Here is a 59,359-nt window from a genome sequence, read left to right on the forward strand (position 1 = left end):
CCTGAACAACACTTCCCTCTTCAGGACACAAAGACAACACCTCGTAATACTTGTGTGACTTCTTATCCCCTTTAACTGTATGATCCCCTCTGGTACCAATGTTTTTGTTACTTGAAATGTATACCCACCCCCAAAAAAAAGTTTGAGGAAAAAAACATGAACCTGTAAATCACTGCCCTTTTCAGGACACAAAAAAATCCTACACACCCAAGTAACAAAGAACTTAAAGGAAGTTTTATTTAGGCCTACTATTACCAACTTCTGTCAAACAAAACTCCTGATGGAACAGGAGGGATAAAAGAGAAAGAGAGAATCAAAATGGGAAAAAATGAATAACGGACCGGTAACAGTTCTTGCCTGTAGTTCTCATTTCCACTCTGTCCTTTATCGCACCATCAATGCCATAGTTCATATTTTGTCCCAAGGTTAGATGAATAAATAGGTAAATCAATGTTCAGTAATCCAGTACTCTCAAAAATGTAACAAATACGTTACTTGACGCATCTACAACCACTACTATGGTAAAAAAAAAACATTTGATAAAACATGGACAGAAAACTGTAACAATTCGTAGTGAACTACAATGTGTGTACAGGTTTCTCCTTTTTTTGTTGCTCTGGAATATTTTTGACAGGTGTTATCCAATAGCTCTATAGACGGATTGTTGAGCAAGTGACATGTTATCTTTTGTTTTAATGGTTTTCATTGTCAGAGAAGACCCCTGCAAGCACTTTCATGTCCTACTCCATCCAGGCTTTTCATTAATATCACTTGTAGAGTGAATCTTAATCTGTAAAATGGCCAAAATGTACAACCTCTTTTCAAGACAATGTACATTCCACATTGTGGAAAAATAGGGAAGACATCAAAACGATGAAATAACACATATGGAATCATGTAGTAACTGAAAAAGTGTTTTACTTGAGATTCTTCAAAGTAGCCACCCTTTGCCTTGATGTCAGCTTTGTCACAATCTTGGCATTCTCTCAACCAGCTTCATGAGGTAGTCACCTGGAATGCATTTCAATTAACAGGTGTGCCTTAAAAGTTATTGCATTTGAGACAATCAGTTGTGTTGTGGCAAGTTAGGGATGGTATACAGAAGATAGCCCGACATGGTAAAATACCAAGTCCATATTATTACAAGAACAGCTCAAAGCAAAGAGAAACGACAGTCCATCATTAATTAGACATGGAGGTCAGTCAATTCGCAAAATTTCAAGAACTTTGAACGTTTCTTTAAGTGCAGTCGCAAAAACCATCAAGCGCTATGATGAAACTGGCTCTCATGAGGACCACCACAGGAAAGGAAGACCCAGTTACCTCTGCTGCAGAGGATAAGTTCATTAGGGTTACCAGCTTCAGAAATCAGCAAATAACTGCACCTCAGATTGCAGCCAAATAAATGCTTTACAGAGTTCAAGTAACAGACATCTCAACATCCACTATTCATGGTCAAATTGCTGCAAAGAAACCACTACTAAAGAACACCAATAAGAAGAGACTTGCTTGGGCCAAGAAACACAAACAATGGACATTAGACCGGTGGAAATCTGTCCTTTGGTCTAAATTTGAGATTTTTGGTTCCAGCTGCCGTGTCTTTGTGAGACGCAGAATAGGTCAACGGTTGATCTCTGCATGTGTGGTTCCCATCGTGAAGCATGGCGTGGTGGTGCTTTGCTGGTGACACTGACAGTGATTTATTTAGAATTCAAGGCACACTTAACCAGCATGGCTACCGCAGTGATACGCCATCCCATCTGGTTTGCTCTCAGTGGGACTATCATTTGTTTTTCAACAGAACAATGACCCAACACACCTCCAGGTTGTGTAAGAGTTATTTGACCAAGAAGGAGTGATAGAGTGTTGCATCAGATGACCTGGCCTCCACAATCACCCGACCTCAACCCAATCGAGATGGTTTGGAATGAGTTGGACTGAAGAGTGAAGGAAAAGCAGCCAACAAGTGATCAGCCTATGTTGGAACTCCTTCAAAACTGTTGGAAAAGCATTCCAGGCGAAGCTGGTTGAGAGAATGCCAAGACTGCGCAAAGCTGTCATCAAGGCAAAGGGTGGATACTTATATTTTCATTTGTTTAACACTTTTTTGTTACGACATGATTCCATATGTGTAATTTAATAGTTTGTCTTCCCTATTATTTTACAATGTAGAAAATAGTAAACAAAGATAAACCCTTGAATGAGTAGGTGTGTCCAAACCTTTGACTGGTACTGTATATTATGACATGGAACTTTGAACATTTAACCATGATATCACATCTGCTAGGGACATGTCATGATGGGCCACTTAAAAAGACCAAAGATTTAGAAAGATTTAGAAAGTTCTGACAGTGACAAGAAAAGCTCACATTTTCAACAACAAAAAGTATATCAATTTGTTTACATTTGATAATGTGTACAATCTTGGCTTTGGAATGTGACCCACGAGAAACAGACATTAAACCCAGTATGTGTCCCAAATGGCTTCCTTATATAGCGCACTACTTTTGACCAGTGCGCTAGGGAATACGGTGCCATTTCAGATGCAGACAGAGGTTTAACTGCATGTCTAGATATTATCCTTGTGATAGAAACACATTCAAACATCCTAAACTATTGAATACAGCAACCCCCCCCAAAAAATTATCTCATGATTGTAGACCAAGGTAAACCCAATTGACACCAACAAGAGGGAGTTGACCTCCACAGCCTGGGCCGTCTTCAGCACTCTGATCTGGAGTGTGAGTACCCCTCGAGTCACTCACCCCAACTCTACGGTACACCGTCTCCTGAACCTTCTCTTCTGTACATTCAACGACCTTAACTCTGGCCTTGTTTATTGACTTTAAACACCAAGGCAAAAAAAAAAAAAAAAAAGATTCCGATTTCTTGCTGTGAAACCATAAAAACAAAAACAATCACTTTGCGTTTTTCATCTGGCCAGGTCTTGCAAGCCCCTTGAAGGCGTGAAGCTTGCCGGCCCCGGTTAGCTCAAAGCTGTAGTCCATTGTGACGTAGGGAGGATCTCCCAGAATTCCTGTCTGTAACAGAAAGAGAATATGGACTAAGATGACGCAAGCATGAGTGACTGAACCAAAATACTTTGATAGGTAAAAGCTTACACCGATGGGGGAACAGGAAAACAAATCAGTCCGAAAAAAAATTGAATAGTTTGGGGCAGTTTTATTATAGTTGATATTCAAGTGTGAAAGTCAAACAAAGACATTGAACAGAGGTTTAAGGAGCAGAGAGTATGTCGGTGGAGTGCTTAGTGTGTGGGAGGTATCATCTCGTCTTACCTGGCCTGTGAGGAGGGTGTTGGGCAGTGTGACAGCCCCCAGCAGAAGACAGTTGACCTGACGGAGGATGGAGGGAGCTACAGGTGTAACAAGGAAGTACAGGCCCCGTGCCATGTCCACACCTCGAAGGACACCTGCGGAACAGAGAGAAACACTACTTAATAGATTGCTCTCACCAGCTTGTCATCCATCCAAGAGGTAGTCATCCATGTGGAGATGCCAAACTTTATTGTTCTAGGTTTGATATTGATGTATTACTGTTGTTACCACACATCAGAAGACTGAAAGAGAATGTGTTTATGGTTAATATTGTGTATATACGCGTACCAAAGCCCACACAGGGACAGACAGGGGTTTGGGAGAGCAGTACGGGGCTTCCCCTGCCTGATACCTTCTCATTCAGACAGCACAGCCCCACCAGACTGGCATTGGCAGTGTAGAGCACATGAGTTGGTGCCACCTCGCAGTGTGTCACACCCACAGCCACTGCTGAATGGGGAACCTGCAGGGAGAGGACAAGAGATGGACGTAGTGGCATTAGCATTTAACAATAAAAACAGACTTGAATCCTTTGCTTATCATAAATAAACATGATTTGGCGCACGCACGCAGGCTGGCAGAACAGGACACTTCAGAATGGGTTGCATCAAAGCTTCAGATTGTGGCAACATTCTTCTTCAAAAAGTGATGATGATTTCTTACCTGGTAGGGGGTGAAGCAGTGTAGGGGTCTGACAGGGCCTGGTTCAGGGGACTGCAGCTGGCTGAAGTAGCCCAGCAGAGCCAGGTCACGCTGCTCGTTGCTGCGCTGGTGTCTCCTTTGGAAGAATAACACGCACACAGCAGAGGAGAGAGAGAGGAAGTCAGAGAAGTAGGGCAGACGAAGGCTCAGCTTAATGGACAAGTGTTCCTGGCAAGAAGTGCAGGGTGGGTTTGTCTTTTCTCTACAAGTAAAGGGCAGGTATCTTCCATCAGCAAAAAAATGTATATCCATGGCAACCAAGAAAGCTGTTGTGTTGTTAGGACTCTTACATTTCGCCCGGGCGCCCTGCTCCTTCAAACTCTGAGTGAATACGGAATAGAGTGTAACTCCGCTGGGCAGGATGAGTTCCAGAGTTGTCCTCCCCCAAAGCTGACTGGACAGGAGGGTGTGTCTGCCAGCCGTGGGATGACCTCAGGAACTCAGGGGTGAGTTGGGGGCACATGACTTTATCCCCACTACTGAGCTGCACCACGTGAGAAATGGAGAAGAGGCGAATGATGTCCACCAACAACTGAAAGCCAAAACCTGAAGAAGCAGGCACATGTTTAAATGGCAGTATGAAAAACATTGGTAAATAATACAAGTATGAATTACTATGCATTATTTCTGTTAAAATGTGTGCTTGCTTTCCCCTCTAATTAAAGATTGGGCTGTACATGAACATGGCATTTGAGACACATTTTGCCCCCAGGTTGCCAAGAATACTGTGCTACTGACCTTTGACCCAGCCCATGGTGTTGATGACGATGGGCGTCTCTCGGTTGTACAAGCGCCACAGGGACTTGAGGGACTCAAGATAGCGGTCCAGGTCTGTTTCACAGGACGACTGGCCATAGAAGATCATGTGCTCTGGGGCCCACTGGTGTGTAAAGGGGGGACCTGGAAACAACATGACAGACAGACCAGGCTTAGTTTGGATTAGTTAAGACCCCAAACGTTTATAAGACCTTTGAAAATATTGGGAAATACAGGTAGTTGCAGTGCATTTGCCATGTGTAAAGAAAACTCACTCACTCACTGCACTAAAATGTATTGTACACATGATTGTAAAGGAACCAGTTATGATACATACCCAGCAGTGGCTCTCTGACAGTAGACAGGGAGAGACAACCTGAAGGAGTGAACTCTGTCTGGCCCAGGTCACACTCCAGGTATTCTACACTTGCAGTGCTGCACACACAGACACACAGGGAGGGTTATTGCTATAAGCATTTTATCACTGAAGAACCTTCCAACCAAACAAACATAAATCAACAACACACTACTCACTGGTTAAGTAAGGTATTGATGAGGTGACGGTTGAAGGTGGACTTTCCAACATTCTTAGCACCACATACAAGAATAACTGGACAGCCATCTAGCTCCTCTGTAGACGAAGAACAAAAACAGTCCATAGGTCATCAGGTTGAAATATCTCAGTCACCATCATGTGGAATACAACAGAAACATGACATACTTGTCTATTGAAAAGAACTGAAGGGGGCCTGTTTGTCATGTTAAAGAGGGGCTGAACTCACTCATGTCACCTCACTTCTCCACATCCTCATTTAGAAATGCTAGAAGCAATGAGAGTTTGAAGTGGGTGTATTATGTTCTCTACTGTTGTGTGTCGTTTACTTGAAATATCCCAAACAGCCACAGTACATGTGACGAATGGCTTAGCAACCTGGGCCACATTCATGATTGCTTGGTCTACATGTCAGAGGTATGTTTTGTTCTATATGATATATTTCTATTTGAACGTTCCCAAAGATTGTGTCCTGCTGAACGCGGCCTGGTGACACAGCATATGAACGTGATTGGTCAAGAATACCAAGCTCAGAGGATTTCCTGTTTTCTGTACCTTCTCTGGTATCAGTGTCTTTGATGACAGTTGTGTTTGTGATGCTAACGTTAGCTCACGAATGTGAGGATGTTTGAGTTGGAAAAAAACCAAGACCTTGATAAACACCAAGTCTCGTTCTTTCAACATAACATTGGCAACGATTTATGTATTGTTGTCTCATGTAAACAATCCCGAGGCGCTGCATGCTAATGGGTTTACTGTAGGTTGATTCTGCTGCTACAATTGGATAGAGCGCACTTGGCGCAACCGGTTCGCCGTGCATGACAATACTCCCTAGGCATTACCATCCGGTGTTAGTGGGCAAGACTGCGCATGATTGAAATCAAAAAACAACTCTCAAATATCCAAGGACTTAGGAGTGTAATAGTTTCCCCTAAATGTCACAAATCTCCCTTTTGGAAGATAGTATACTTTTGGTTATAAAGTCAGTATTTACACTTTGTAGTCAATGTTGGCACTAGAATAAGTGTTTTTAAATAATACTGATGCCACGTAGATCTTTTTCAACCAAATAAGTCATTTTTTGGGGTTCATCTTTAAGATAGCAGGGCTGTGTGTGTGTTTACCTGCACATGCGTTAACCAGGCCGTTGAGAGCCTCCCTGTAGGTCTGTGACATAACCATGCCTCCGGCTGTTTTCCGCAGTGGGGTTATGCCAAGGCCAGAGAGCGGAGTGTCCAGCATAGCTGAACTGTCTCGGAAGTCCCTCTATCATTCAAATAAATCAAATGTATTTATAAAGCCATTTTTACATCAGTAGTTGTCAAAACATGCTTTACAGTAACTCTACAAAGAAGAGGTCGGTACAATAAAAGTTTGTATGAAAAGGCCAGTAGTAACATGCTGTAGATAGATGACAACATAGGATTATCAGAGTCAACCCACCGAACTGAGTCCAAACAGCTCTTTGAGGTCTGGGAAACTGGTGAGGAACCGCGTCAGAGGGGTGTCCAGGGGCTCCAGCAGGATCACACAGGAGTCTGAATCTACTTCGCTCAACAACCTATTACGTGACTCTAAACAGAACACAGAAAATAAAGATTAAATGCTACTTGTTTGTAAGGTTTCTTCAAACTCAAACCAACAATTTACTCCCTCAAGGGTGATCTAACTAGGCCTATAACTGGAAACAAATCACTCAAAGGCAGCAGCTGAGGACAGTGTCATGCAAATTATTTAAAGGGTGGATGGTCTCATTCAAAGGCTATCCTTACCTGTAGAGAGGTACTTGCGGACAATGGCTTTGGCCTCTAGACGGCCCGCTTTCTTGGTCTTGCTGGGGTTAGGGGAATCCCCCAGTGCTGTGACGGTGAGGGGGCAATGTGAGGAAGGGGAAAACAGTGGGTAGGACTGCTGACCCTCCTCAAGTGTGAAACCATGCACCTCCACCCGACCGTACAGACATGACAGAAGGCACTTCCCTCTAAAACACAGGGTCTGCAGGAGAAAGAGATCAGGGTGACTTAGAATAACTTTAATCCACACAGCATGGACACAATTAATAATACCATTTATAAGAGACAAAACAGTAGCAGGAGGCATTAGTGAAAGCACACAGGAAGTAGCTTATAGCGGGGAGTGTAGTTGCCACTGAAAAGTAAAAAGTGTAGCTGAAAATACCGCGTAAGTACCTGACCCTGTTGCATGACCAGCACTGTGCGATTATGGATGTAGTCTCGCTCTGCACAGTGAACAAAAGCCTCCTCCTCTATCCTGCCAGGCGCAGCTTTGGCTGAGACACAACTCTCCTGGCCCTCCATACTCTCTCCACCACCATTTTGATGTAGAACAGACTTGGCAAAGGAGCTCCAGTCCTGGGACTCGTCTGAGTCACTGCCCTGCTCTGGTCCACCTGCTCCCCCGTTGGTCAGGTGACGAGTGGGGGTCCTCTCCGTGGCAGCCGGAGTCTTGACCTGTCTGGAGGACACAGCCTTGGCCGCCTTCTTCAGTCTCTTCAGGTTAGGCTTGTCCTTTCTAAGGTTAGATGCGTGGTGCTCGAGCTTGGCCATGGCTGTGCTTGGGCTGAGGTTTGAAGAGTCTGAGTTTTTGGGAATTCTTTTGGGCTTGAACCACTTGCCATTACATTGTTGCCTCTTGGACGTCTGCTTGGTTTTAGGGAGAGATTTGTGCGCTTTCATGGTTTCTTATGGCTTTCCCTTTGCAAGTAAGATGTAAGGTGGGGAACCCTGGAGAGAGAATTGTACAAATTGAACACGACTAATGCAATGGGCAAGCATCGATCTAGCTATCTGTACATACTATACTAGCAGGCAAGTTAAGATTGATTGTTGTTAGCTAGCGTTGGTGTAAATAGATAAAACGTTAGCTAGGTAAGTTATCTGTAGCTAGCTAACCCAGCTCACCTAACTACTAGTAGTAACAAATTGAACTTCTGTTCGCTAAGGTGAATGAACACAGTTGCTGCCCAATACTACAGTGATGTCAATATATCTCTGGTTAGCTAGCTAAGATAGCTTTTGTTACATTAGTTAACTAGCCAAAAAACGTTACTGATGTTGTATTGGAGAGCATATACCACGATCGGCAAGACGAAGGTTGGATACCAAACAGTACCCCCCCGTAGCTTCTCAAAAATATGCTTGGAGAACCTCTATAGCGAACGAATAAAAATCGTGTTGCCACATTGCTACAGTGTACTGTTAGCTAGATAGCGTAGTGGTTTCACCATGTGAGCCAGCCAGACGCCATCCTGAGTAATAATTGGCCAACCGGTATCCCACAGCGACGGTTACAGCGTTTGCTTCAAAGTTAGCAAGCTCATTTTGCAGTTACCTACCTTATATTAGTTACAGATACCTAAAATAGGCATTTATTCAATTAACGCAACCTGGATACAAAATATTAACTGTAGCTCAGGCTAGACTGCCCAATTTTTTGGGGGGGGGGTGAGGTTATCGATAAAATAGGATGGACAGTAAATACCTTCACGGAGTTCACGCATGCTCAGTTGTTCGCGTAGCTAGCTGCTAGCGTAGACAGCTAACCATGCATCCACAAAAGAGAACATTAGCTTGAAATGTCATTATTTAGTCGATCCTCAAATAATGCAATTATATAACTACACAATCGTGTAATCTGAACGTGATGTTAACATGCTACCCACCATTCAATTGCAAAGCGTGTATTTATGGTTAGCTAGCTCGCTTGCATGATGCTAGCCTAACCGTCACATCCGGTCCCTACCACCTGGCCTGGACGAGACATAACGCAATACATGTTCCTGATACGTTAGTCAAAATAACTGTTTATAAATTATATTAAATGCAATGCACCATTCCAACAACCGATAGCAGTGACACGATTGCCAGCATCCTGCAAAGGTAAACCGCGTCTCTGTTGTTTCTACTGGACAGATGAACGCTTAGGGAGCGTCTGTATAATGTCGGAAACGTCGAGGTGCGTAGCTAGTTAGGGCCCACCTACTAAAAATGTATGGGTAATACATTGTCTAATCTTAAACTAATTCTATTTATTTCAGTATTATTATCTCATATGTGTTGGCATATTTAGTACTACTCAACCCCTTCTGCAAATGTCCCATACCAGGTTTAAGTGAATATCTAGCTAATAATGCATCTGAAGTCTGGACTATGCATGACAAATGACTGATGATGCTGTAGTTAAGACTTAAGATTGCACGAATACTAATAGCCTAATGATATTAATAGAAGTTACAGACAGTAGCCTATTTTCTATTAATTTCTTCAACTGTCATCTGTTTTCTGACTCTTTTTCAAGCAACTCCATGACACTGAATCCAGTGTCCCTTGAGAAGCAGCAATCTACTGTCAAGGGTGAGAGATGCTTACACAGGTGAGCAGCACCCATGCCCAACGGGTGTTGTCTTTTCTGAATGAGCAGAGGGGTCTTGGCTGGTTCTGTGATGCCAAGCTGACTGTAGGAGGAGATGGGAGGGCATACAATGCCCATCGCAACATCCTGGCCTGTTTTAGTAAGCTTTTCCAGGAATCTGAGCCAACCACTACCATGGTTAAGAAGGTCTCCCTCCCAAAGGAGTGCCCCACTGACGGCCTGGAACTACTTCTCGACTTTTTCTACACAGGGAAGTTGAAGCTTGACTCTCTGAATCTGGACAATGTGCAACAGGCTGCAGACAGCCTATGTGTACCAGATGCGCTCGCCCTCTGTCAGCAGTTCACCACAGAAGGGACAGTCTCTCCAGAAGAACCTCAGTCTGCAGATCTTCTAGGTGAAGATGATGGCCTAATCTCACCTGTAACTTCTACTGAAACCAAGGTCCCCCTAAAAAGGGGGAGGCCCCCCCTAAAAAGGGGGAGGACCCCCCAAAAAAGAGGGAGGCCCAAAAAATCCCAAACCCCTAGTAGCGGCTTAAGTAAGAAGGATCTTCCAGAAGCAACCGCCACCACAACTCGCTCTGGGCGTAAGGTGAAGGTCTCCAGAAGGCTGCTTGGAGAGGGGCCCAGGCCGCAGCTCCTGCCCCAGGGGACCACCAGCAGGGGAACACCACAACTAGTTATCAGCCTAATGGATAGAAGTGTTGGGGCTGAGGACGAGGGACAAAGCCTCCCTCAGCCTACAGATACAACAGAGGTAGGCTAGAATACGTATCCTAAAGTGTTAACGTAAGAATAGATTAGGAGGATATGTTCCTACAGATTTGTAGATTTTATATTAGAACTATAAAGTAGGCCAGGGATAGGCAACTAGATTTAGCCGCCGGACGATTTTTGTCAGAGCAAATGGTCGAGGGGCCGGAACATATTTATAAGAATTTGTACACTGCAAATTGGCCACAACTATGCCCAAAAAGAGATTGTATTTGAAAATAATTTCATACCTTATTTCTGTTAAGACACAATCATGTCTCTTTTTTTTATTCATGGGAATACTTGGGAACAGATTTCCTAAATTAGATATATTTTTTTAGCTGAATTCCTGGTGTTTTCCCCCCCAAAACTTTTTTATAATAATAATTTACTAAAAACTTTGGCGGGGCCAAAGAAAATCACTCATAAACCGGTTTTGGCCCGCGGGCTGCCTGTTGCCGACCCCTGCAGTAGGCCTATACCTTACTGCAAGTGCTTAGGCTATAACTACAATATGATGGATAATGCATGAAATATTGTGTCTCCCAGTTACAGGTGGATGGGCCAGAAGATGTGATGAATGACAACAGAGATTATGATTCATTGTGTTTGTTTATTTCACAGGTAACAGACATGGTCACTGGCATTGTACCAGATGTTAGCTATAAAGCTAATTCTCATTTGCAGCCTCATGATGATGATGACGATGATGATGGTTTGATGGAGGGGGTGGATGAGGACACTGATGAAGAGTATGTGCCCCATGCCCTACCGACTACCACCTCCAGCCCCAAAGGCAGACGTAAAGGACCAGGTAAAGCTGTCAATAAAGAGAACAGCGAGGAGGTGGCCAAGGGCTCTAAAAAGGGCTCTGTTCAATGCCCCACCTGCAATAAGACCTTCCTCAGCAAATACTATCTCAAAGTACACAACAGGTATGCATCTCACTGCTATCGCAGTGCATTGACTTTCCATTGATTCTGTCTTTATTATACAATCTTTTGTTTTTAAAGGTTGGTCCTGTTGAGATAAAAATATCTTGCAAGAGAGACCTGAATAATGAAAAAGACTGGTATTATTGAGTGACTGGTGTTGGTGTGTTATTTATGTTCTTCCACTGTTCACCAGGCGTCATACAGGTGAGAAGCCCTTTGTATGCTCTAAGTGTGGGAAGAGGTACTACAGGAAGGAGAATCTGATGGACCACCAGGCCCGGAACTGCAAATGTGGTGAAAAAGTCAAAGCGGTGAGTGATCAGCAGGACTAAAGTCATGTCCGCTAGTCATCAAAAGGAAGAAAAGTGAGCATAAAAGGGAGGGACTACCATGACTTGTCCAATAAGAAATGCTTATTTTTGTTTTCGGTTGTAAAACATTTTGACACTGTGCCCTAAATTACACAATACCTTACATTTTCCCTCATGCACTGTATGTGTGTATTCTTGTTGTTACTACAGGTGCACAACTGCCTTCAATGCCCCATGTCATTTGACAGAGTGGTGGATCTACGGCTACACACGGTCTCCCATACAGGGGAAATGCCCAATAAGGTCCAGCATCTACCACCTCACACCCTTGAACACGCCCACAGGACAGTAAACATCAGGGTTGGTGTCAAGTCTGAATTGAGTTGCGAATTGCTCTTTAATTCCAACCCAATTCTTGAATTTGAATTGGCCACACACCACAGGAAGCATCATTTGAATTGAATTTGAATTAAAGGAAGTACAATTTTATTAAATGAAATTCTAATGATTTATTCTACACGTCACACCATAGTAATGATTATTTTGACATCATGTACTGTGTGTTTACCAATACCATGTAGCATAAGGTTGAAACATTTTCATTTGTAAAACTCATTCTCCTAAAACAATTGTAAATCATTACAGTGATTTGGAAATATTCTAAGATCAGGTTGTCTATAATAATTCATGAATTTGTTTTTAACTATATGAACAAAAATACATTTCCCAGATTACATTAGATCAAACACTGCAATATGGAAGGGAACAATCTAACAACTCATGTCAAAGAAAAATAATCAAACTAATATTTAAAATGGTATGTGTATTCTTTGCATTAATTATGTGGCATATCCTTTTGATAAAACACTTGTCAAATGCTTTAGACTCAGACTCATGTTTCACATCTCAGTTGAATTAGTTTGAATTGCTTTGAATAAAATTATACTTCCCCCAGTTCAAATTCAATTCAAATTCTGCTTCCTTTGGGGTGTGGCCAATTTAAAAGGAATTGTTTGAATTGAATTAATATATTCCAAATTGACCCCAACCCTGGTGAACGTGTCATTAATTTACATTTGAAGACTTCTCTCTCTAGTGTGCTTTGTATCAAATGCATATTGACATATTATCGCTTGATCTTGTATCTATTTCAGTGTACGTCATGCTCGGAACAGTTTATGCGTAAAAAAGATTTGAGAAATCATGAAATCAAAATCCACGGTGCACCCAAACCACATGCAGTAAGTCTTCTCTCTTTCCTTTGCGTTAATTGGTCGGCCTTTTCCTCTATTCAAACCTTTTTTGCTTTTGCATTGTCGTCTAACCTGTGATTTTAATATTTCCCACAGTGCTCTCTGTGCAGCAAAGCCTACCTGTCTAAAACGGAGGTGCGTCTGCATGAGGCTTCCAAGCATCGAGGCGAGAAGCTCTTTGTGTGTGAAGAGTGTGGCCATCGAGCCTCCAGCCGAAACGGCCTGCAGATGCACATCAAAGCCATTCACAGGTGGGGCCGAGACTGGGCATGGTAGTGGGTGAGGAGTTTGTTACCGTGGGGGAGCTAGACTGTTTGACTTAACCGATATAGCCTACTGTCGTATAATGTGAAGTAATGTATCAAATAATGTGATGTCCCTGTTTGTTTGTCTCACTTTCTCAGAAATGAGCGTCCATTTGTGTGTGAGTACTGCAACCATGCGTTTACCCAGAAGGCCAACCTCAACATGCACCTGCGCGTTCACACTGGAGAGAAGCCCTATCAGTGCCACCTCTGTGGGAAGACCTTCCGGACACAGGGTAAGAACTGCCGTCCTCTCTCTAGGCCCTGCAGATACCATAGCAGGACACACCCATTTCTAATAACGAACATAGTTGCACAGGTCCTACAGTATGATTTAGTCTCATAGTTATCATTTAGCTAGACTAAAACACACTCTCTGTCTCTCAGACTAACCCATAAACTCTCACATTAACATCCAGTGAGCTCTCACACTGCCTATTCCAACGCTTAAACATTGTGCTTGTGCCGATGCCTATGTGTGTGTTTGTATGTCATTCCAGCCAGTCTTGACAAGCACCATCGCACCCACACGGGAGAGCGGCCTTATAGCTGTGAGTTCTGTAACCAGCGCTTCACAGAGAAGGGCCCGATGCTCCGCCATGTCGCCAGCAAGCACCAGGACGACCGCCCTCACTGCTGTAAGATATGTGGCAAGACCTTCAAGGGTGAGAGAGGAACTGTCATGGTTGACAAGAGATTGTGGCATGACTGATGATACTACCTTTTCAGTTGAAATAATATTTTCTGTTATGTTTTAATCTAATCAGTAGATTTCTTCCTGAAAAGATTCAATCCTGACTTTAGTTGAACAAAATGCAGCAAAACACGTTTACTGTATGTTTTCTTATTGTCTTGTTTGTTAAATCCTCCAGCCATCGAGCAGCTCCGCGTCCATGTGCGTCGCCATCAGGGCATGAGGAAGTTTGAGTGCGAAAAGTGTGGCTACAAGTTTACCAGACAGGTAAGCCATGCATTTCCAGTGTGCTAGCGTGGTTCCTCAAATGTCCATGCATGTTTAATGCTCACTCAGCCACTGAGGGGACAAATGAAGCTGTATAAAATTTGAATTGAATACCAAAGTCTCTCCTCTATTCCTCCAGGCCCACTTACGACGTCATATTCAGGTCCACAACCGTACAGAGAACTACAACCCGCGGGAGAGGAAGCTACGGAACCTGATAGTAAAGGATGAGGGTTCGCAGGAGGAGGATGAGACTAGCCCCTCACCAACACCACCCACTGAGAAGGGGACACCTGAGGGTCTGGCACCTGTCTCTGGACCCAGTGTCCCTCTTCCTGTCTTTGGACCTGGACTCAGTGTGTCTGGACCTGGAACTGTACCAGGAGCCAGTGACATCCTCAGGGTGATTATCCAGCCCCTGGTGGAGGAGGTGGTGTCCAGCCAAGGGCAGATGGTGGTGGGCTTTAACCAGGCTGTGGTGGGGCATGGGCCTGGCCAGTTGGAGGTAGGCTTAACCCAGAGCCAAGGTGTGGTAGGCCAAGGCCAGGTAGAGGTGGGCCTTACCCATGGCCAGGTCGGCTTTCCCCAGGTTGGGGTGGGACAGGGGCTTGGCCAGGTGGAGGTGCTCTCCTCCCAGGGTTTGGGTGTGGTGGGGCATGGTTTCATTGTGACAGATGTGATGGACCAGACTCTCCTGGTGGCAGGAGACTACCCGATCCCTGAGACCACGGTGGATCTAGAGGACATACGGGAGGATCCTCCTGCTAAGAGCAAGGCCTGAGGCAACGTATTGTGACGTGGAATCTACTTGGGAAAATACATGGGATTTGAAAAAAGTAATTAACTGTTGTTTTGAGGGTGAAATTTCAACCACAGGATTATGTCATCATAGTAATCAAATTTCAACATAGTATAAAATCTGGTGAATTTGTACCTTTAAAACAACGTCAGATCTTCAACGTTATCTCCACTATCAGGAAAAATAAACAACAGGCTGGGCAGCACCTAGTGGAGAATCTATCTACAGCAGGGCTGACCAAACTGGGGCTTGTTTTAGTTTTTTTTTTAAATGTATTTATTTTTTACGAAGTCAGTCGGGGTCTCAACTTACTGTTTAGAGATACCATAGTAGAATACAAAATGTGCAATTTCAATAGTTTTCTTCTTGTTATGTCAGTCACTGACAGTCAATCAATTAGCCCATCTCAGCTAACATTTTATAGATTGCTAGGTAAGTCAGTCTAGCCAGCTATCTAAATCTTGTTGTAATCATGGCCGAGTTACTGACCGGACACCCAAGGCATGTGCCCAGGGGCCCTGACCTCCAATGGGCCCCCATTGATTTTTGTTAGTCACTATCACACAGATATCATAAGAACATGCAGGGAATTCACATAAAAATTGCTACATTTTCTCTCGATCCCATGGCAAAATTAGTAGAATTGCATTCAATTTGTTTTGCTTTCAATTAGTTTTAAAACTGCAAACTGTTCTTTCTGCCCCATGAAAAAATGTGTATAATTGCAGAAAGTCCTGATTTAAAACGGCAACATTTTCTCCACACCCCAAGGAAAGTGTGTCGAATTGCAGGACGTTAACTTTAAAGTAGCACATTTTTCTCTCTGCCAACCAATAGAGGGGCCACTAAAAGGTTTTGCCTTTGAGATGGGTAAAAATCTTTCATGGGGCCCCCAAAATGCTAGGGACCTGCACATTTGCAAGTTATTAGCGTTATGAACATAGAAAGTAATACATCTTTAATGCTGGCAATCAGAATGTGTTGTTTGGTGTCAAGTTATATGGCTACAATTTGGTTAATGTTTGAAATGTATGTAAATGATTACAAAAAAGCAATTGTTTTAAGACCCTAAAAAGCGATTGTTTAAATTGTTATATTTCTAAATAAATGATGTCTATTTGTTCAGCCCACCATTCAGATTATACTTTGGCCCACCAAGCCCAAAAGTTTGAGGACCCCTGAACTACAGCTACCCTTTAGTCTCCCATCCAGGGTTTTAACCAAGCCTAGCGCTGCTTAGCTATGATATTTGTCACTATTACCAATGCGCTATCTAGAGAATGATTGTTGAGAGATCTAAATAGATTCACTGTTGCTATTGAAGTCATTAATTAATTTGTAGACAAACTGGAATTAATGCCAGACTAAGTCAACACAGATGGAACTAGCCAAGCAGAAGATAAATCTCCTTCAAATGTTGACATTTTGTGTTTTCAACCAAACACAATTCAATATTACTTTTCTAATACAGTAAATAGCTTAAATTTAAGGCCATTTTACAAACTAATGTAACATTCAAATTAGTAACACATCCATGGCCACATTTTGAGGTTACTGTAACTTTACATTTCTTCTTATGTAATCATATAAAGCATGCATTTTCAAGATACAGATAACTGCCAAACTAATGGAAACACTTGAGTAAATGAAGGTAAGTGTGCTTCCTGAGTTAATTAAGCAATTAATATGCCATCATGCTTAGAGTCATGTATAAAAATGCTGGGCAGGTTATTATTTTGGCTCCCATGGCTATGCCCCCACAGGATGACAATGGCACCATCCACAGGGCACGAGTGGTCCCTGAACGGTTTGATGAGCATGAAAACTATGTAAACCATATACCATGGAGTGTCTCAGTCACCAGATCTCAACCCAATTGAACAATTTTGGGAGATTCTGGATCGGCACCTGAGAAAGTGTTTTCCACCACCATGAACACAACACCAAATTATGGAATTTTCATGAAAGAATGGTGTCACATCCATCCAATAGAGTTCCAGCCCCTTGTAGAATCTCTGCCAAGGTGCATTGAAGCTGTTCTGGGTTGTGGTGTCCCAATGCCCTACTAAGACACTTTATGTTTGTGTTTATTTTGGCAGTTACCTGTACCATGCATAGGCCAGTCACAGGTCTGTGGGGATGTTCACAAGTGCTGTAATAATCTGCCAGAATCTTGAACAGCATTGATCACTTGCGCCATGTACTTTTAATGTCATCTCAACTGTAATCCAGGTCATTTGGTTCTGCTATTAGATGATAACCCAATCTGTTGTATAAATAAACAGAAAATCTTGCTTTTAAATGGTTGAAAGCATAGTGATGGATATTTGGGTGACAACTAAACCAAAAATCAGACATTGTTTTTCCATTGGAATTTGGTGGTGCTTGTAGATGGTTGAAAGCATAGTGATAACACATTGGAAATTCCAACTAACTTTAGACTGGGTGAATATAGCTCGTAATGTCATTGATCAACGTTATCAACTAATTATACAATTATCTGCGCTGAAAGGACGTGGTGTGCCTGGCACAGTGGGTATTGCAGTAGCCATGTTTGTCTAAATGAATGGCACACTTGGAGAGTTGCGCTGTACAGAAGAACCTCACCCAGTGGAAGCCTCTACTCAGCCCAGTAGACTATGAAACCCCTCAAGACATTTCCCTACTCTGTGGACTTCATATTAATTTTGCCTGTGCATGGGGTCTGACAATGAACTACAACTTGTTTTAGGCTGCTTCCAGTCATCACTGGCCAGGCCATCATTGTAAATTAGAATTTGTTCTCATCTCACCTTGATAAATAAAAGGTTACATTTAATACTTAAGTAATTTAAGGTTATGTATTAAGGTTTTTATTAAGTTTGTGTTTTTACACGTACATCAGTGATGAGACAAATCAAGCCAATAGGTCAGTTTGTGAGAAGTGAATGTAAATGAATGGGATTGTCTTGCATCAACAAGTCAAGCAGTAACCAGAATTAAGTAACAGTCCTGCCTGCAGTTTTATTGTGATAACACTCACTGTAAGGACATCACTACAGTATACCAACCCAAAAATGTTTGATCACAACAACTTGTATGAAAACTAAGAAAACACAAAAAACATAATAGCATAAGGTAAGTAAACAATACTAAAAATGACTTTAGTCAAACAATGTTACAGAAATAAGCTGAGAATGTTATTACTTCCAGTTGACAGTGGTTGTTTTACCATGACCTATTTTCATATGTACCTGTGCCTCCTGTTGCAATGGGAGAAAAAAAAACATTATCAGAAATAACACTACAAAAACATATACATTTTCATAAATAAAATTAAACCACTAATAAAATAAAGCATCTATAATGAAGGCAATCTTCAAAGAAAATATATGACCAGTAATTCATGCAGGCTACATTGGTAGTCATGCCAACAAAGTCTGAAACAGTCAGTCCGGATGAGGGAGAGGAAAATGGTGATCAGCATCTGATAGAATATTGTCATTAGCCCCATTTATACCTGCATCCTTTGTCCTGATCTTGTCCACATTCTGATTGTGCCCACATTTTTAGACAGGTGTAGATAATCAAAAGACACATTGTGATCTGATTGTGATCAGATCATCCTGCCTACCTCCAGATGTAGTAAGACACACATTGTGTCTGGATATCTTACAAGTCTAGACAGATCTGGACAGAGAAACCATTTATATAATAATTATTCCGCCCTCTGAAAACATTGACAGGTGGGACCATTAACTGATTAGGTCAACATGTCTTACAATAAATCAATATTATTTTGAAAGAATAGCTATGAAATCATTTGTATATAAAGGAAGGGACCAGAAAATCTGGTCACAATGCCGACACAGTGGGAAAGGTGACACCTAGACAGTCGCACAACTGAATGCATTCAACCGTAATGTGTCGTACGTATGTAACCCAACCCCTCTGAATCAGAGAGGTGCAGGGGGCTGCCTTAACGTTCAAGGCGACTGGGGAGCAGTTGTTATTGTTGGTGCCTTGCTCAAGGGCAGAAAAGCAGATTTTCCCACTTTGCCAGCTCAGGGATTTGAAAAAGTGACCTTTCAGTTACTGGCCCAACGCTCTTAACCTCTAGGCTACCTGCTGCCCTGGACGAATAACAGACATTTTAAAACCACGTGTAGACACGTTTCTTGAAATGTTTGCACAATCAGAATGTAGACAAAATCAGGACAAAGGACCCATGTTAGCACCAGATATAAAACAGGGATATAGAAATAGAATGAGAACTAATCTACGGAATTTATCAGCCCAGTCTGATAAATTGCATCATATGCAACCATGTTCTGATTCCCCCCTTTGGTTCCATAACAGGTTCCTAGCAGTATAGCTCTGGACAAATCTCCAGATACATCTCTCAACGGTTATCAAATCTGGTTTAGTGCTGAAAAACCTTTTTGTGGTTGTGTTAGCTTTTGGAATGTATGGGCTCATGCTATTGATTCTGAAGGATGATGTTGGCTCTCACTCTAAACAACCGAAAAGTGGAAAACAGCTCCATAGTTACTTGATTATGTAAAAAAAAATATATACAACCATAATCAAGACGAAACACTACTACTGCCTGCCATAGATGCCCATGTATGGGGCAGCTTGTGCTTTCCCCAACATGAGACCTTCATACCCAGCCAGTCTATTAGTCCAGTCAATAATAGGCAAACTGATCGTGAGCTATGACAGAGTGGCAGGAAAGTAAATAACAAGGGGGATGACAAACTGCACACATGCTCTGTCACAGAAGTGGCACAGTGTAATGTAATGACAGTCCTATAGTGATCATCCATGCAGGACAATTTGATCATTATAAGCAGTTCATCACTATAACCGCATTCACTATAAGCAGAGTGCACTATAACGTTTTTTTTCTACCGTCTATCTGTAGTATCATAATGAGGTGTATGTTTTCACAGTAAACCTAAAATGGCACTAATGGTTGAAACAGTCAGGATGATATCCCCTGAACCATTAGTCCATGTAGTGTGTTACACTGGGTTGACGTCGTGGTTCTGGTTGAGATTGAGGTTGTGGTTGTGCAGGGCCTGGTTGCGGTGGTGTCGGTGCAGGTGGATGGAGTTGGCCTCGGGCAGGTCGATGGGTTCGAAAGTGTTGGATACGGCGGGCATGAACTGGCGGAAGATACTGACACTGCCATGCCAGAAGGTGGGCTGGGGTAGGCGGCCCGTGGGGGTCCAGGTACGGGTTGAGGGGTCGTAAGCTTCCACCACGTCAGACAGCTCAAACGTGTTGTCATAGCCACCAGACACGAAGAGACGACCGCCCAGGGCTGCCACACTGCCTCCTACATGGACCTGAAGAAGGTAAAAATTTTATTATCAGTTGAGAATACGCCGATCTTAAAACAAAACTTGTGTAGTCTGCAATTACAGATACACATGCATTACATATGTTGATAAGAAATACTATTGTCAAGGCTGATGGAAAAAGTGTGTCAAGCCATAAGTCTTAACACCTCGAGTGTGTTACATACCTGTGTCATGGGACTGATCTTGTCCCATCCATTCTTCTGAGGGTTATAGACGTCGACCTCTGCCGAGTCATCCCTAGAACGCAAGAATCTAGTGAGAAATGTCACGCCTAGGCAAAATCATATACCATTCATCCTCCTTTTGTCTGTTTGCTGATGATAGGCAGTTTTTTAAACATTAAAACAGAATAATTAACCTGTATGTAATACCACATTATGTAGAGTTCATTTTTTTATCTCATCCAACTGTTATAAAGTTGATCCCATTGAGATTAAAAACATTTTTTATAAAGTGGCACATTCCTGTCCATATTCTCCTCACCTGACAAAGTATATGAGACCATTGAGAGTGACCGTTTTGGGAGCAAAGGACCACGGCGGCAGCTCGCCACAGTTGACTAGGGTCCATCGATTGGCTTCCGAATCATAGCACTGGATGGCCATGTTATCCTCCCCAGTGGTGGTCATGGAGCCAATGGCGTAAAGGCGCCCCCTGCAGGGGGTGGTGGAACAGTTGTCCATGGCGTGCAGCATGGGGGGCAGGGCCTCCCAGCAGTCCAGCGCGTGGTCGTAGCGCTCCGTGCTGTCTGGCGCCACCACGTACAGCTGGCCCTTGAGGACACAGGAACTGTGGTACTCCCGGGCTTTCAGCATGGGCGACACCTCGGTCCACTCATTGACGCTGGAGTTGTAGCGCCACACGCCGTCATAGAGTCGTGAACCGTCAGATCCTCCTAAGGACAGGAGAGAAGGGTGTCAGAGATGGAAGAGATCCACAAAAATACAAGTAGCTACAGTGCATTCGGAAAGTACTAAGACCCATTGATTTTTCCATATTTTGTTACGTTACAGCCTTGTGCTAAAATGAATTAAATAAAACATTTTTCCTCAATCTACACACAATACCCCATGATGACAAAGTGAAAACAAGTCTTTAGAAATGTTTGCAAAAATAAATAAATGAATAACTTATTTACATAAGTATTCAGACACTTTGCTGTGAGACTCGAAATTGAGCTCAGGTGCATCCAGTTTCCATTAATCATCCTTGAGATGTTTCTACAACTAGGGGTCCACCTGTGGTAAATTCAATTGATTGAACATGATTTGGAAAGGCACACACATGTATATATAAAAGGTCCAACAGTTGACAGTGCATGTCAGAACAAAAACCAAGCCATGAGGTCGACGGAATTGTCCGTAGAGCTCCTAGACAGGATAGTGTCGAGGCCCTGATCTGGGGAAGGGTACCAAAACAATTCTGCAGCATTGAAGGTCCCCAAGAACACAGTGGCATCCATCATTCTGAAATGGAAAAAGTTTGGAACCATCAAGACTCTTCCTAGAGCTGGCCGCCCTGCCAAACTGAGCAATCCGGGGAGAAGAGCTTTGGTCAGGGAGGTGAACAAGAACCCGATAGTCACTCTGGACAGAGCTCCAGAGTTCCTCTGTGGAGATGAGAGAACCTTCCAGAAGGACAACCATCTCTGCAGCACTCTACCAGTCAGGACTTTATGGAAGCCACTCCATAGTAAAAAGGCACATTACAGCCTGCTTGGAGTTTGCCAAAAGGCACCTAAAGACTCTCAGACTATGAGAAACAAGATTCTCTGGTCTGATGAAACCAAGATTGACCCTTTGGCCTGAATGCCAAACGTCATATCACTACGTGACACCATCATTACAGTGAAGCATGGTGGTGGCATCATGCTGTGTGGATGTTTTCAGCGGCAGGGACTGGGAGACTAGGGGAAAGATGAACAGAGCAAAGTACAGAGAGAGATCCTTGAAGAAAACCTGCTCCAGTGCGCTCAGGACCTCAGACTGGGACGAGGGTTCACCTTCCAACAGGACAATGACCCTAAGCACACAGCCAAGACAACACATGAATGGCTTCGGAACAAGTCTCTGAATGTCCTTGAGTGGCCCAGCCAGAACCCGGACTTCAACCCGATCAAACATCTCTGGAGAGACCTGAAAATAGCTGTGCAGCGACGCTCCCCATCCAACCTGACAGAGCTTGAGAGAATATGCAGAGAAGAATGTGAGAAACTCCCCAAATGCAGGTATGCCAAGCTTGTAGCATCATACCCAAAAAGACTTGAAGCTGTAATTGCTGCCTAAGGCGCTTTAACAAAGTACTGTGTAAAGGGTCTGATTTTTATTTTTTATATACATTTGCAAAAATGTCAAGTCTGTTTTTGCATCTTCATTATAGGGTATTGTGTGTAGATTGATGAGAAAAACGATTTAATCAATTTTAGAACAAGGCTGTAACGTCACAAAATGTGGAAAGAGTAATGGGGTCGGAATACTTTCCGAATGCACTGCGGTGCTTATTGAAAACCCTTTGCTGTTCGAGCAGAAATCCCCAAGAGGTCAACCTGACATGAGATCTGGGCATCAGCTTTATGCGGAAGTGGCCCTCCACAATATTTGCAGTTTTTTACATGATGAATAACTTGGAAACTGAATAACGATACGAGTCCACCAGACATCCCACCAGGGGTCTTTTCACAAATCCAGAACAAATTCAAGAAAGCGTACAGTATTATACAGAGCCATTATTGCATGAAACTCTGTTCCATCTCATATTTTTCAAATGACAGCAAACCTGGTTTCAAAAAACAGATAAAGCAACACCTCATGGCACAACAATTTGGATTTGTTGTGTGTATGTATGATAGTTTGTGTGTATGTATTGATATATAGGCTACGTGTGACTTATTAAAAATGGATGTAGTTCTGTCCTTGAGCTGTTCTTGTCTATTAAAGTTCTGTATTATGTCATGTTTCATGTTTTGTGTGGACCCCAGGAAGAGCAGCTGCTGCTTTCGCAACAGCTAAATGGGGATACACAATTTCAATACTTTAATCAAATGCAATATCTTCTTTCAGTTTCCTGGCCATGTGCTGTACTCACATTCTGTGTCTGTATGTAGTTTCACCTTGTAGATGTAATGACAATATTGCCACAAGGACATTGAATCAAAGGTACCCTACTAAATCAACCTGTCAGCATGAAGACACCTTTCATAAAACCAGCCCATTCCCCAACCATGTGTTCTGTGCTGCAGCCATATGCGCCTTCTGCCAGCGATGGTACGGTATGAGAGCACTACTAATGAGTTATGACCCCTATCACGGACCAGAATTACAGGCAGCGTTCGAGGGCCTGGGATATTTTCTCAGTGGAAACACTGTCTTTTCCTGAACCTGAAGGCCACTCGGTAATGATGATTGCCCCTCATTTAGACCTGGGTTCAAGTAGCCTACTATTTAAAATCACTTCCAATATGTTATCTGTGCTTGATTGAGCTTGTCTGGCTTAACAGACAAGCTCAAAATGGCAGTCCCAAAATGGCAAACCTTGCATGTCTAGCACTACAGGCAGCTTCAAATACATACTCAAAGTATAATACAGATTTCAAATTGTATTTGAACCAATGATGTACACTACCATTCAAAGGTTTAGGGTTAGACTTAGAAATTTCATTGTTTTTGAAAGAAAAACATTTGTGTTTTATTCCCATAAAATAACATCAAATTGATCAGAAATACAGTGTAGACATTGTTAATGTTGTAAATGACTATTGTAGCTGGAAATGGCTGATTTTTAGATGGAATATAGGTGTACATAGGCCCATTATCAGAAACCATCACTCCTGTGTTCCAAATGGCACGTTGTGTTAGCTAATCCAAGTTTATAATTTTAAAATACTAATTGATCATTAGAAAACACTTTTGCAATTATGTTAGCATAGCTGAAAACTGTTGTCCTGATTAAAGAAGCAATAAAACTGGCCTTCTTTAGACTAGTTGAGTATCTGGAACATCAGCATTTGTGGGTTCGATTACAGGCTCAAAAATGTCCAGAAACAAAGAACTTTCTTCTGAAACTCGTCAGTCTATTCTTGTTCTGAGAAATGAAGGCTATTCCATGCGAGAAATTGCCAAGAAACAGAAGACCTCGTACAATGATGTGTACTACTCCCTTCACAGAACAGAGCAAACTGTCTCTACCTAGACCAGAAAGAGGAGTGGGAGGCCCTGGTGCACAACTGAGCAAGAGGATAAGTACATTAGAGTGTCTAGTTTGAAAAACAGACACCTCTCACAAGTCCTCAACTGGCTGCTTCATTAAATAGTACCCGCAAAACACCAGTCTCAACGTCAACAGTGAAGAAGTGACTCCAGGATGCTGGCCTTGTAGGCAGAGTTCCTCTGTCCAGTGTCTGTGATATTTTGCCCATCTTATTTTTATTGGCCCGTCTGAGATATTGCTTTTTCTTTGCAACTCTGCCTAGAAGGCCCGCATCCTGGAGTCGCCTCTTCACGTTGACATTGAGACTGGTGTTTTGCGGAGGAGTATTTCTGTCTGTAATAAAGCTCTTTTGTGGGGAAAAACTAATTCTGATAGGCTGGGCCTGGCTCCCCACTTGAGAGCCAGGCCTACCCATGGCTGCACCCCTGCCCAGTCATGTGAAATCCATAGACTAGTGCCTAATTCATTTATTTCAATTAACTGATTTCCTTTCGTTGAAATTGTTGCATGTTGCGTTTATTTCTGTTCAGTATAATTTCAAAACGATGCATTAAGGTAATCATAGTATAAATGTGGAAAACTAAATGTAGACATTAATAACTGCATTTCTATATCTTCCAAAATACTTTTTACAATAGTGGGGGAGTGCCAAGATGGAGGAACAGTGGCTCTAAACAGTGTCAGTCATCTAGTGTATATAAATATTTGATGTGAATCCAGATCTGTCTCTCAGTGATGAGCCCATGGACCACTGCTGCAGTCTTAGCAGGACACCATATCCCTCCCGCCTAGCTAACTTACCTCAATTCTCTTCTCTCTCACATAGAGCAAGAGTAGCTGGCTGCTGTGGTTTATTTATACTCACACTGCCTGCCTGCTATTTCATAAGATGCAAAATGGCTGGAAAGCTGCAGAGCATTCTGGTAACAGAGTGACTAAGACACCACACAGCAACGGTAACCACTTATGTACACTGCAGTCCATTGTAAAGTTAAACTCAATGTAGATTATAGCTGGATACAATGTGTTTAAACATATAGCCTGTGTTACATCTTAAAGATGTTATGCTGCTTTATCCAGTAAAATCAAACTCCAATACCTTTCATACTTTGTCACATGTAAAACTACTTATTACCCTTCATAAATCCATTATAAAGTATACCTCAATGATAAGTGTTACCAAAACATAAATAGTGTGTGCAATAGTGTACAGTATGTCAGGGCATTGTCAACTTACCTGTGACATACATATCGTTGCCCAGGGCAGCTATACTGTAGCCCCCTCCCAGGTGATCAGGGAACTCAGCAAGATAGCGCCACTGTCCAGTCTGAGGGTTGTAACAGTCCACAGTGACCAGCTCGTCGCAGTCCTGGTCACAGCCTCCCACCACCACCAGGATCTCAGCCAGTCCGGTTGAGGGCCGTGGCCGCATGCGTTGGCAGGGTCTGTCGTGGCGGTCGTACTCACACGACTGGAAGCTCCGGGCCTCGCTCACCATTCTCAGGCAGGAGGGGGAGAGGTAGACCAGTGGGTCGCTCTCCACGTGGGCGAGTAGATAAAACCGGCGCACGAAGGGTAGTCTGACCTGCTGCAGCAGCTCAGGCCAATAGTGGAGCCGCCTCTGTAGGTCTGCTTTGATCCAGCGCACCGCAATCTGATAGGCCGTCTCCTCCTTGTCCACACACAGCGCGTCGTCCGACACAAACTCCAGCAAACGTTTCCAGGGCAACCGCTCAAAGTCCTTGCCTTTGGCCAGATCCACAATGTTCTTGAGGACAAAGCGGCGTGCGCTGACGGCTAGATCGCGGCAAGCGTAGGCCTCGGCAAAGTCCTGGATCTCCAGGCAGTTGGAGACATCTAACCTCTGCTCAAGGAAGGCACAGCAGGCCTCTTTGACCGAAGGGAACTGGAACAGGTCGGCAGTCTTCAGCAGAAGATCTACATTATCCTGGGTGACTGTGACTCGGCCTGTATAACAGAAGTCCACCAGCAGGCCCAGCAGTTCAGCAGACACCTCGTGAAGGACCACACGGTCCATGGCGCTCTCTCTCAATGTCCCGGCGAACATGGCCCTGAAGTAGGTGCTGGCTGCGGCCAACACGGTGCGGTGGCAGTGGAACTCCTGGCCCTCGGCGCACAGAGTGATGTCGAAGAACTTGCGCTCAGCACGGAGCTCGTGTATCCCCCGGAGAAGGTTGAAGGCGTGGGCCGTGTCGAAGAAGGGCAGCGTGGACGGCTGCGTCTGGATCACTGGCTTCTCAGATATCACTCCTCCCTCTAACCCCCCTCTGTTCATCACCCCCCCCTCCATCTCTCTGTTTGGATATCTCAAAGAGGTTGTACTCAGAAGACTGGGTTAATCTGAAAAACAGAAAGAGCATTATCATTTCTCTTACAATCACTTCTAAACGGGTTCACAGATTCAGATTCACTCACTGTACCATAACTCTTAATACATATCCTACAAACCAAAAACACATTAAATAAATAAGCAACACTGTAAAAATTCAACAGAGTTAGCGTTAGCAAGGCAAGCTACTTACAGAAACCGGTTGTATTTTCAACACAAATAACAACCAGCTAAATTACAGTAAAATAAACGATGAGGATCCCCCTGCCTGATGAGACCTACTGGGCAAATTAAAACAGGAAAACAACACTGTGAAAAAACAGTTGCCTGTGTTCTAGAAGGTACCACTGCAATTTGGACAGCTCCAGTGACTATGAGCAGCTCCCTGTCCGTGTTTAAGAAAGAGAGCTCTGGGTCTATAAATACACCAACAGGCAGTGTCCATTTCCACTGTGTGGGGAGGGTGTGTGTGTGTGTGTGTGTGTGTGTGTGTGTGTGTGTGTGTGTGTGTGTGTGTGTGTGTGTGTGTGTGTGTGTGTGTGTGTGTGTGTGTGTGTGTGTGGAGTACGCCTAATACGTTGTGGATTACCTCAACTCCCATATCTCTGTCTGCCTAACGTACATCCTCCTATCAGCCCCCCCGAGGTTAGTTGTCAAACTAGAGCCTGCCACTGGCCTGCTGACAGTCACCCTCAGACCCAAACATTGCACTTCCTGTCATAACACCCACAAATCAGCTTGTTAAAAACTCCGGACAGACTAAAGCTACCATGTGTTCTAACCAGGCCAAACACAAGAAATACCTACTTGACAAAAAGAAAGTCTCAGTTCTCTGAAAACTGTATTAATCACCTAGCATGCCGCAACAAAAGGAGAGCTCCCTGGTTTCGCACTGAAAAGTTATAACAAGTCTGCTCTAATAAGGAGAACATCCATGACAAGGAGGGAGTCTCAAAAGAAAATGTTACAACGTTTTAGGAGCTGGTTTAAAACTGTGAGTCACTGTGTCATGTCACAAGATTCACACATTTAAATAGAAGCCCCAGGATTCTTACTGGAAAGTTATTTCTTGCTAATGTTGCCTTTAAATCTGTAATCTTCTAGACTTAGCTTATTTCTAAGACGATTATCAGGTCAAATTGTACAATTCATATTGAACATCGACACGGAAGTTGACTCATCATCAATGCTATTCTACATGTTAATGTCATTGGGGAGCTTCAACAACAACCAGTCATCTGAAGGTTCAGTAAAACCTTCATGGCTATTAGTATCCAACATGATTCCAGGTGGGATTCCAGGAAAATCATGCCTACTTAAAATACACAGGTCTTTACAGAGTTGAGCTTCATAAAGGCCTTCCATTGCAAAAAAACTAAAGACGCAGAGCGTAGAACCTCAGCGGAGCACACAGCTCACATTCCACACCAGGATTCAACAATGCAGCCAGCCGTCAGTCGGTGAGCCCTGAACCAACTCCCCCCCCCAAGGACAGAGTGGGCCCCCTAAAGGTTAGCATACTCTACAGAGGTCTGAAACCTGCTCTAGAGTCTGCCTAGCTCTGCTCTTTAAAACTTCTGGGTAAGTGATTGTTTCAGGTTGAAAGGGATAATTGCATTTCCTTGTACTGTACTAGGATCTGGTTCACCAATTCTACATATGTCTATGAAGTCAATGTGTCAGGCTATAACTCCTATAGCACAGCATTATACAAGCCAGCTACTGCCTTTCTGGTCATATATTAAATTGGATATTATAGTACATTCAATTGAACAATATAAATCCACGCTACTATTCCTTCTCGCCCCCATCTTGGTGTGAAAGTAAGTATGATAGCCTACCCAGCTAGCACATTTGGTTCCTTGGAAGTTGTGGGAACACACATTTTTGGTCTCCTATCGGTTCTGGGAACGAAGCCATAAGTTTCCTGACCGGTAAAACTGAACTTTTTTTTTAACATTCTGAGAACGGAAGTAAACATTTTGCCAGTTCTGAGAACGTACATTTTTAGTTTGCAGGGAGGTTCTGGGAACATTTTACTATGGTTCCTTGAAAGTTTCCCTGGCAGGTTATTTGAATGTTCTAAGAACAGAAATTATAGGTTATTTGAAGGTAATTCAATAATGTTCTGAGAACATATTATTTCAATAAGACTTTTAATAACACTGCTAGCTTAGTTTGGGTTAACTGTTTTGAACTTCAAGCACAGATACTGTAGGACACATGGAAATTAATATGCTTAGACATTAATCATGTGAACAGTTTTTTTGATTGTGACACGGTACCAGTGAGATTCAAACCTATGATTTTCTGTTCTCTATCCCTGGAATTAGTCTGGTAAAGTAATGAAATGTCAAGAAAATAAAGTTGTTTTGTTTACGTTCCTTAAAACTTCTTATGGCTGCAATCCCGTTAACGGGATCGATATGACAACAGCCAGTGAAAGTGCAGGGCGCCAAATTTAAACAACAGAAATCTCATAATTAAAATTCCTCAAACATACATGTGTCTTATACCATTTTAAAGGTAATCTTGTTGTCAATCCCACCAAAGTGTCCGATTTCAAATAGGCTTTACAGCGAAAGCACCACAAACGATTATGTTAGGTCACCGCAAAATCACAGAAAAACACAGCCAATTTTCCAGCCAAAGATAGGAGTCACAAAAAGCAGAAATAGAGATAAAATTAATCACTAACCTTTGATGATCTTCATCAGATGACACTCATAGGACTTCATGTTACACAATACATATATGTTTTGTTCGATAAAGTTCATATTTATATCCAAAAACCTCAGTTTACATTGGCGCCATGTTCAGAAATGCCTCCAAAATATTGCAGAGAGACACGTCAAATAACATAAATACTAATCATAGACTTTGATGAAAGATACATGTTTTACATAGAATTAAAGATACACTTGTTCTTAATGCAACCGCTGTGTCAGATTTCAAAAAGCTTTACGGCAAAAGCACAATATTCAATAATCTGAGAACAGCGTTCAGTCACAAAAGCAAGCCATATAGTTACCCGCCAAATTGTGCAGTCAACAAAACTCATACAAAGCATTATAAATCTTCACTTACCTTTGCTGATCTTCGTCGGAATGCACTCCCAGGACTCCCACAAGAAATGTTTGTTTTGTTTGTTAATGTCCATCAAGTATGTCCAAATAGCTATTTTTGTTAGCGTGTTTGTTAAACAAATCCAAAGTCAGGAAGCGCGTTCACTAAAAGCAGACGAAATGTCAAAAAGTTCCGTAACAGTCTGTAGAAACATGTCAAACGATGTATCGAATCAATCTTTAGAATGTTTTTAACATAAATCCTCAATAATGTTCCAACCGGAGAATTACGTTGACTTCAGATGTGCGATGGAACAGAGCTCCCTCTCATGTGAACGCGCATGGTCAGAACATGGTCACCTCATGGCAGACCTGACTAATTCCTGTCTCCTTCGGTCCCAATTCACAGTAGAGGCATCAGACAAGGTTCTACAGACTGTTGACATCTAGTGGAAGCCGTAGGAAGTGCAAAGTCATCCATATCCCACTGTGTATTCAATAGGGGCTGGGTTGAAAATCGACCAACCTCAGATTTCCCACTTCCTGTTTGGATCTTTTCTCAGGTTTTTGCCTGCCATATGAGTTCTGTTATACTCACAGACATCATTCAAACAGTTTTAGAAACTTCAGAGTGTTTTCTATCCAATGCTAATAATAATATGCATATATTAGCCACTGGGACTGAGGAGCAGGCAGTTTACTATGGGCACCTTTCATCCAAGCTACTCAATACTGCCCCTACAGCCATAAGAAGTTAAATGTGCTGAGAATGTTCAAAAGCCAAGCAACTATCCTGCACCACTCTCAGAAAGTTGTGGGAAGGTTGAATGCAAAATAAACATATGACAACCACGCTCTCACCAAGCTCTAAGAAATATATGGTTCTCAGAACGTTATGTGCTAGCTGGGTACTCTGTAACTGTACATGAACAACACTGTTTTTTGACAAACATACATGTTAGAACTATATCTGTGGGACACATAGAGTAGGTTAAGTGATTTCCAAAGACCCGAGAGGGGTATTAAGCAATTTACGAGTAGTGTTTACCAACCTAGAATAGCAGAGTGAAAGCGATAGCCTTCACTCAGAGCGAGGGAGAGAGCAGAGGTGGGTGGAAGGAAAGAGCAGAGGTCGGTGGACTAACTTGCTGGTACGTCAGGACCAGGAGAAGAATACAGAGAAAGTATTGTGACCATCAGGCACCATGTGACTAGAACCTACCCACCAACCCACACAGGAAGCATTTTATGTTTATTGGCAAACGTGGACGATACATGCCACCACCCTCACCACGTTTCATAACAGTAGTGGCCTGTGTGGCTGGCCCAGGAACTAGGAACTTGAATCATGCTCTATAGTTAGGGGGTTTCACCAAGGAGGTCATACTTCCTAAGATAGGGCCAACACAGTCAGTCACAGTCAGTCATAGTTCTCAATAAAAAGCCAGTCGTCATCTAATAAGTTGCTGGACTATTTTTCTTGGGTGGAAATGGGGAATGGCTGATGAGCTAAGCTTGGTAATATAGTGGTAATAGATGAATTGCTAGGTGTCATTTCCTTCTAAATACACTTGTTGACACCAATGACTGTAGGGTTGACAGTTCAAAATACCAAGAGGTAAATGTCAGACCACATGGTAACAAACAATTTGTAAGGCCTCACTTTCAGCCTGAAAGTCTTCTTTAGGTTATTTTTCTAGAAACATAATATGGCACACATCCTGATGCCGCAGAGTGAAACCCTATACAAAATGTTTTTAAAAAATCCTCCCCAGTGATCCTGGAAAGAAGTACATTGATCTCCATGAATGTGTGCCTACAGCCAAAAGAGTCATTATGTTATGAAGTATGGTTTCAGAAAGTCTTCGAATCCAGCTATGAAATGTTTATTTGGAAGCTAGGCCTATTCTGGTTGGGGTAAATAAAAACCAGACTGAACTGTTTTCCTTCCAGTGGGTCCGACTTCACTATTCAGCCAAAACAACAACATATTCTGTTGGCCCCCTGCTGGTAGGCCCTGGTAAACACCAAAGAAGCAAAATCCTATACCTAATTACTCTCAGTTCAAAAGCCACACCAAAACTATGGTTCCATAAAGTGCCTAGTCATCACTTAACCTAGCTATAAATAATATAAAAAAAGAAAGAACAGTGATTAGAAACCCAGGATACATTTGAAAAAGTACTAGCCACCAGCAGGCCAATATAAGCCTGGTCGCAGATCTGTTAGTGCTCTCTAATTGCCACATCATATGGTTTGGCAAGACAGCACTAACCGAGCTAGGACCAGGCTAATATTGCACCTGGTAGGTAAATGTCCATGACAACACAGATGCTGCAGGGCCTGCATACTAGGGGCCTGGAGAACCAACAGAGTGGAGCGAGCTAAAGCGCCGGGTTCTCCACAGCTGATCCCCATGCAGCCTGGCTTTAAAAAGAAAACAAACCCAGTCAAGTACTTTTCACATTCCATCTGGAGAGAAGAGGGACAGTTTGAGCCCTGAATGTGGTGGGGCTACTTAGATAAGAGTAACACTGGGTGGAGTGGTGGAGGGCAAAGCCTTGTATGCTGACTGATAGCACATTGTCTTTGCTCACCAACCTATAACCTTAAAGTACTTTTCCATAAAAGGTGAGTTCATGTTCTATTTGTCACATGCACAACTACAGTGAAATGCGTAACTGGCAAGCCGTACCCAACAGTGCAGTATTCAATATCAAAAAAGTATAACTAATAACAAAATATAATTAATAAAAAAACATGAAATAAGAGAGAAGCTACAGTATATACAGGGTCTGTATATACCAGAACCAAATTTACAATGTGCAGGGATACTAGAGTATTGAGGTAGATATAGGCAGGGATTAGGAGACTGGTAGCAGGATAAATAATAATAAATAGTATGGCAGCAGCATAAGTGGTGGGTGTGTGCGTGGTGAGATTGTGTAGGTACAGTGGGGAGAACAAGTATTAGATACACTGCCGATTTTGCAGCTTTTCCTACTTACAAAGCATGTAGAGGTCTGTAATTTTTAATCATAGGTACACTTCAACTGTGAGAGACGGAATCTAAAACAAAAATCGAGAAAATCAACCAACCCAAATCCATAGTAAAAGCCAAATCCATGCAAGTGTTTCAATTTATGATACAAAGAAATGTATCAAGACTACATTACTACAATATCATAAACCCCATGGCATTAAACTTTTTTCCCCCTTTCTAGCAGTAAAGACAGTAGGCCCAGAGATATCACGCCCATAGGGGGCACAGAGGCACATGCCCAATCAGATTTGTCCTGTTAAATAAAATAAACATTTGTTTCTTTATTATGACTTTTTTTTTCTCTCTATGAAATACTAGCTTCTAGTCACATAGCAATTTTATGAAGTTGGCTTTAGCTAGCCCAGATAGGTTCCCAATCTCATAACTAGCTACCAAGAAACCATTTCAGGCTATCAATCAGGTTAGAGTAGCTAACTTGTTAGCCTCTTTTAGAATTTGAGAGTGAAATACTTACACACTTGTCTCTAACATATAGGCTCAACATTCACGAACAGTCCCATTACAAGTCAGAATGTTGAACAAACTTCATTTAAACTTACTTTACCTGTTGTCCGACAATTTTGACTCTGTCGGAGGTAATCTGATACAAAATATCTACAGGGAAGTGTTATCAACCCAACCTTCAGTATGCTGGTCTGTATATCGGTTTGTATTTCCGTTTTTTATTTTCAATATTGATGCAATTCGCACGTGACAAACACTTGCACAATATGGCCGAGCCTAACCAAACCACAGACCGAACGGCAAACACTTCCATCTGATTGCGAGGAAACGTGCTTCGGTCGACTACGTTCGGTTACATTCGGCTATTGTTAACATATACTCTTTACAGACAGACATTACAGTATGTTGCTTGAAAAAATACAAGGCTATGTTTTTTAGGGCCCAATTCTTAACAGTCCCATTTTTACCACATTCTTGCCGGGATAAGCCTTTTATATGTCCCGTGCACATGCCAGCAAGTTCAGGAATGGGAGTAGGCGTGGGCCGATGTAGGTGAACATCTATTTGAATAAATCCATTGAATATACACCGTCATAAGGAAATACATTTTTTATTATTTTTAGGCAGGTCCTAAGAACATTATATTTATTTCCAAAAGAATAGAATGGGATATTTTGAGATGAATTATGTTACTGGTCTGTGCCCCATGCACATAAAATCAAAAGTTATTATGTTCATTAAACAGACAAGACACACTTAGGCTACCCTGATCACAGTCACACACACAGCATTTAATAGTGGGCTATATTATATAATGAAATATAACAGAGTAAAATACAAATGTTTTTCCCAAACAATTTGCGTCATGGCAACGTGTGGAACCGCGGTCATATAAAACGTGATATTTGGAAACAGCCCAAGGCAAGCCCATGTTCTTTGAGCCACATTTCATCTCTTTCCTACTCTCTTAACGGCAGGTAGCCTAGTGGTTAGAGTGTTGGGCCAGTAACCGTAACGTTGCTGGGTCAAATCCCTGAGCTGACAAGGTAAAAATCTGTCGTTCTGCCTCTGAACAAGGCAGCTAACCCACTATTCCCTGATAGGCTGTCATGGTAAATAAGAGTTTGCTCTTAACTGACTTGCCTAGTTAAATAAATGTTTTTAAATGATACTCTCACTCTGCTTTGTTAGGGAGCAAGCGTAGGGTTGAGAGTCCCTCATCATGATACCGAAGGAAAATAATATCAATCTATATTTTAAAAAACACGTGAGTCTGGTATTCATATTTCACAACCTCTGCAGGCTTTTGGAGTTGCCTTTACGCGATCAAGTAAAATAATAGGCCTTCAGTGCATGTGGTGGGTTATGCGAAGAGATGGATGAAGTAACATGCCTAGCAACCATTAAGAGCTTAAGAGCGTAGTGCATGCCAATTAAGCATTAAGGCTGCATTTCATACTAAACCGTAGGCAGAACTTTACCGCAATAATGACTAGATCGGTTGGCGGAAATAAAAGTAAAGGCATTTGTCTCCGGCAATACCTTTCATTTATAAAGAAAAGTTGACAAAAAGTTGGCGGGATGCTAAAGCTAGCGGAACAACGTCTTGGTTTGAAAGGCGTAATATTGTGCACCAGGTGCAATGCGTCAAGAGATTGAAAATACAGGCGACAGAAGCTACCGGCGTCACAAAAAGTTGGGTAAACAACACTTTCCTGTGGATAGCCTATCTCCACCTACCGCCAATAAGAATGATGTTATTCAACATTCTGGCTTGTAGAGACTATAGCATCTTTTGTAAGGCGACTTCAGTCAGACTGAAAATCCATGGAGTAACCACGGTAACAGTCTGAACTTTACGCAACTACCTTGTCTAATCTTAGCTGGTTTGCCTGCAGGAACGGTTGGTAGACTTTAGAAAAGCAAGCAATAACTAAACGCTGGGGTCGCGTTAAGAGTTCAGAAATTTGCATTTTCAAAACTCAGACCTTCAAAAAACAAATGGTGTTTTAAACCATTTCTCCTGTGTTTTATATTGAAAGTCAAAAGAAAAAAATGCTTGCTTCAATAGTGATCATGGGCGTGCAACTATAGTTTTCATTCATAGATAATACATTAGTAGAACACATTCGGCTGAAAATAGCTTCATTTTCATCAGATGACAACAGAAGTGCAACACTATTGGCTAGCAGCCACACATGAGCTAACAATGAAAAGGTAAGGTATCTTTTGCAAAAACGATGCACATTTTCTAATGTTTATCCTAGAAAGAATGTAGCCAGCTACATTTCCTAGTGTTTTGTTTGAAATCAATCTTGCATTTTACCAAAGAAATGCAGGCTACACTGAGAGAAAAGTAGCTACACCAATCAGAGCTCTGTCTGCTGATAGAATGCCTGATGGTGAATTCTCAGAGTGGAGAAGTGTAACTGAAACACAAAATGAGTCTGATGCCGAGCAGAAATTACAATAAGAAGAATATTGTATAAGATATTTCTTGTTTTATATTTTTTTGTGTGTGAAAAACGCAGAATTGTTTTAACGCGAACCCTGCTAAATGTAACGTTACTGAAAAACAATGAAACTCCTTTAAATCTTTTACCCAGATTTTAGCAGAGATGCAGATACGCATATTTAGTTTCTTTAAAAATATAACCAGCCAGGAGGATACAGACATAGAATTGGGCATGTTGATTATTGCTCTACATTGCAAGAAAAAGCTGTTTCGGGTGTTTGAATGGAAAATTATCAGATTTATGGACGGGGGCTACCACACAGGTATTCACTTTGTGCCCCCTCCGATTTTTGGGGTGCATGTCACCCGAGTAGGCCTAATCCGCATTAGATTCTGTTCATTATAAACAAGGAAAACTATTAAAGATTGACAGGTATCCTACGAGTTACCAGTGTCTTTGTTTATGCGATTATAACAGCATATACTACCTCCTATATCATGTAGAATTCCATTATTATTTAATGTCAATATACTGTCCAATCACGACGGTCTCCTTTCCATCGAGGAAAAACAAAACCTTCTTCGCAGACATAAAATATATACATCATTAAGTAAATACACTTACCAAATGTAACGTATTCTAGTCAACGAATGGGTTATAGTTTTAAAAGCTTTACATTTGTTCACATTTCCTATCTGAAAATAAACTTTGATGTTGCTTCTCTTCTCCAGTTATCTGCGCCATGATTCTGCGTCGTGTGAAGAATTGGGACAGCCACAGATTATCCATTATATTTCCCAGATATTCTAGTGGCCGCTCTAACCATGAAAATAAATGTCTTAAAAATGGAAGGCAGGAGGCAAGATCAGGTGGGATCATTCTAGCCAATGAGAGGGCAGAAGCATGTGAACAAGTACAACTGTTTCCACTGGTTACCAAAGCCACAAAGTCAAAATTGGCTATATCGGAAGGTGTTTTTTTGTGTGTGTGTGTTTTCGTCTTCATTTAAAGTTAGGGTTAGGCATAGGGTCAGCAGCGTGATAAATGTTAGGAAGATGACTTTGTGGCTATGGTAAATAGTGACGACCAGGCATAACTCACAAATAAAGTGTTTTTTTCTCAAAATGGCCGGGATGTCACCTCTCCTACTTATATCAGTACACTCGTAACAACCTAATCATTACGAAACGTATATTTGATCAAATAAGCCACACGTAGCAAATAAGCCATTACATGTGTTGTTCACCAAATTCGACACACATTGACCACACAAAAACTCCTCGCTTGGTGAGTAAAAAAAACGAAAAACCGCCACCTGCTGGAGATGATACATTTTGGGCCCAGTTATCCCTCTCGCTTTGACTCTTCCTCTCTGGTACAGCCTCCAAACGTGCTTCTTCTTCTTCTTCGGTATAGTGACGGTCCACACAAACAAACGTTTAGTGTGAATGCCGCCACCTACTGTGCCAAAGGCCTGTGCTATCCCAGGATCCTTTGAAAGTCCCTACCCCATTGAAGCTAACATTTAAAAGGTTTAAGGTAAGGGTTAGGATTAGGTAAGGTTTATGTTTAGGGTCAGGGTAGGGGTTAGGGTTACGTTTTAGGGTATGGACATCCCAAGTATCAAATATTGCACTGACCCTGTGCCAAATGCTCCTCATTGGATACAGTAGTTGGCACAGTGTGACATTCACAACTTGTTACAATGTGGTTACATACAATGTAGCAAGAACCTAAAACCTAAAACTACTGGATATTTTATTTTGATCACCATATTTATCCTTAACAATCTTTTTTTTGGTGTCTTCTTCATGCTGTTGCTTGAATCTGCATCATGCAGTTATGGGTTATTTTTTATTATTTAAATTGAGAAAATCTGTTGCAAATTAAACCATATTGCACACATGAATTGTCAACATTTAGTTATGCTTTTGTTATACAATGTATATTTTATTTATTAGAAGCACCCCCCTTGCCAAGAAACTGAAAATCTCAACTCTGTGTACTACTCCCTTCACAGGACAGTGTAAACTGGCCCTAACCAGAATAGAAAGAGGAGTGGGGGGCCCCGGTGCACAACTGAGCAAGAGGACAAGTACATTAGAGTATCTAGTTTGAGAAACAGACACCTCTCACAAGTCCTCAACTGGCAGCTTCATTAAATAGTACCTGCAAAACACCAGTCTCAACGTCAACGGTGAAGAGGCGACTCTGCGATGCTGGCCTTCTAGGCAGATTTGCAAAGAAAAAGCCATATCTCAGACTGGCCAATAAAAAGAAAAGATTAAGATGGGCCAAAGAACACAGACACTGGACAGAGGAACTCTGCCTAGAAGGCCAGCATCCCGGAGTCGCCTCTTCACTGTTGAGACTGGTGTTTGGCGAACCCACAAATACTTAAGATACTCAACTAGTCTAAAGGCCAGTTTCATTGCTTCTTTAATCAGAACAACAGTTTTCAGCTGTGCTAACATATTCACAAAAGTGTTTTCTAATGATCAATTAGCCTTTTAAAATGATAAACTTGGATCAGCTAACACAACGTGCCATTGGAAAACAGGAGTGATGGCTGCTGATAATGGGCCTCTGTACGCCTATGTAGATATTCCATTAAAAACCTCCCATTTCCAGCTGCAATAGTCATTTACAACATTAACAAGGTCTACAATATATTTCTGATCAATTTGATGCTATTTAATTGACAAAATATTGCTTTTCTTTCAAAAACAAGGACATTTCTGTGACCCCAAACTTTTGAACAGTAGTGTATATATATATACATATATATATATATATATATATATATACACTGCTCAAAAAAATAAAGGGAACACTAAAATAACACATCCTAGATCTGAATGAATGAAATATTCTTATTAAATACTTTTTTCTTTACATAGTTGAATGTGCTGACAACAAAATCACACACAAATTACCAATGGAAATCAAATGTATCAACCCATGGAGGTCTGGATTTGGAGTCACACTCAAAATTAAAGTGGAAAACCACACTACAGGCTGATCCAACTTTGATGTAATGTCCTTAAAACAAGTCAAAATGAGGCTCAGTACTGTGTGTGGCCTCCACGTGCCTGTATGACCTCCCTACAACGCCTGGGCATGCTCCTGATGAGGTGGCGGATGGTCTCCTGAGGGATCTTCTCCCAGACCTGGACTAAAGCATCCGCCAACTCCTGGACAGTCTGTGGTGCAACGTGGCGTTGGTGGATGGAGCTAGACATGATGTCCCAGATGTGCTCAATTGGATTCAGGTCTGGGGAACGGGCGGGCCAGTCCATAGCATCAATGCCTTCCTCTTGCAGGAACTGCTGACACACTCCAGCCACATGAGGTCTAGCATTGTCTTGCATTAGGAGGAACCCAGGGCCAACCGTACCAGCATATGGTCTCACAAGGGGTCTGAGGATCTCATCTCGGTACCTAATGGCAGTCAGGCTACCTCTGGCGAGCACATGGAGGGCTGTGCGGTCCCCCAAAGAAATGCCACCCCACACCTTGACTGACCCACCACCAAACCGGTCATGCTGGAGGATGTTGCAGGCAGCAGAACGTTCTCCACGGCGTCTCCAGACTCTGTCACGTCTGTCACGTGCTCAGTGTGAACCTGCTTTCATCTGTGAAGAGCACAGGGCGCCAGTGGCGAATTTGCCAATCTTGGTGTTCTCTGGCAAATGCCAAACGTCCTGCACGGTGTTGGGCTGTAAGCACAACCCCCACCTGTGGACGTTGGGCCCTCATACCACCCTCATGGAGTCTGTTTCTGACCGTTTGAGCAGACACATGCACATTTGTGGCCTGCTGGAGGTCATTTTGCAGGGCTCTGGCAGTGCTCCTCCTGCTCAAAGGTGGAGGTAGCGGTCCTGCTGTTGGGTCGTTGCCCTCCTAGGGCCTCCTCCACATCTCCTAATGTACTGGCCTGTCTCCTGGTAGTGCCTCCATGCTCTGGACACTACGCTGACAGACACAGCAAACCTTCTTGCCACAGCTCGCATTGATGTGCCATCCTGGATGAGCTGTACTACCTGAGCCACTTGTGTTGGTTGTAGACTCCGTCTCATGCTACTACTAGAGTGAAAGCACCGCCAGCATTCAAAAGTGACCAAAACATCAGCCAGGAAGCATAGGAACTGAGAAGTGGTCTGTGGTCACCACCTGCAGAACCACTCCTTTATTGGGGGTGTCTTGCTAATTGCCTATAATTTCCACCTGTTGTCTATTACATTTGCACAACAGCATGTGACATTTATTGTCAATCAGTGTTGCTTCCTAAGTGGACAGTTTGATTTCACAGAAGTGTGATTGACTTGGAGTTACATTGTGTTGCTTAAGTGTTCCTTTTATTTTTTTGAGCAGTGTATGTATATATATATATATATATATATATATATATATATATATATATATACACTTGGAAATCCCGTTTTTGACTGCAGTGGGCCTTTAAGAATTATTTAATCAAGATGGTGTATTGTCTTTTGTCTTCTGAATGTATTCAGTGAATCATTCCAGCCTCTTCCATCATGTCTTTGGGTGGGTGGTCAAAGTCCCACATTGTCTAATGAATGCCTGGCTTGCAACCAAACCAGGCCTCATTATCATGGGTTTTCTCCTAGCCAGGGCCCAACTTGGAAATAAATATTTATTTAGATAAAGTCTCTGCCTCAAGGCTTGTCAAACCTTATCTTGATGTCAGTAGAACATGTGTGCATATATTCATGCCCACTTCCCACTTTTAATCCACTTAAAAGCTTCTGATGCGTGAGACGTCTATTTTTAGATAGTGGTATGGCATTTAATGATGTGCCTTGCTGTTTGATTTCTCTTTTTATTTGTCTTGGAATATGCTGGCTGTCTTGATCCAAAGACCGACTGGTTTTGAGTGGACAGAATATCCATGCTGTAATATCCATGCTGCCACTCAGAATTTGTATTACCATATCCTCAATACATAATAACAAAATAAAATACAAATGTTATAGTATGATTTTTTTTCTTCACATTACAATTAATTGAATGCCTTGAGACTGATAGATGCTGGTGATAGTCAATCAAAGCTAATCCTCTTTGTAAAGGTCTCAGTACGCAGAAAATGCAGCTTGTAAAGGCATCACTAGTTACTCAATAACCATTTTGAAGCATATGAAGGAAAACAATGGTATACATGACCTTCATGCTTAATTTACAGAACTGCTTATAATTCAGACCATTCTTTGTACCACTCGTTCGTAAGTGAACAATAATACGATAATGAGCAAAGAAAAGGGAGTCTTGAATGTAAAATAAGGGTTAAATTACCCCTTGCAGTGCAATTAAAACTGGCCTCTCCATGAACTTTCTCTGGGCTCACTTGAGGTTCCCTCAGGCTGTTTAGGCCAGGGAAATGCTGACAGCACAGTACAGGCTCTACTTATAGAAGGAACATTGATTGCACTATCACTGCAGTTCTCAATTCATTACTTATGAATCTGAGGATACAGGCAAGAGATTGGAGTTGATAACTGTATTGTCTATGTTTATTGCTATTGTTCAATTTGTAGGATTCTTCATTAAATTCCTAGTTTAGATTTGCCCTTGAAAAATATTATCCAAATCCTATTTGTTAAAAGCTTTTGAGTAATTCTTATTTCTGTAAGACTTACCTCATTATATGTCTATTATCATGTATCATTGTCACACCCGGATCTGTTTCACATGTCTTTGTGATTGTCTCCACCCCTCTCCAGGTGTCGCCCATCTTCCCCATTATCCCCTGTATATTTATACCTGTGTTCTCTGTTGGTCTGTTGCCAGTTCGTCTTGTTTGTTAAGTCAACCAGCGGTTTGTCTCAGCTCCTGCCTTTCCCCAAGTCACTCAGTTTCTCATCCTCCTGGTTTTGACCCTGTTCTGTCTCTGAACCTGCCTGCCTGACCACTCTGCCTGTGCCTGCCTGCTGTCCTGTACCTTTGCCCCACTACTCTGGATTATTGACCCCTGCCTGCCTTGACCTGTCGTTTGTATGCCCCTGTTGCTGTATTAAACATTGTTACTTCAACAGTTTGCATCTGGGTCTTACCTTCATACCTGATAGTACGAACTGGCCATGACTGACCCAGCAGACCCGGACCAGTTGTGCAACGCCATCTCCTCCCAAGGAGCCTCCATTGGTAGGCACAAACAATTACTTTGTGGTCTTATGGAGGGGGTCCAAATGTTGGCTGAGCGCCATGACCGGTACAGGTCGGTAGCGTATTGCTGCCACTCAGATTTTTTTATTTTTATGCAATTATTCCGAGATGAGATTACGTTACTACGAATTATTTGAATAACTCATTATATCGAGAAAGAAAACGTTATAACAAGAAAGATGTCATTATTATGAAATAATCCAGTTGCACATTATTACTTGGCTTCCTCTCCTGCACAGGTTGACCTTATGGCTGGTCGATCAACTTTTATTTGCTCCTCGGTTTGAAGCATTGGGATATATTAGTGCCATTGAGCAATATAGACGGTGTTGTCATTAGTTTATGTATATTGCGGAGAATTCTGTTTTCTCTAAGGCTCAACAGACATAAAAAACATTCAGACCTCCTTAACATAGGGTTATTCCTTATGGATCAACAGATGCAGCTGTAGGAGTGGTGGTGGCCACTGGAGGGCAACTTTAACACTGGAGCATATGTAGGAGCTCATCGTCATGAAGTTCATCTATCAGACTGTTAAAAAGTCACCACTAGCCCAGTACCCTGCCCTGAACCTTCGTCACTTTTCTAGCCAGCTACCACCCTGTACCCTACCCTGCACTCTAGAGACTGCTGCTCTATGTACATAGTTATTGAACCCTAGTCACTGTCACGTCTGCTCCTGCTATATATATATATATATATATATATATATAAAAAAAATTTTTGTACCATCTTTGAAATGCTAGAGAAAGGCTATAATGTATTATTCCAGCCCAGGCCTCATTTTTTATTTTGGCCACTAGATGGCAGCAGTGTATGTGCAAAGTTCTAGACTGCTCCTATGAACCATTGCATTTCTGTTCAAAATGTTGTATCAAGACTGCCCAAATGTGCCTAATTGGTTTATTAATAACTTTTCATAACTGTGCACTCTCCTCAAATAATAGCATGGTATTATTTCACTGTAATAGGTACTGTAAATTGGACATTGCAGTTAGATGAACAAGAATGTAAGCTTTCTGCCAATATTAGATATGTCTATGTCCGGTGAAATGTTCTTGTTTCTTACAGCGTCATGCTAATCACATTAGCGCACATTAGCTTAACCATCCCGAGGGTGGGACACCGATCTGTAGAGATCCTTGAGAGTTTAAAAGCTTGCCAGTCCGGGCCTAAGCCTGTGTTCCTGGCCTTGACCCAAGCATCATCTCTTTTATGAATGAATTCTGATAATTCCAGAGTGTACCAGGCATTCGATCTACCATTAACCCTTAATTGTTTTGAAGGGAACATGATTATTGTCACGGATCCCCCGGCACTGCTGCTCATTCCGTTCACCATCTCCGGAGGTCTACGTCACCAGCCTTCTAGGCATCACTGAACTGGATTCATTACCACCAACCCCGGACTGTCTTGTCTCATTACGCACACCTGGTTCCTATTCCCCCTGATTGGTATGTGTATATATGTGCCCTCTGTTCCCCATTGTCCTTGTCGATTATTGTCCCAGGTCCGTTGGTCTTGTGAGTACCTGTGCTCTGTTGTATCGGCTTTCGTGCTAGTGTTATTGTGCACTTGTTATTACGGATCTCCTCACATGTGTTATTTATAGGTTTACACCTCGCTCTTTTGTGTGGGTTACATCCCTGTGTTATATATACAGTGGGGAGAACAAGTATTTGATACACTGCCGATTTTGCAGGTTTTCCTACTTACAAAGCATGTAGAGGTCTGTAATTTTTTATCATAGGTACACTTCAACTGTGAGAGACGGAATCTAAAACAAAAATCCAGAAAATCACATTGTATGATTTTTAAGTAATTCATTTGCATTTTATTGCATGACATAAGTATTTGATCACCTACCAACCAGTAAGAATTCCGGCTCTCACAGACCTGTTAGTTTTTCTTTAAGAAGCCCTCCTGTTCTCCACTCATTACCTGTATTAACTGCACCTGTTTTAACTCGTTACCTGTATAAAAGACACCTGTCCACACACTCAATCAAACAGACTCCAACCTCTCCACAATGGCCAAGACCAGAGATCTGTGTAAGGACATCAGGGATAAAATTGTGGACCTGTACAAGGCTGGGATGGGCTACAGAACAATAGGCAAGCAGCTTGGTGAGAAGGCAACAACTGTTGGCGCAATTATTAGAAAATGGAAGAAGTTCAAGATGACGGTCAATCACCCTCGGTCTGGGGCTCCATGCAAGATCTCACCTCGTGGGGCATCAATGATCATGAGGAAGGTGAGGGATCAGCCCAGAACTACACGGCAGGACCTGGTCAATGACCTGAAGAGAGCTGGGACCACAGTCTCAAAGAAAACCATTAGTAACACACTACGCCATCATGGATTAAAATCCTGCAGCGCACGCAAGGTCCCCCGCTCAAGCCAGCGCATGTCCAGGCCCGTCTGAAGTTTGCCAATGACCATCTGGATGATCCAGAGGAGGAATGGGAGAAGGTCATGTGGTCTGATGAGACAAAAATAGAGCTTTTTGGTCTAAACTCCACTCGCCGTGTTTGGAGGAAGAAGAAGGATGAGTACAACCCCAAGAACACCATCCCAACCGTGAAGCATGGAGGTGGAAACATCATTCTTTGGGGATGCTTTTCTGCAAAGGGGACAGGACGACGGCACCGTATTGAGGGGAGGATGGATGGGGCCATGTATCGCGAGATCTTGGCCAACAACCTCCTTCCCTCAGTAAGAGCATTGAAGATGGGTCGTGGCTGGGTCTTCCAGCATGACAACGACCCAAAACACACAGCCAGGGCAACTAAGGAGTGGCTCCGTAAGAAGCATCTCAAGGTCCGGGAGTGGCCTAGCCAGTCTCCAGACCTGAACCCAATAGAAAATCTTTGGAGGGAGCTGAAAGTCTATATTGCCCAGCGACAGCCCCGAAACCTGAAGGAACTATGAAATAACACATGGAATCATGTAGTAACCAAAAAAGTGTTATTTAAGATTCTTCAAAGTAGCCACCTTTTGCCTTGATGACAGCTTTGCACACTTTTGGCATTTTCTCAATCAGCTTCATGAGGTATTCACCTGGAATGCATTTCAATTAACAGGTGTGCCTTTTTAATTTGTGGAATTTCTTTCCTTAACGCGTTTGACCCAATCAGTTGTGTTGTGACAAGGTAGGGGTGGTATACAGAAGATAGCCCTATTTGGTAAAAGACCAAGTCCATATTAAGGCAAGAACAGCTCAAATAAGCAAAGAGAAATGACAGTCCATCACTACTTTAAGACATGAAGGTCAGTTAATACGCAAAATTTCAAGAAATTGGAAAGGTTCTTCAAATTCAGTCGCAAAACCATCAAGCGCTTTGATGAAACTGGTTCTCATGAGGACCACCACAGGAAAGGAAGAGTTACTTCTGCTGCAGAGGATATGTTCATTAGACTTAACTGCACCTCAGATTGCAGCCCAAATAAATGCTTCACAGAGTTCAAGTAGTAGTAGTCACCAGCTGGGTTGGGTTTAGATCATTAGACGTGTTTTTAGATTGTCTAAAGCCTGCATTTCCCAATCATAGTTTAGGTCACCCAGGATAATAACTTGTGATTTAGTAAACAAAGACAACAAACTTGTCACGACTTCAACCGAGGCAGGCTCTCCTTCCCGTTCGGGTGGCGCTCGGCGGTCGTCGTCACCGGCCTACTAGCTGCCACTGACTCTTTTTCCTCCCCCTCCTTATGTGTTTATTTGTATCACCTGTGTTCAGTTAATTGTTAATTAGTGTGGCTTTATTAGTCAGCCAGCCCGTACGCTTCTTTGTGCGGGATTGTTTCATTGTGGCTTTTGGATTTCGGGAGTGGATGTTATTATTGTGGACTGGGTTTGTTTATCGTGTCGTTGGACCGTTGTGTGTGACACCCAGTACGTCCGTGTTGGACATTGTGTTTGCAAGTTGAGTATTAAAAGACTCAACATATTGAAGCTCTGCTGTTCCTGCGTCTGACTTCGTACCTCCCGACACTCAGAGCGTTACAGAATCCCGCACCGGAAAATGGAGTCAGCAGGAGCAGCAGCCAACCCTCTCCCATCGATGGAGGAACGGGTTCTCCACCACACCACCGTCCTCCATCGGATCGGATCAGCCATGGACCAGACGATGGAGAGAATGGAGCGATGGGAGAGGAGTGGGCTCCTCTCTCCAGCTTCGGCTCCCCTTCCTCAGGACTCTCCATCCCCCGGCTCCAGCGCGCTCCGTCTTACGCTCCCGAGGGATTATGATGGAGCGGCGGCAGGGTGCCAGGGGTTCTTACTCCAGCTGGAGCTATACCTGGCCACTGTTCGCCCCACTCCCTTGGGAGCGGAGAGGGTGAGTGTCCTCGTCTCCTGCCTAACGGGTCGTGCTCTGGAGTGGGCCAACGCAGTCTGGAATGGCCCGGACTCAGCGAAGGAGCACTACCCGGAGTTTACCCGTCGTTTTCGTGCCGTGTTTGACCACCCCCCAGAGGGCCGAGCGGCGGGTGAGAGACTATTTAATCTCAGGCAGGAGAAGAGGAGCGCACAGGATTTCGCGCTGGAGTTCCGGACCTTGGCCGCGGGATCAGGGTGGAACGACAGGGCCCTTATTGACCACTACCGGTGTAGTCTCTGGGAGGACGTCCGCAGGGAGCTAGCGTGTCGGGACATCGCTCTGTCTTTGGATGAGCTTATCGACATGTCCATCCGACTGGACAATCTGCTGGCTGACCGCGGGCGTTCGGAGAGGGTCCTGTGCGTTCCACCACCCAGCGCCCCGGCTCCCATCCCGATGGAGTTGGGAGGGGCCGCGCCTAGGGGTATCGGAGGAGGAGGCCTCCCCTGCACCAGCTGTGGTCGGCGAGGACACACGGCCGATCGGTGCTGGGGGGGTCTGTCTGGGAGTCGAGATGTCAGGCGGAACGCTTCTCGATCACCCCAGGTGAGTCAGCACCAAACTCACTCAGAACCCCCTGTCGGTCACATGTTTGTCTCAATTTTTTTCCTTGATTTTTTCCCCTCTTCCCAGCATAGGGCACTAGTCGATTCAGGTGCAGCTGGGAACTTTATGGATCGCGGACTCGCCCGAGAGTTGGGCGTTCCGCTTGTGCCGATAGATTCTCCCTTTCCCGTGCACTCCCTAGATAGCCGGCCATTAGGGTCAGGGGTGGTCAGGGAGGCCACAGTTCCCCTGGACATGGTGACGCAGGGGAATCATAGGGAACGTATCAGTCTCTTTATTATTGATTCGCCTGCGTTTCCAGTGGTGCTGGGTATTCCCTGGTTGGCCCGGCACAATCCCAGTATTTCGTGGAGACAGGGGGTTCTCCAGGGGTGGTCAGAGGAGTGGAAGGTGTCTGGGAGTTTCCATTGGTGCCACGTCGGTGGAGAGTCCAGACCAGGGTTCCACGGTGCGCATTCCCCCCGAGTATGCCGATTTGGCAATCGCTTTCTGTAAAAAGAAAGCGACGAAATTACCACCACATCGACCGGGTAGGGATTGTGCGATAGATCTCCAGGTTAACGCTGCGCTTCCCAAGAGTCACGTGTACCCTTTGTCCCAAGAGGAGACGTTGGCTATGGAGACATATGTCGCGGAGTCTCTGGGACAGGGGTACATTCGTCCCTCCATCTCACCCGTCTCCTCGAGTTTCTTTTTTGTGAAGAAGAAGGAGGGAGGTTTGCGTCCGTGTATTGATTATAGGTCTAAATGCCATCACAGTGGGGTTTAGTTACCCACTACCTCTCATCGCTTCGGCGGTGGAATCATTTCACGGAGCGCAGTTCTTTACAAAACTGGACCTCAGGAGCGCGTACAGTCTGGTGCGTATTCGGAAAGGAGACGAGTGGAAAACCGCATTTAGTACCACATCGGGCCACTATGAGTACTGCGTCATGCCGTATGGGTTAAAGAATGCTCCAGCTGTTTTCCAATCCTTTGTAGACGACATTCTCAGGGACCTGCATGTGCAGGGGGTAGTTGTGTATATCGATGACATTCTGATCTACTCAACTACTCAAGCCGCGCATGTATCTCTGGTGCGCAAAGTGCTTGGCAGACTGCTGGAGCATGACCTATACGGCAAGGCTGAGAAGTGTGTGTTCTCCAAACAAGCCGTCTCCTTCCTGGGTTATCGCATTTCCACCTCGGGAGTGGTGGTGGAGAGTGACCGCATAAAGGCCGTGCGTAATTGGCCGACTCCAACCACGGTGAAAGAGGTGCAGTGGTTTTTGGGTTTTGCCAACTACTACCGGAGATTTATCCGGGGTTTTCGTCAGGTAGCGGCTCCCATTACCTCACTGCTAAAGGGGGGCCCGGTGCGGTTGCGGTGGTCAGCGGTGGCGGACGGAGCTTTCAACAGGTTGAAGGCTCTGTTCACGGATGCTCCCGTGTTGGCGCATCCGGATCCCTCTTTAGCATTCATAGTGGAGGTGGACGCGTCCGAGGCTGGGGTGGGTGCCGTGCTATCACAGCGCTCGGGTACGCCACCAAAACTCCGCCCCTGCGCTTTCTTCTCTAGTAAGCTCAGTGCAGCGGAACGTAACTATGATGTGGGGGATCGGGAGTTGTTAGCGGTGGTCAGGGCTCTGAAGGTGTGGAGACACTGGCTTGAGGGGGCTAAGCACCCTTTTCTCATCTGGACCGACCACCAGAATCTGGAGTATATTCGGGCAGCTCGGAGACTGAACCCGCGTCAGGCAAGGTGGGCCATGTTTTTCACCCGGTTTAGGTCCACGTTGTCCTACAGACCCGGTTCCCAAAACGTAAAGGCTGACGCACTGTCTCGCCTTTACGACACGGAGGATAGGACCACCGAGCCCACTCCCATCATCCCCGCCTCGAGGCTGATAGCGCCAGTGGTATGGGAGGTGGACTCGGACATCGAGCGGGCGTTACGGGCGGAACCCGCACCTCCTCAGTGCCCGGCGGGCCGTAAGTACGTACCGCTTGGTGTTCGGGACCGACTGATTCGGTGGGCTCATGTCCTACCCTCCTCGGGTCACCCTGGGGTGACGAGGACAGTGGGGAGCCTTCGGGGAAGGTATTGGTGGCCTACCTTAGCTCGGGACGTTAGGGTTTATGTCTCCTCCTGTTCGGTATGCGCTCAGAGTAAGGCTCCTAGGCACCTTCCTAGAGGGAAGTTGCAACCCCTCCCCGTTCCACAACGGCCATGGTCTCATCTGTCCGTGGACTTCCTGACCGATCTTCCCCCCTCTCAGGGAAACACTACGGTTCTGGTAATTGTGGATCGGTTTTCTAAGTCCTGCCGTCTCCTCCCGTTGCCCGGTATCCCTACTGCCCTACAGACTGCGGAGGCCTTATTCACTCACGTCTTCCGGCACTACGGGGTGCCGGAGGACATCGTTTCTGATCGGGGCCCCCAGTTCACGTCCCGAGTATGGAGGGCGTTCATGGAGCGTCTGGGGGTCACGGTCAGCTTGACTTCCGGTTTTCACCCCGAGAGTAATGGGCAGGTGGAGAGAGTGAACCAGGAGGTGGGTAGGTTTCTGCGGTCCTATTGCCAGGACCGGCCAGGGGAGTGGGCGAGATACATTCCCTGGGCCGAGATGGCCCAGAACTCACTACGCCACTCATCTACTAATGTGTCCCCCTTTCAGTGTGTGTTGGGGTACCAGCCGGTCCTGGCACCATGGCATCCGAGCCAGACCGAGGCTCCTGCGGTGGAGGAGTGGGTACAGCACTCCAAAGAGACCTGGAGGGCTGTCCAGGAGTCCCTTCAACAAGCCACTAGGAGGCAGAAGAAGAGCGCTGACCGCCACCGCAGTGAGGCTCCCGTGTTTGTACCGGGGGAAAGGGCCTGGCTCTCGACCCGAAACCTACCCCTCCGCTTGCCCTGCCGGAAACTGAGGCCGCAGTGTGTAGGGCCCTTCAAAGTCCTGAGGAGAATAAACGAGGTGTGTTATCGATTAAAACTCCCTTCCTATTATCGTATTAACCCCTCATTTCATGTGTCTCTCCTCAGGCCGGTGGTAGCTGGTCCCCTGCAGGACGGTGAGGTGCCGGAGGTCCCCCCCCCCCCCCCCCCCCTCTGGACATCGAGGGGTCCCCGGCGTACACGATACGGGCCATTCTGGACTCGAGACGCCGGGTGAGGGGCCTGCAGTACCTCGTGGACTGGGAGGGGTACGGTCCGGAGGAGAGGTGCTGGGTACCGGTGGAGGACATTTTGGATCCATCTATGTTAAGGGATTTCCATCGCCTCCATCCGGATCGCCCCGCGCCTGGGTCGAACTCGAGGCCGGTGTCGGCGCGCTGCGGGAGCCGCGCGTCAGAGAGGGGGGTACTGTCTAGTACCCCCCCCCTCTGGAAGATGATTAAGGGCTGGTTGTCTAAAACTAGTTAACGCCTCGAGTGCAAAAAGGTTAACCAAGGGAGGAAGGTAGGCCCCTATAACAGTTATGGATATTTTTTCCCCAGACAAACACTTAAAGATAATAGCTACATTGTTTTGGCATGGGGAAATGGATTTCAGAAAAGTAAAAATATTTTTTTATAAAAATGGCCACTCCACCACCTCTAGCTCTGAACACATTATAACCCTCAATATTATTATCAGAGTCCCGATTGAGAGGCTTAATATCAGATGTTTACAGTCACACCACACCATTACTGTACCCACGTGATCTGTCACTATAAAAGGCGATGTGGCATGACATACTGTCTGTTGCTTTACTCGAACTCCACAGAGGTGGAGGAATGACATGAAAGCTTGGCGACCCGTTACTCTAGTCGAAGAACCAAGGCTACATCCATAACCCAAAGTTTTCTTTTGTTTTCGTCATGGATCACAAAACAACAATGGGTGTTGTAACTTTAATGGGTTACAGAGTTAATGTTTACAGTTAATTCATTGAGCTGTATCTACGGATATTTTCTTTAGAGTTATTTACAAATGTAATTGTATTAGAATTTGTGTGTTGGGAGAACTACATACATATTTCTGTTGTATTGGATTACGCTATTGACTGCAAGTTCCAGAATGCCTTGCGACAGGAGGGAGAGAGAGAAAACGGGCCAGTTATGTACAAGTGACAAGTGATTATGCTGACTTTCGCTAGCAACTTTCTTTTATAGTTTTGTAGAATCTAAAGTTGTTAAATGTAACCTTAACAAGTAGTATTACTAAAAGAAGCTTTCTTTTCAAACCCGACGTCCCAAGTCATTATTTTGAAGATAGTTATTCTATTATGGGAGAGGCTGTACCAAAGAGGTCGTTCAAACAACAGAGTGGGATAACCAACCATTTAACTTAATCCAGATGAGTCACTGGGATGTCCTTGTATCCACCACAGGATGCAATAAAATATAATTACTCAACAGGGTAATACAGAATTTCAACTCTGGTATACAACCATAAACACAAGCAAGCTGAAAGCTAGAACTTAACATGAGAATTCAATTGGGTACAAAAGCACCAAGAGTGGAATGCCTCTGTATAGAACATCCATCTCACGGATGGTTGATAAGTATGTACAAGGTTCACGGTACGCTCACTTATCTGGGTGCCATGTCCAGAACCACAGACCCCACTGATGGTGTGGACATAACATTGAGTCTGTAGTACCTCATGAATGTCATGGGTGTTGCCCAACTTGCAGCAGCACAGATAGAGTCCAGGGAGACCCCTCTGAACAAGGCCCATGAAGTGGCCATACCCCTGGTGGAGTGTGCTACCACGCCATCTGGAGTTGGTTTACCTACTTCACCGTATGATTCTGACACTGCATTGATCATCCAATGTGCCAGTCTCTGCTTTAAGACAGTGTGCCCTTTGGATTTCTTCCCATAACACATAAAAAGCTGTTCTGTTTGACGAACAGTTCTTGTTGCAGCAAGATAGGCATTCAATGCCCTAACCGGGCGAAGTGTATGCAACTCACGACTCTCCTGTGGGGAGTGAGGAAGAGGTGAAATGCCGCTATGATTAAGGGCTGGTTAGCGTGTGATGAACACAAATGCTGGATTTGGCTGAAGCACTGCCTTAAATACATCTTCTGCTAAAGTGAGGCATGAAGGATGGGTAGAAAGTACATGTCTTGACTGAAAGCATACATAGCTCAAGTGAAGACGGGCTCAAATGGTGGGCTCCTAAGTGACCGTAGGACAACATCTAACTCCCATGAGGGTACTGAAGGAGCCTTGGGGGGCTATAACTTGCGGGCACCTTTCGTGAATTGCGATACTAGAAGGTGTGTCCCTGGTGATGCACATGCAATCTGGTCATGACCCATAGAGATGGCTGCCATATACACTTGTAGATGTGGACTTCCTGACAGCCATAAACTCCTGGAGGAAAGTCATAATGACAGAAATTTGTCAGGAAGATGGCGATTCCGCATGGTTGACACACCACTTCCTGAACACAGTCCACTTTTAGGAATACAGGGTTCGCATAGAGCAGTTGTTCCCAAACTTTGTATAGTCCTGTACCCCTTCAAACATTCAATCTCCAGCTGTGTACCCCCTTCTAGCACCAGGGTCAGCGCACTTTCAAATGTTGGTTTTTGCCCTCATTGTAATCCTGCCACACACACACTATACGATACATTTATTAAACATAAGAATGAGTGTGAGTTTTTGTCACAACCCGGCTCGTGGGAAGTGACAAAGAGCTCTTATAGGACCAAGGCACAAATAATAACAACAATCAATAATTTTGCTTTTTATATAACCATCTTACATATAAACCTTAATTGTTCATAAAAATTGTGAATAACTCACCAAAGGTTAAAGAGAAGGGTCTGCTTGAAAGGATGCATATAACTCTGCAATGTTGGGTTGTATTGGAGAGAGTCTCTGTCTTAAATCATTTTCCACACACAGTCTGTGGCTGTATTTAGTTTTTATGCTAGTGAGGGCCGAGAATCCACTCTCACATAGGTACGTGGTTGCAAACGGCATCAGTGTCTTAACAGCGCGAGGCAGGATACTCTGAGTGCAGCCCAATCCAGAAATCTGGCAGTGGCTTCAGATTAAATTACATTTTCACAGGACCGCTTGTTGCAATTTTGATGAGGCTCTCTTGTTCAGATATCGGTAAGTGGACTGGAGGCAGGGCATGAAAGGGATAACGAATCCAGTTGTTTGTGTCATCCGTTTCAGGAAAGTACCTGAGTAATTGCACACACAACTCACTCAGGTGCTTGCTATACCACATTTGACATTGTCTGTAAGCTTGAGTTCATTTGCACACAAAAAAATCATACAATGGTGTGTACTTGTGTGTTGTCCTTGTTAACGCAGACAGAGAATAGCTCTAACTTCTTAATCATAGCCTCAGTTTTGTCCCGCACATTGAATATAGTTGCGGAGAGTCCCTGTAATCCTAGATTCAGATCATTCAGGGGAGAAAAAACATCACCCAGATAGGCCAGGCATGTGAGAAACTTGCCATCATGCAAGCGGTCAGGCAAGTGAAAATTATGATCAGTAAAGAAAACTTTAAGCTCGTCTCTCAATTTAAAAAACGTGTCAGTACTTTGCCCCTTGATAACCAACTCACTTCTGTACGTTGCAAAAGCATTTCATGGTCGCTGCCCATATCATTACATAGTGCAGAAAATACACAAGAGTTCAGGGCCCTTTTTTATTTTTTTTTTATTTCACCTTTATTTAACCAGGTAGGCTAGTTGAGAACAAGTTCTCATTTGCAACTGCGACCTGGCCAAGATAAAGCATAGCAGTGTGAACAGACAACACAGAGTTACACATGGAGTAAACAATAAACAAGTCAATAACATGGTAGAAAAAAGAGAATCTATATACAATGTGTGCAAAAGGCATGAGGTAGGCAATAAATCGAATAATTACAATTTAGCAGATTAACACTGGAGTGATAAATCATCAGATGAACATGTGCAAGAAGAGATACTGGTGTGCAAAAGAGCAGAAAAGTAAATAAATAAAAGCAGTATGGGGGGTGAGGTAGGTAAATTGGGTGGGTAGTTTACAGATGGACTATGTACAGCTGCAGTGATCGGTTAGCTGCTCGGATAGCAGATTTTTAAAGTTGTTGAGGGAGATAAAAGTCTCCAACTTCAGAGATTTTTGCAATTCGTTCCAGTCGCAGGCAGCAGAGAACTGGAAGGAAAGGCGTCCAAATGAGGTTTTAGCTTTAGGGATGATCAGTGAGATACACCTGCTGGAGCGCGTGCTGCGGGTGGGTGTAGCCATCGTGACCAGTGAACTGAGATAAGGCGGCACTTTACCTAGCATAGCCTTGTAGATGACCTGGAGCCAGTGGGTCTGACGACGAACATGTAGCGAGGGCCAGCCGACTAGGGCATACAGGTTGCAGTGGTGGGTCGTATAAGGTGCTTTAGTAACAAAACGAATGGCACTGTGATAAACTGCGTCCAGTTTGCTTTAAACAAAGTTAACCATTTTCATTGTAGTGTCCAAAATGTCCTTCAAGCTGTCTGGCATTCCCTTGGCAGCATGAGCCTCTCGGTGGATGCTGCAGTGTACTCAAATGGCATCGGGAGCAACTGCTTGCACAGGCGTTGCAACTCCACTATGTCTTCCTGTCATGGCTTTTGCTCCATCAGTACAGATACCAACACATCTTGACCACCAAAGTCCATTTGATGTCACAAAGCTGCCCAGTACTTTAAAAAAAATCCTCTCCTGTTGTCCTGGTTTCCAGTGGTTTGCAGAAGAGAATGGCTTCCTTAATTGACCCCCCATAAACGTAACGGACATATACCAGGAGCTGTGCCAGGCCCGGCATGTCTGTTGACTTATCCAGCTGTACGCATAGAATTCACTGGCAAAACATCTCCTGCCATGTCACTGATGCGTTATGAAACAGTGTTGTTTGATGAAGTCATTGTATATATTTTTTGGCCTTTTCCCCCAGCATTGTCCCAGCCATAACCGCGGGAGCAGGAATAATTAAGTCCTCCACAATAGTATGGGGCTTGCCTGTTCTAGCCACTCCGTAGCTCACCATATAAGTCGCTTCTAGCCCCTTCTTATTAGTGGTATCTGTTGCTTTTATACATGTCTTTTTACTTGAAAGTCGTCTTAATTATCACTCACAAAACTCCCGTGGCTTATTTTTCAAATTGGCATGTTTTGTTGCTAAATGCAAGATTGAAGGTTTCATCTAGTCATGAGATAGTACGTTTGCACATATAACACACTGTGGTTGAGGAAGGGCACTACTCACAATATGTGAACCCCAAATCATAGTAGTTCTCATCATATTTGCGCCTCTTCGATGGTCCAACGTCCCTGTCTGTTGTTCGATGCTTTCCCGGGTAAGGGGGAAGTAGCTCTTTGTGTTAAGGCAGTCAATGTTGTTCTCCTCCTCAAACGAGGAGGAGCATGGATAGGACCAAGATGCGGAGAGGTAAGTGTTCATGATTTAATGAAACAACAAGAAAACACTTAAACCTACAAAATAACAAACGTGACTAACCTTAAACAGTCCTGTGTGGTCCAAACACTGACACAGGAAACAAACACCCACAAAACACCAGTGAAACCCTGGCTGCCTTTGTATGACTCTCAATTAGAGACAAACAATACACACCTGTCTCTAATTGAGAATCATACCAGGCCGAACACAAAACCCCACATAGAAATACAAACATAGACAAACCCACCCAACTCACGCCCTGACCAACTAAAATGAATACAAAACAAAGGAAAACAGGTCAGGAACGTGACAGAACCCCCCCCCTTAAGGTGCGAACTCCGGGCGCACCAGCACAAAGTCTAGGGGAGGGTCTGGGTGGGCGTCTGTCCACGGTGGCGGCTCTGGCGCTGGTCGTGGTCCCCACCCCACCATAATCAATCCCCGCTTCTTTATCCCCCTCCCAATGACCACCTTCCCACTAACACCACCTAAATGAGCGACCAGCACCGGAACAAGGGGCAGCACCGGGACAAGGGGCAGCACCGGGACAAGGGGCAGCACCGGGACAAGGGGCAGCACCGGGACAAGGGGCAGCACCGGGACAAGGGGCAGCACCGGGACAAGGGGCAGCACCGGGATAAGGGGCGGCAGGTCCTGGCTGAGGGACTCCGGCAGGTCCTGGCTGAGGGACTCCGGCAGGTCCGGGCTGAGTGGCAGCTCCGGACTGTAGGGCAGCTCCGGACTGTAGGGCAGCTCCGGACTGTAGGGCAGCTCCGGACTGTAGGGCAGTTCCTGACTGGCGGGCGTCTCTGGCAGCTCCTGACTGGCGGGCGTCTCTGGCAGCTCCTGACTGGCGGGCGTCTCTGGCAGCTCCTGACTGGCGGGCGTCTCTGGCAGCTCCTGACTGGCGGGCGTCTCTGGCAGCTCCTGACTGGCGGGCGTCTCTGGCGGCTCCTGACTGACGGACGGCTCTAGCGGCTCCTGACTGACGGACGGCTCTACTGGCTCGGGACAGACGGGCGGCTCTAATGGCTCGTGGCAGACGGCTGACTCAGATGGCGCTGGGCAGACAGATGGCTCAGACGGCGCTGGGCAGACAGATGGCTCAGACGGCGCTGGGCAGACAGATGGCTCAGACGGCGCTGGGCAGACAGATGGCTCAGACGGCGCTGGGCAGACAGATGGCTCAGACGGCGCTGGGCAGACAGATGGCTCAGACGGCGCTGGGCAGACAGATGGCTCAGACGGCGCTGGGCAGACGGGCCGTTCAGGCACCGCTGGGCAGACGGCAGACTCTGGCCGGCTGAGACGCACTATAGGCCTGGTGCGTGGTACCGGAACTGGAGGTACCGGGCTGAGGGCACGCACCTCAGGGCGAGTGCGGGGAACAGGAACAGGGCACACTGGACTCTCGTGGCGCACTCTAGGCCTGGTGCGTGGTACCGGAACTGGAGGTACCGGGCTGAGGGCACGCACCTCAGGGCGAGTGCGGGGAGAAGGAACAGTGCGTCCAGGGCTCTGGAGACGCACAGGAGGCTTGGTGCGTGGTGCCGGAACTGGAGGCACCGGGCTGGAGACACGCACCATAGGGAGAGTACGTGGAAGAGGAACAGGGCTCTGGAGATGCACTGGAAGCCTGGTGCGTGGTGTAGGCACTGGTGGTACTGAGCTGGGGTGGGAAGGTGGCGCCGGATATACCGGACCGTGAAGGAGGACACGTGCTCTTGAGCACCGAGCCTCCCCAACCTTACCAGGTTGAATGGACCCCGTAGCCCTGCCAGTGCGGCGAGGTGGAATAGCCCGCACTGGGCTATGCAGGCGAACCGGGGACACCACCTGTAAGGCTGGTGCCATGTACACCGGCCCGAGGAGACGTACTGGAGACCAGATACGTTGGGCCGGCTTCATGGCACTCGGCTCGATGCCCAACCTAGCCCTCCCAGTGCGGCAAGGTGGAATAGCCCGCACTGGGCTAAGCACGCGTACTGGGGACACCGTGCGCTTTACCGCATAACACGGTGTCTGACCAGTACGACGCCCTCTTACTCCACGGCAAGCCCGGGGAGTTGGCTCAGGTATCCAACCCGGCTTCGCCACACTCCCCTTTAGCCCCCCCCCAAGAAATTTTTGGGTGAGCCTCTCGGGCTTCCGTGCTAGCCGCGTACCCTCATACCTTCGGCTCCTCTCTCCGGTTGCCTCTGCTCTCCTCGCTGCCTCCAGCTGTTCCCATGGGAGGCGATCCTTTCCAGCCAGGATCTCCTCCCATGTGTAGCAACCCTTGCCGTTCAAGACGTCTTCCCATGTCCATTCCTCTGTCTGTCTCTGCTGCTGTCGCTGCCCTTCTCCACTCCGCTTGGTCCTCTTGTGGTGGGTGTTTCTGTTAAGGCAGTCAATGTTGTTCTCCTCCTCAAACGAGGAGGAGCATGGATAGGACCAAGATGCGGAGAGGTAAGTGTTCATGATTTAATGAAACAACAAGAAAACACTTAAACCTACAAAATAACAAACGTGACTAACCTTAAACAGTCCTGGGTGGTCCAAACACTGACACAGGAAACAAACACCCACAAAACACCAGTGAAACCCTGGCTGCCTTTGTATGACTCTCAATTAGAGACAAACAATACACACCTGTCTCTAATTGAGAATCATACCAGGCCGAACACAAAACCCCACATAGAAATACAAACATAGACAAACCCACCCAACTCACGCCCTGACCAACTAAAATGAATACAAAACAAAGGAAAACAGGTCAGGAACGTGACACTTTGGTTGCTTCAGATTCACAACTGTCGGTGTCCATGCTAGCTGGGCTAACAACAAATGTAGAATTACTGATGCTAGCATTGGATGTGCTCTTGGAAGCAGAACAGGTACAAGTGTAGTACTGCTGGTAGTAGCAGTACTACCAGTAGAGGTGGTATGTGTCTCTATGGACTTTTTTTTAACCATTTATCAATTTTCGAGAAAACAGATTGAACAGCAGCTACGTTTGGCTACATACGGACCGTTAGTGGTATTCCTGCGAGAGAGTAACGGTTAATGTGATTGGATGTTAGTTATTTGACTAGGCTACCTGTATTTGACATTGTATTGTTATTTCGCTGAACACTTAATGGTTTAATTTTATATTTGGCAGTGAAACGAGGCTACTCAGGCGAGAAAAAAACCTCACCCAAATGGAAAATATAAATGGACCATTTGAAAATGTGAAGAATAAACAATGCTGAAAAAAAAGTATATACATATAAAAAAATAAAAAAAATAGAATCATTTTTATTTGGCGTACCCCCGACGGCATTGTGCGTACCCCTGGGGGGTAATGCTCTGGCCAATGTGGAGCAACAAGTAGAACTGACGTGCTCTCAATACTGATCTTCCTCAAGACTGCTGAATTGCTAAGCCTAGCGGCTGATTCAGTGCTGTCATGTGTCCTTTGTAGGAAGTGATCAGATGCCCTGCATTGTTTGTTATGCAGCTCTTGGTCTGAACTGTGATGGAGAGAAGCAGGCAGAACAAGCAAAGCAAATGATTTGTCCATACGGGGAAATGGCATTCTAATCTGCACCATGAATAAGCGAGTGAATATGCTTGCCATGGCAGGGGTTCTGTCATTTGGCATGCTCCATGTGCATTGGAGCTCACACACAAAGTATTTGAACAACGGAATGGATGTCTCAGTCTTTGAAGAACTGAATTCATCAAACTTGGATGTGGATACCATGGCAGTAGGTGCATGTTCCACGCTTGCACTCGCAAAGATTTCAGACAACCGACCGGGTGACCCATGAGGCGACGTACAATT

General features: G+C 44.4%; 3 protein-coding genes across 10 annotated transcripts; 1 reads left to right on the forward strand and 2 right to left on the reverse strand.

The window, feature by feature from the left end:
* Positions 1-212: 212 nt before the first annotated feature.
* nol9 (nucleolar protein 9) lies at positions 213-9,119 on the reverse strand. 5 transcript variants are annotated; one of them, XM_055931267.1, is made up of 13 exons: positions 9,032-9,119; positions 7,539-8,093; positions 7,122-7,344; positions 6,793-6,923; positions 6,474-6,615; positions 5,331-5,427; positions 5,134-5,231; positions 4,779-4,940; positions 4,331-4,586; positions 4,002-4,116; positions 3,627-3,801; positions 3,300-3,433; positions 213-3,041 (listed from the first exon to the last, which is right to left on the reverse strand). In XM_055931267.1, the coding sequence occupies exons 2-13, from the start codon at positions 8,043-8,045 to the stop codon at positions 2,919-2,921; spliced, it is 2,163 nt and encodes a 720-aa protein (XP_055787242.1). In that variant the 5' UTR covers positions 8,046-8,093; positions 9,032-9,119; the 3' UTR covers positions 213-2,918. The 5 variants fall into 5 exon arrangements, with proteins under 5 accessions (XP_055787242.1, XP_055787244.1, XP_055787241.1 ...); XM_055931269.1 differs by lacking the exon at positions 9,032-9,119 and adding an exon at positions 8,851-8,942; XM_055931266.1 differs by lacking the exon at positions 9,032-9,119 and adding an exon at positions 8,705-8,807.
* Positions 9,120-9,157: 38 nt separating this feature from the next.
* Positions 9,158-17,889, forward strand: LOC129860652 (telomere zinc finger-associated protein-like). Of its 3 annotated transcripts, none has more exons than XM_055931262.1 (11): positions 9,158-9,248; positions 9,667-10,500; positions 11,121-11,431; positions 11,625-11,742; positions 11,953-12,045; positions 12,897-12,983; positions 13,092-13,246; positions 13,400-13,536; positions 13,801-13,965; positions 14,173-14,261; positions 14,401-17,889. In XM_055931262.1, the coding sequence occupies exons 2-11, from the start codon at positions 9,730-9,732 to the stop codon at positions 15,040-15,042; spliced, it is 2,568 nt and encodes an 855-aa protein (XP_055787237.1). In that variant the 5' UTR covers positions 9,158-9,248; positions 9,667-9,729; the 3' UTR covers positions 15,043-17,889. The 3 variants fall into 3 exon arrangements, with proteins under 3 accessions (XP_055787237.1, XP_055787238.1, XP_055787240.1); XM_055931263.1 differs by having other exon boundaries at positions 9,234-9,324; XM_055931265.1 differs by lacking the exon at positions 9,158-9,248 and having other exon boundaries at positions 9,371-10,500; positions 11,184-11,431.
* A 149-nt stretch (positions 17,890-18,038) lies between these two features.
* LOC129860654 (kelch-like protein 21) lies at positions 18,039-36,840 on the reverse strand. Of its 2 annotated transcripts, none has more exons than XM_055931271.1 (5): positions 36,619-36,840; positions 25,852-26,976; positions 20,892-21,303; positions 20,573-20,645; positions 18,039-20,393 (listed from the first exon to the last, which is right to left on the reverse strand). In XM_055931271.1, the coding sequence occupies exons 2-5, from the start codon at positions 26,924-26,926 to the stop codon at positions 20,067-20,069; spliced, it is 1,887 nt and encodes a 628-aa protein (XP_055787246.1). In that variant the 5' UTR covers positions 26,927-26,976; positions 36,619-36,840; the 3' UTR covers positions 18,039-20,066. The 2 variants fall into 2 exon arrangements, with proteins under 2 accessions (XP_055787246.1, XP_055787247.1); XM_055931272.1 differs by lacking the exon at positions 36,619-36,840 and adding an exon at positions 27,159-27,309.
* Between the last annotated feature and the right edge of the window lie 22,519 nt (positions 36,841-59,359).

The sequence above is a fragment of the Salvelinus fontinalis genome, chromosome 8 (assembly GCF_029448725.1).
Source record: "Salvelinus fontinalis isolate EN_2023a chromosome 8, ASM2944872v1, whole genome shotgun sequence".
Lineage (NCBI taxonomy): Eukaryota > Metazoa > Chordata > Actinopteri > Salmoniformes > Salmonidae > Salvelinus > Salvelinus fontinalis.

Coding starts and splice junctions, on each gene's coding strand:
- nol9 (XM_055931267.1), bottom strand. CDS start 8,045: ATGAAAGCGCACAAATCTCTCCCTAAAACCAAGCAGACGTCCAAGAGG. Junction 7,345..7,538: donor TGGTCATGCAACAGGGTCAG/GTACTTACGCGG, acceptor TTTCTCCTGCAG/ACCCTGTGTTTTAGAGGGAA. Junction 5,232..5,330: donor ATCAATACCTTACTTAACCA/GTGAGTAGTGTG, acceptor CTGTGTGTGCAG/CACTGCAAGTGTAGAATACC.
- LOC129860652 (XM_055931262.1), top strand. CDS start 9,730: ATGCTTACACAGGTGAGCAGCACCCATGCCCAACGGGTGTTGTCTTTT. Junction 11,743..11,952: donor GTGGTGAAAAAGTCAAAGCG/GTGAGTGATCAG, acceptor TTGTTACTACAG/GTGCACAACTGCCTTCAATG. Junction 13,966..14,172: donor ATGTGGCAAGACCTTCAAGG/GTGAGAGAGGAA, acceptor TAAATCCTCCAG/CCATCGAGCAGCTCCGCGTC.
- LOC129860654 (XM_055931271.1), bottom strand. CDS start 26,926: ATGGAGGGGGGGGTGATGAACAGAGGGGGGTTAGAGGGAGGAGTGATA. Junction 21,304..25,851: donor CAACGATATGTATGTCACAG/GTAAGTTGACAA, acceptor TCCTGTCCTTAG/GAGGATCTGACGGTTCACGA. Junction 20,646..20,891: donor GGTCTCATATACTTTGTCAG/GTGAGGAGAATA, acceptor CTTGCGTTCTAG/GGATGACTCGGCAGAGGTCG.